The sequence below is a fragment of the Hyperoodon ampullatus genome (assembly GCF_949752795.1).
Source record: "Hyperoodon ampullatus genome assembly, chromosome: 9".
Classification (NCBI taxonomy): domain Eukaryota; kingdom Metazoa; phylum Chordata; class Mammalia; order Artiodactyla; family Ziphiidae; genus Hyperoodon; species Hyperoodon ampullatus.
The window spans coordinates 90,577,478-90,649,566 of NC_136922.1; the positions used below are offsets into that span (position 1 = coordinate 90,577,478).

At 41.3% G+C, this 72,089-nt stretch overlaps 2 protein-coding genes across 3 annotated transcripts; one reads left to right on the forward strand and one right to left on the reverse strand.

The window, feature by feature from the left end:
• Positions 1 to 18,580: 18,580 nt before the first annotated feature.
• Positions 18,581 to 19,203, reverse strand: LOC307057696 (ADP-ribosylation factor 1-like; the record flags this gene model as incomplete). Its single annotated transcript, XM_079710926.1, has 1 exon — positions 18,581 to 19,203. Exon 1 carries the CDS (start codon positions 19,124 to 19,126, stop codon positions 18,581 to 18,583), a length of 546 nt encoding a protein of 181 aa, XP_079567052.1. The 5' UTR covers positions 19,127 to 19,203.
• Positions 19,204 to 34,744: 15,541 nt separating this feature from the next.
• On the forward strand, positions 34,745 to 52,977 carry BPGM (bisphosphoglycerate mutase; the record flags this gene model as incomplete). Of its 2 annotated transcripts, none has more annotated exons than XM_079711679.1 (2): positions 34,745 to 35,345; positions 52,799 to 52,977. In XM_079711679.1, 2 exons carry the CDS (start codon positions 34,745 to 34,747, stop codon positions 52,975 to 52,977), a joined length of 780 nt encoding a protein of 259 aa, XP_079567805.1. The 2 variants fall into 2 exon arrangements, with proteins under 2 accessions (XP_079567805.1, XP_079567806.1); XM_079711680.1 differs by having other exon boundaries at positions 34,745 to 35,077; positions 52,799 to 52,942.
• Between the last annotated feature and the right edge of the window lie 19,112 nt (positions 52,978 to 72,089).

The window sequence follows — 72,089 nt, forward strand, 5'->3', positions numbered from 1 at the left end:
ACACACAGCTGTGGGGGAAGGCTATTGAACAGTGATTCTGGAAGCTGGGAGATGTTTGGACCAGAGATGTAAGTGTGGTGGTCACGGGCATACAAACAGTACTTGTCTTAGTTTGTCTACTTGTCTAGAAGCAGACCCTGACAAGAATTTGAGCGCAAGTAGTTTATCTGTAAGGTGAGTTCAAGAATTACCAGTAGAGAAGAGAAGTGAGACAGGAAAAGGAAGAGAATCAATAAATGTGCGTTACGCAAGAAGTTATCTCTGTCGGCAACTGAAATTTGTCCCATTGTGGAATTCTGGCAGAGAATGTAAAACGGGCTTCCAAGGAATGTAATAGGGGCGGGGCAGGCTCGCGGCTGTTAGCAAGTGACCGTTAGCAGTCCCGCTCAGCCATTGGTTGGCATCTCGGTGGGCCCCGCCCCCCTTCCTCTGTATAAAAGGAGCCCGAATTCGGACTGAGAGAGGGTGGTATTTCTGAGACGCTAATCTGCCATCTTCTTGGTCTGCGGGCTTTCTGACTCAAGTCGTTATTCCTTGCCCCAACAACTCGTCTCCCAATTTATTGGCCTGTTGTGCAGCGAGCAGAGCGAGCTTGGGCTCCGTAACAGGTATCCTAACTGAGGGATTGGAAAGCTAGGTTAATTATCCACCAAACTACCGTCCATCTTCGGTTGAGGGCTGCTCTGGGGGCATTAACTCTCCAGCACTTCCAGCTTCCTCACAGGAGAGCCCCTCGCCCTGGGGGCCATTAACCCTCCCCTAACCCAGGGAGACTCAGAAGAAAGGTTGCCAGCAAGCAGCCTTCTGTGTGTTCAGGCGAGTCTTGAAGGGATACAGGTGGGGCGGCCACAGCATGAAATGATCCAGCATCACCCCAAAAGCGAGTGAGGTTAGAGAGAAAAGGTGTCCAAAGCTCTATAGCATTCCAACATTTAGAGGTCAAGGAAATGAGAAGAAACCAGGAAAGAAGACTGAGGAGAGGCTGGTGAAAAAGAGAGTGGAGTCGTGGAAGGCAAGTTTAAAAAGTGCTCCTAGGGCTTCCCTGGTGGTGCAGTGGTTGAGAGTCCGCCTGCCGATGCGGGGGACGCGGGGTCGTGACCCGGTCTGGGAAGATCCCACATGCCCGTGGAGCGGCTGGGCCCGTGAACCATGGCCGCTGAGCCTGTGCGTCCGGAGCCTGTGCTCCGCAACGGGAGAGGCCACGACAGTGAGAGGCCCGCGTACCGCAAAAAAAAAAAAAAAAAAAAAAAAAAAAGTGCTCCTAGTAGGAGGAAGAGAGTAACTGTGTCACATGCTGCAGAAGGGCCAACTAAGGTGAGGACTGAGGACTGATGGTTGGATTTAGCAATGTGCAGACCATGGTGACCTAGGCAGGATCAATTTTGGAGGTGTGGTTCAGGATAGGGAGTGAGTTCCAAAGAGAAGAGAAATCGGCGACAGCCTGTATAGACAACTTTTTCGAACAGTTTTGCTGTGGAGAAACTGAACAGTGGCTGGAGGGAGATGTGGGGCTCAAAAGAGAGGGGTGTGTGAGACAGAGAGAGAGAGAGAGAGAGAGGGTGTTTGTGTGTGTGTGTGTGTGTGTGTGTGTGTAAAATGGGAAATGTTGCAGCACATTTGCATGTTGATGGGACTGATCCAGTCAAGAGGGAAAAACTGATGAGGCAGGAAAAAGAGGGAAAACTACAGAAGTGATATCCTTAGTAAATGAGAGGGAATGGGGTCAGTGCACAACGGGAGGGGGCTTCCTTAGGAGCACAGGTTCATCGAGGGTAAAAGAGAGAAGGCAGAAGCCACGGCCACGTAGAGAGTGGGGGAGCGTGTACAAATTCTCTTCTGAATTGCAATATTTTTCACAGAAGCAAGGAAGTCAGCTGCTATTTGAGAACTGAGGAGGAAGAGTTGTTGGAGGATTGAGGAGGGAAAAGAAGGTATGGAATAGTCATTCAGGATTGGGAATAGATGACAGAAATGGAGAGAGAGAGATGGCCAAGTAGCACCAAAGGCCCACTTGAGCTTAGTGATCATAGTTTAAAGTGAGAGCAGTCAGCAAGGTTGGGTCTTTCTCCAGCCACGTTCAGCTGTTGCATGCAGGCATGGAGTAGGGGAAATTAGATTTGACCAAGGTTGAGCAGGCTTTATTTATGACCCCCAACCTGTAATTTTACTCCAGGAAGACATTAGATAGTAATTAGCTAAGAAATAAAATTTTCTGGGCAAAGTCATCCTGAATTCCAAGATTCTTGGGAAGATGCTATAAGCAAAGGGAGAAAAGTGATTTGTGGGAAAGTAAGGCAGAAGTAGCTTTACTCAATCCATTTTGAAAGTTTGAAATTTTGTTGCTCTCCAAAAACTGATCTGGGATTTTGCAGGAAGCAATTGGCTAACCCTTCTACCCTCAATAAATGTTGTGAACTAGCCTTCCTCCCTGAGCCTCTTGGCTCCAGTGGACCCTGCAGCTACCTATTAGCTAAGGGATCAGAACCCAACATTCCATTTAACTGTTCCCATTCACAAGAGGATGAACATATGACAACCACAGATTGTAAAAAGCAAAAAAGGTGCGTTTTAAGTAGCCCCACCTTTCTCCAGAAAAAATTTTTACTCTGGACATTTGGCAGGTAGAGCTCACATCTTTGATGAGCCTCTGGTCGAAGATTCTAGTAAGAAAACTCTGGACAATCTGGACCTTTGTTTTACTTCTCGCCAATGGGAGCTACGGTATTGTGTCTTTCCATCCCAGTATCCAGTTTCTGGACAAGGTCTAACAGCCCAGCTACAAGTGCTCAGAAGCCACCGGATGTGGGCAATGAAAGGGGGGACATAGTGAGTTGAATACTGCTCCCCCAAAAGGTATGTCCAAGTTCTAATTCCTGGAACCTGTGAATATGACCTTGCTTGAAAATAGAATCTTTGCAGATGTAATTAAGAATCTTGGGATGAGATCATCCAGGATTTAGGATGGGCCCCAAATCTAATGACTAGTATCCATATAAAGAGAGGGGAGAGGGAGCTTTAAGACACACAGAGACACAGGGAAGGAGGCATTTTGAAGATGGAGGCAGAGGCTGGAGTGCTGCATCTATAAGGGCCAAGGATTGCTGGTAATTACCAGAAGCTAGGGGAGAGGCATGGAACAGATTCTCCCTCAGTGTCTTCAGAAGGAATCAATCCTGCTGACACCTTGATTTTCAGACTTCTGGCGTCCTGAACTGTGAGAGAATAAATTTCTGTTGTTTTAAGCCACGCCTGTGGTAACTTGTTATGGTAGCCCTAGGAAAACAATATAGGGAGTGAACTCATAGTCTAGTAAAGTGAAGAATACATGGTCAGGAAAACCACAAGGAAGCATTCCTGGGACCATGGAAGAGGCTGGGATCACCTAAAGTTCTTAAAACCTTGTGGCATTTCCCTTAGATTCCTTCTAGAAGAGTATGGCTCCTCCTCCAGAAATCATGTTTCCGGATAGTCTGGAAAACCTGAAGTTATTTTGAGTCCATTGTCCCATTTCCATGAAAGTGTTTGCAAATATTTTGCTCCCCAGGAAGTCCTACCCTTATGATTTAATCAGCCTGATTCTGCAGTCCTGAAATTTCTGCTTGCAGCAGGGCTGAGCTGAGAAGACCATCCTTGAGAAGGGCAGCCTCCCAGACACTTGTCTCTCCCTGGATTCCTGACTTGTGTCATCTGGAATGAAAAGAAATAACAGCCAGCACTGCACTTTGATGTACTGGTGCTTTTATTCATTCTCTTCTCTGCCTTAAGTGCTCTTACTCCACTTAGGGAGGCCCTGCTCACCCTTTGAGACTTTCCCAAATGCCTTCTGCTCTGTGAAGGCCACCCTGGAACCACGGAATTGTTTTCTTCAACATTCCCACAGAACTTGTGCACTTCTGTTGAAGGACTTATTAAATTTTATTATAGCTTATTATGTATTTGTCTTACCTGAAACACTCCAGAGGAAGTGTTATTCATGTCTGAATCACCAGCACTTAGTCTAGAAGCTAGCTCAATAGATGTTTTTGGTATAAACGAAGGAAAGCAATATCTTAGAAAACATACAGTAACCAAACTCAGGAGTTTCCTGAAAACATACAACTGCTTTTATTTAACTTCATCTATTTTGGATTTCAAGCCATTGGAATTTGGCAAAAGGAACAAAGTAACATAGAAATTAGTGTGTCCTCTATGAGTAAAGAGTTCAGTATTTGCTGTTATGGTCAGAGGAGAACTTCTCTCCAGGAGATGAAAAGGGCGATGTCACCCCCAGCACTGCAAGCTTCTTGAACACGAGGGAGGGAGAGTCTTCCTATTTTGGATTAAAATTTAGCAAAGGCTTTCCAGAATTAGCCACCGAAGAAGCACTCTGAGCCATCTTTCCTGTATCTGGTCACTGAAGAAAGCTAAAATGTTTACCACAGATGGTGTTGAAAGTGATGTTATCACTCCATGGTCTATCCAAATGCCTTCTCCCATCATATTTGGTTTGGAGTTTTACCTGGAGTTTTATATATTTGAAAATATTCAGAATGAATCCTCAGTTGCAAGAGAAAAATGGGCTGTGCTCTAAGCTTATATGTGAATATGCTCCATAGAAAAGATGAAAACATCCAAGTGAACAGAAGCTGAGGGCATAAATAAAAGAGAAGGTTTGGATAGGTAAGTATGTGTGTTCCCATGGGAACATACAGCTGCTGCCAACAAAAACCATGGGAAAAGGCTACAGACTCTTCCTATGATTCAGGCTAAAAACCAATTTGTAAAGAAGTTAAAATACATGTGAATCATTTCCTTTTTCATCCACCACAATCATTACTATCAAGTCAAAAGCTGTCCTAGCATCATAAGGAAAACCAGCCTGTTGTGACAACTGGAGATGTTTGCACTAAATAATCTCCCCACCAAGAAATCCAACAGCTTCTAATATCCACCACATAACATCGAAATGGCCTTCACCTATTAAGACCCTCATGATATGGCAGTACAATCTCTAACCCACTTAAGTCATGACTGCTTCCCCATTTTGATCAAGATGGTCTCCTCACTACCCCCTATAGACTACAGCATGTATGATGTTTATTCATAACTCCAAACTTTACTCATACTGTCTCCCAGTGCATTTTCCTTTTTCTTTATTCAAACCAACTTATTCAAGTCCAGTCCCAGTATCATCTGATCTACATGGTTTGTCATGACTGCAAACTATATTGGTATCTCTCTACTCTGAATTTCTATATTGTCCCTCGACAGCTAGAATCCCAAGCTAATGTTTCGATTGAAACTAACTTATTTATAAACACTCACTGGCTTCACACACTGTGCTGGGAGCATAATGGAGATTTCTTCCAGATCTTCTAGCTGTTTTCTTTGCTGGGCTCCCCATTTTAAACACTTCTTTCCTTCCCAAAGATGACCAAGATAACTAAGGACTTTTTGCTCCTTTTCAATCCTATGCAAGGGAAGCACTTTTTCCCCTCTCCTTGGGCTAAGAAAGATTAGCAGATACTAACCTGGTGAGAGCTGTTAGAATCTTCAACTTTAACCCCTTCCAAATTGAATAAACCTCAGTTAAAGTACAAATTAGTCACTAATTAAGGAAAGCCTGTGTAGATAAGAAAGTATTCATTTTGGATCCTTTGACCTCTTTTTGGCTCTCCAGATTGTGGAATCACAAACAGGGATATTCAGTGGGATGTGCTGATTCTCAGCCCAGGATTCAGAATGAGAGTTAATTCTTCTGGGATCTGAACCTTGCAAGAAAAAAAGATGGACAAGGCTAGATTCAGGTCTCAAGTTTGGCAATCCCAGTTTAGTCATGAACAGATAATGGAACCTCCATAACAATAACATTTGCTTAATATCTGAAACCTCCAAATGCCTCTACTTCCAGGGCAATATCATCTCTGTAATAAGAAACTTTCTAGATGCCAAGAAATTTAGCCTATTTTGAAAAGTCACTAGTTCACCTGTGATGAATGAGAGGAAAACTGAGACCAAAATTCTCCTCCCTTTAACTGAACAAATTGTAGCCTGCCTTTGAGTGACTTTCCTGTGGTTTACCTGCTGTGGTAGATTATTGTCAAAAGTATTTACACCTTCTCCCTTTCACCCCTTGACCTTGGGCTTGGCCGTATGACTTGCTTTGGCAGATGTGACATAAACAGGGGCTTGAAATGTGCTTGAGTGGTTGGGCTTGCCTTTTGTACCTCTGTCTTCACCATAAGAAGAGCATGTCTTAATTAGTCATCCATCTACGGAGGGTGAAGAGCCACTGCCCAGCTGACCTGCAGCTTTGTGAGATTGAATGATTATTATTCTAAGGTACTGAGCTTTGGGATGGTTTGTCACACAGAATTTGGGGGGCCATAGCTAACTGATATACATACCAATAGCTACACAAATGACCAGATTTTCCCCAATTCTGTTTCAGTTCCCAGAAAATAAAATTCTTGACCCTAAAAGATGCAAGTATATTTTTCTGTGAGCTTCTAGATCAAATGGCACAGTGTGCTTCAGACAAACATGTCTATTTTTCTTTTTTTTTTTTTCTAAATTTCTGACATCGTTTCCCTCTGAGCATTGGGAGTGCTCAGAGGGAGATGTGATGTCTCTGTTTGCACAGGTACTTATTTGATTCCAGGGTCAGAGAAATGATTGTGATCCCTAAATCTGTCACTGTGTGACAGTCCCTAAATCTGTCAGATTAGGGACAGATCCCTAAATCTGTCAGCCTGCTGAAAACGTGAAGGTCGGAGGCTACGTTAGCCAGGGGCTCAACAAGAAATAGAGAGCATACCCAACTTTATTGTGTAGAGGCTCTTCAATAAAGGAACTATTTATAGAGATATAGGCAGAGTTAGAGAAGCCAGCGAGGGATGTTGAGACTCCCCCAGAGACTAGGGACAGAGGGGGCTGTTGTAATCCCCAGCCTGAACAGCAGGGGAAGTCAACCCTATTTCCAGAGCCTGGTTGACAGCTGGAGTCAAGAGGGGACTGCCCAACCCAACCACAGCTGTAGCTCTGGTGATGAGGCCACTGATAGAACCACACTGAGGCAGTGAGTGAGTGGGAGGGAATAAACACCCTGGCATCTCTCTCCTCCCACAATCTGGTCTACTGCTGGTGCCTCGCACTGCTCAGAGGGTGACAGTTCACAGAGGCCAGCCGCCCAGTACAAAGAACAGAGGAGAACAGAGAATGGATCTGGGGAGGATCAAAGAATAACCAGAATAGATGTTTATTAACGCCTGCCCCAGTTTCCTCTGGAAAGAAAACATGGGTGGGGAAGGGAGGATGAGAAGGTGTTATGTTTACAAGGATACTGGTTACAGAAAGCTTACAAAGTCTTTCATTGTGAACTGATGAGCAAAGAGGTGGAGAATTAGAAAATCTGGGACTGGACCAGTAGGTATCTTTGCACTGCGCTATGTTGACTCAAGGATTTCTTTGAAAGTATCATGACACAAACCTGTGGCACTAGGAGTTTTTTTTCCTTCTTCTTCATATAAACCATAGAGTATATTTAATTCAATTAAACATGAAATTAGAATAAGGTTCAGTCCTTATCAGGTAGCAATTACACTGTTAAAAAAAAACAGTGAAATTAATATTAAATTACCTGGAAGACAATTACTGAAGCAGGCTACGGAACTAAGCTTCAGGCCTGAATCTCTGGATTTGGGATTGGGATTGAAGAAGAAATATTTTAATGGCTGGGAAGTAAAATTTATCTTGGTGCTAGAAGATTTCTAGCATCTTGGGCCATGGGACCCTGATGTTGTTTCAATTTTGTGATACTCTTACGATTCTTGACCTATAAAAATATTAAGTGGAGCTGTTTACCAAACTTAACTCATGGCACATCCATAAACCTAAACTTGCCAGAATATTTTAGTTGTCGTTGTGTTCATGTTTTTGAAGGAAGAGTGTGTGGAGGGCAAAGAATGCTGAGGACTCCTGGGTCCACACATACATACATGCGTCAGCCATATCTCTTCCTTCAGCAAAGTTATCCTCACTTTCCATTTTTGTTTCCAAAAATGGGCAAAGGTGAGTAAAACCAAAACACCAATACGTTAAGAATGTCTTTTATTATATACAGAAGTATCTTAATATGCTGAGAAATAATATACATTATACGAATTTGCTTTGAGAAAGCAAGTAGCTAACTATCCATCTGAACTCAAATATGTGGGACAGACTTCCTTGGTTTGGGGATTATTCCTTAAACTCGATCTTTACCTGAGAAGAATTCTCTAACAATAATACTTCAGGGATAACACCAGGTAAACTCGAAGCGAATTCTAGGTCTTTAGGATTGCTGGATGTGAAGTGAAGCATTTAAACTGTTAGAAGATTTATTAACAGTATGTTCATTCTTTATTTATTTGGCTGTGTTGGGTCTTCGTTGCTGTGCGCGGGCTTTCGCTAGTTGCGGCAAGCGGGGGCTACTCTTTCATTGCGGTGCGTGGGCTTCTCATTGCGGTGGCTTCTCTTGATGCAGAGCACGGGCTCTAGGGCATGCGGGCTTCAGTAGTTATGGCTCGCGGGCTCTAGAGTGCAGGCTCAGTAGTTGTGGCGCACGGGCTTAGTTGCTCCGTGGCATGTGGAATCTTCCCGGACCAGGGCTCGAACCCGTGTCTCCTGAATTGGCAGGCAGATTCTTAATCACTGCGTCACCAGGGAAGTCCCAATATGTTCATTCTAATATTATTTTATTAGTTTGCTTGATATTAAACTAGCCTAGAATAGGTTTCCCCAGAACAGACCCTGAGACTAGGATTGAGGCTAGTTTATTTGGAAGATGATCTCCAGAAGCATTGGTAGGGGAGGGGGCAGTGAGCCAGGGAAGGGAAGGTAGCCAGAGAAGGATGCATTCACAAGTATGTTACTACCATGGGGAACTGGGGCTCATTTCTATTGTGCAACCCTGGGAGGTGGTGGAGAGCACACCTGAGAATTGTCCCACCCCAAGGATGAGAAAGATGGAGAATTTAGCTACTAACTCCCATCTGTCAGGGGACTTCCCTAGTGGTCCAGTGGCTAAGACTCTGCACTCCCAATGCAGGGGGCCTGGGTTCTATCCCTGGTCGGGGAACTAGATCCCACATGCCTTAACTAAAAGATCCCACATTCTGCAACTAAGACCCGACACAGCCAAATAAATTAATTATTTTTTTTTTTTTTTGCAGTACGCGGGCCTCTCACTGTTGTGGCCTCTCCCATTGCGGAGCACAGGCTCCAGACGCGCAGGCTCAGTGGCCATGGCTCACGGGCCTAGCCACTCTGCGGCATGTGGGATCTTCCCGGACTGGGGCACGAACCCGTGTCCCCTGCATTGGCAGGCGGACTCTCAACCACTGCACCACCAGGGAAGCCCAATTTTTTTTTTTAAAAAAGAAAAAACATTCAGAGTGCAGGTAATATCTATGATATTCACTTTATTCCAAAGCATCAGAAAAGAAGGCATTTTCCCAATTCATCTTACAAGGTTAGAATAACCTCGGGACCAAAATCTTGCCAAGAATCATTCAAAACTGTAGAACAGCCTCTTAAAAAATATAAACTAAAAATTATAAATAAAATATATAACAACTGATTCTAATGGCATATTTGTAAACCACAGTGCATCCAAATATGCTTTACTTCAGAAATTAAAAGATAGTTAAATACTAGAATATCTATAAAGTAATCAACCAATGAATTTTATTAATAGAATAGAAGATTTAAAAAAGCAGAAGGTCAGGAGCCAGTCATTATAGCAGAAATCAGAGGCTGAAGAAGCAGCCAGGGGGGTCCAGTCAAGACAGGTGAAGAGGGTTATTCCAAGCAAACAATAGGGACAGTGAGAAAACTAAAGTATACGGGTTGAGTCGGTAAATTAGACATTTGGTGATCTTTCCTGTTGTTTTTTTCTTTTTCCCTTAGGGGTCCTTCAACTACAACAGGAAGATCCTTACTAGCACAAATAATTCAAGCTGTTTAGTATTCCCCATGAGGCTCCCATTGGTGTGCTACCCGTACAGCTGGGATTTTAAAAAAATTAGTAATATCTAATAAAATCACAGATTTCTTTGTGAAGTTGGCTGGTGATGAGAAGTCATATTAGCCCAGAGATTATACCCGTGAGATGTTAAGATCTCTAAGGAGAACTCAGTCGATCAACAGACATTTGGGTTAGATGTCGAGAGTGGGCTTTGGCTACAGGTGGCCCTGAGGAGGAAATCTGCCCTCGTCACTCACTCGGTGACCTTCAGTCATTTACTTCAACTCTCGGAGTCTATATCCCCACCTGTAAAATGGAGATAATGTGACATATCTCTCAGGGTTGTTATGAGAATTAAATGAGATAATGAAAATGAAGACGTTAGAACAAAGTCTGGCCCATAGTAAGGCATAGTAGCCCTTATCTTATATTGATTATTATTGTATTTGTTGAAACTGAGGCCAATCGCCAACCCCTTCATCACACGTGCTTTCTCCTCTGATCACTGGAGAGCACATCAACATTGCCCTTCCCAAGTGAGAAATGCCCTTAAGTTCTGCAGCCTGAGACCTCAGAAATGCTCTGGTTAAGCCACTCTTCGTGAATTTTGTCAGAAGAGCAAACCTTCTTGAAAGGCCTTAGCAAAATATCTGCTTTCCTCCTGATATGTTAGTTCAGCAAGGAGTGGGCAGGATATAAGTTAGTGATTGAATATAAAATTATATATAAATATCGATATACACTAGGTTTCTGGCATTAGGAAGCAAGGTAATTTGAGGTATTAACTTTCTTTTTCTTTTATATTTTAGAATATTACTTCTTTGAAGTACTATTCTATATATATTTTCATTTTTTCCTCAAAATAACACTCTGAAGTACACAGGACACAGGACAAAGTACATTTTATCTATTTAACTGGTGTGAAAATTGAGGCTCTGGGAAGTTTAGTGACTCATTCAAAGCCAAAGAGATATTTGGTGTCAGAATCTGAACTACCACCCAGATCTTAAGACATCATGTACAGGAATGCTATTTTGTTTCTTTCTTTCCCTCCCTCCATCCTTCCCTTTTTATTTCCTTCCCTCCCTTCTTTTCTTCCTTCCTTCTTTTCTCTTCTTTCCCTTCCTCCAGCTCCTCCCTCTTTTTCTTCATCATGCAATATTTCACATATACATATGTCTGATCTAAATAAAATGAATGCCCATTGACCCACCATTCAGCTTAAAAAATATGATACTACCAATACTTCTGAAGCCCCATGCATTCCACCCCCTACTGTAATCACTATCCTGGATTTTGTAGTTATCGTTACCTTTTCTTTCCAGTTTTATCATCTTATCACTTACGCATCCCTACAAATATCTATATTGCTTTATTCTGCATATTGAAGAACTTTCTGTAAATGGAATCATACTGTCTGTATTCTTTTTGGCTAATATGCATCTGAGATTCATTCCTGTTGATGTGTATAGCTGTAGCTCATTTTCACTGCTTTAGAATATTCCATTGTATGAATATACTGCACTTTATTCATCTATTCTCCTACTGATGGGCGTTTGGGTTGTTTTCAGTTATGTGTTATTCTAAACAAAACTGGAAACAACTCCAGTGGCACATGGGCAAGAGTTCTTCCAGTGAAATTACTGACTCATGGAATGTACCTACCTACGCTTTAGTGGCTAATGCCAAATTGTTTTCCAAACTGATTGTACCAATTCTCATAAGTATATGAATTCCAATTAGTCCCCATTTTCATCAACCTGGAATTGTGAGAAATCTTAGCCCATTTCACACTTTGTGCTCAGATCTTGGATTCTAAACACCACTCTCCAATAAAAGGAACCAGAGTTCCTTGGGGAAATAGTTGATTCCAGGGCCAAGGCAGGTAATATATAAGATAAGCCTAGAACATCTTTTGCCAGAAAGTAAGAACATGCTCCAAAAACAAAACAAAACACAGGGGCAAAAGTAACTCCTAAGTGCCAGAGCTGGAACAATTTGAGCAGCAAAACATATAATTATAGTATTAGATTATAATCCATAAATAAATGAATCCACACTGATAAAAATAATAAATGAAATAAATAAATGGTAGAGATGGGACAACTCTTCCTTATGGTAGAACTTGAATTAATACATGTAAAAGGAAAGAGAAAAATATAAAATCACCATGAAATACCATAATAATAACTGTTGTAGACAAATTGCATCAATAGATGATAAAATTAGTGGGTAAAAGTTTGAGGAGAAATAAAGTTTTATGACTTCAAAAGATCTCCCCCAACATACTTATTAATTACAAAGGGAAAGATGTAATTTTATGGTGGAGAAACTTGGCAGAAACCACGTTAACCAAGTGATCAGGGTTAATACCACCAATAATAAAACATATCAACATCATGAACCCTGTGATATGATGCAGTGAAGAGTACACAATATTTCATGGTATTCTCACCTAAACCGCAGAACCTGAGTTCAATCATGAAAAAACATTAGGCAAACTCAAATTGAGAGACATTTGGCAAAATCATCTGCACTCTTCAAGAATACCAAGGTCATGAAGCACAAGGAAAGACTGAGGAGCTATTGCAGACCTCAGGGCACCAAGGATAACTAACAACTAAATGCAATGTGAGATCCTAGATAAGATCCTGGAATAGAAAAGGGACATTAGTGGGAGATTAGTGACAAAATTTGTATAAGGTCTTCAGTCTAGCTAGTAGTACTGTACCAATGTTAATTTCCTGATTCTGATGATTGTAGTATGCTTATGCCAGATGTTAACATTAGGGGAAGCTGGGTGAAGGATACATGAAACTCTGTACTATTCCGGCAACTTTTCTATCAGTCTAAATTTAGTTCAACATAAATTTTTCACCAGTCCAAAGTTGTAAAATTGGTAACTAAGTATGGAAAGAAATAGGTGTCATAAAGGTAGGAAGTAGAATATCAGCAGTATGCCTGATAAAGTTGTTGGATAATGTGGCTCAAGTATGAGGCAAGAATAAGCTTCTTAATACCATCCCCAGACCTAGACAGACTGACTATCCACCCAGACAGGCAGCACTAGACCCTGAGGTCTATCAGGCAAAGGCGGTGGCTTTACAGATAAGATCATTCATGCACTTTCTCTCTGAAACAAGCCAACTGCAGGAATCTGTCCACATGTGTGTTTCTAAAGCCAGTGTTCTTAAGACAAAAAAACCAGTTTGAGATATAATTTATATATCATAAAATTTACCCATTTTTAGCATATAATCCAAATAAGTTTCAGCGAGTTTAATACAATTGTGTAACTATCACCACAATCCAGTTTTGGATTCTGGCTGGAAGTCTACTCATTTCTTAACATTGCTCAGACTTTACCTCTTCCATTATGTATCTATAATTCTCACATCCCTGCCAACTCTTCTCACCCCCAGCCCCTCCCCCCACACACTTAAGAACTCCCCCTCCCCCATCCAACCAAAACACCCTGTGAGTCCTCAATGATTGCACTTGCACATGTATTTGTTGGACCGTGATTCATAGTTCATGAGTTGGTTTCTCTCTTACTGGGCCATGCTCCTGGAGGACAAAGTTCATGTTTCATTTATCTTAATATCTCTTGCTCCTGGCACAGCTTATGGTAGGCATTAATAATATTGTTAATTCTCTTCCTTCATTCAATGAATAACTGGTTACTTTTTGGATTGATTTGCTGGTTGGGACCAAACCTGTGCATTTCTGAAGGTTTTACTTATTTTCTCCTTCTTCCTTTTCCTTTTTTTGTCCTCCTTTCTCACCCATTTTAGAGAAGGCAGAGAAGCAACAAAGCATAAAGAAATATATGTGTTTAGGCAAAGAGGAATATATATATATAAATATAAATATATATTGGATAAAAAATGAAATATTTACCATAATATTTTGTTAAAAGTTGGTCCGTTATTAATATTTTGCCTAATATAACGGACTTTGAATCTGAGAACATAGGTTCTTTCCTAATGGTCCTAAAAATAATTTTCAACAGTAGGGAAGTTTTAGCAAGCTATAGATGCTTGGCCTTTATATAATTGCTTCAAGTTTCGAAGGTGAAGAAATGTAGGTCATTTGGCATTGCAGTTCTCTGTTTCAGCTGTCACTGAATAATCATGGATCACAGCAACACGAGTTTCAGCCCATCATCTCCCCAAGAACCATCAAGTGTTAGAGCCTCTGCCATTACTCGTAAGTCTAATAATAGTCTACAGAACACCACGTATGAGAATAGCTTTTCTTGCTAATTTTTATATCCTGTGGCTACCGACAGGAGACTTACCTGTTCCTCTTATCTGACCTCACAGAGAGATGATGGCAGAGACTAGTTAGGAGACTCAACTGGCATAAAGAGACCAACACTCCAGTGGCCGGAAGTCACTGATGGTTACCAAACTGGTAACAAATTCTGTATTCTCATTATTCTTTACCTGAAAACTCACTAATAAGTGAAGGCAGTCAAACTATTTTCTAAATTTATTTAATAAGGATTCTGTAAGGATTTAAATGGGGAATATAAAGAACTTTGTCTCACTCAAGCTGGAGTAACAGTCTATAGGTAAAGTAGCTTCTCTCTTCTAGGTACAAAATAGTACCTAGAAGTAGCTAGAAATGACAGATCTCAAAGCTACCATAGAACAGTCTGGTAAAAAAATTCTGGGACCTCAGGTAGCCTCCAAAATGTTTATTATACATGGAAAAGATATTTTATATGACAGGGCTTAGTTCAGAAGCTGAAAATGATTTCATCTGTAAACAGATTATCTTTTGTCCGCTGTTGTGATTTTTTTATACTATTTTAGATTTCTTTAATTTATTTTTCCTTCTGTATTTTTTAAACCCCTTAGGCTTCATGTTATCTCAGCTCACTAGCACTTGTGGCCTGGCACCTGTTTTGACTACGTAATCATATGTCTTTCCCTACATAGTGCAGACCCTGAAGCCTTATCTGCTAGGACCAGCCTTGCGCTGCCCTAGGAGGGCCTCCCAGTTGCTTGCTGTATCTGTTTTTCCCCAGAAGAAAACAAGAGAAAATTAACAAGGTTGATTTTACTCTCTACATAAGAAATTATATTGGGCCCTTAATCTATTGTTGAGACTATTGTTAAAGTTAAAATTTACTGAGCTCTTTCCATGTGTTAACTTATTTAAACAATATAGCTCTACGAGGTAGATAACCTTACCATGGCCCATTACACAACAGAAGAAATAAGGCAAGGGTGTTAAAAAAAAAATTTGCCCAAGATCATATGGTTAGTACTGGACTGGAACCCAGGCGGACTGGCCCCAAAGCCTACACTATTATCCCCTGCACTACTGAATTTCCTTTGAACCTCCAAATCATGTTTTCCCCCTGCTGGACAACTAATCCCCAGGAACACACTTACATTAGAGATTCAGCCTGGGAATTAGGAAAATTGGGTTTTTATTCTGCGCTTTAACTACCTGGAAAGGAAGAGCATTCTAGGTAGGGAAAATGCTCGTGCCAAGGTCTAATGGCCATAGGGAAGAGGAAAGAAGGCCAGTCCCAGGGGCGGTGGGAAGCTACTGCAGTGTTTCAAGCTGGGGCAAGGAGGGGATTAGCTGTACCATGATCACAAAGATCACCCTGCCTGGCTAAAAGAGAGCAAAAGTGGATTCAGGAAGATTTGTTAGGAAGCTACTGAGAAAATCCATGCAAGAGGTGATGATAGTTTGGGCTAGGGTGCTGGTATAGTATGGGGGGTGGGGCAGGGAAAAAAGGTATCTTCTTGGGACTTCCCTGGTGGTCCAGTGGTTAAGAATCTGCCTTCCAGTGTAGGGGACACGGGTTCGATCCCTGGTTGGGGAACTAAGATCCCACATGCCCAGGACAACTAACTATTGAGACTTTATGCTCTGGAGCCCCTGTGCCACAACTAGAGAGAAGCCTGCGCGCCGCAACAAAGATCCCGTGTGCTGCAACTAAGACCCAGCACAGCCAAATAAATAAATAAATAAATACTAAAAAAAAAAAAAAGAGAGAAAAGGTATCTTCTTGACTGAAACTGATCCTGATTAGATTATATATAGAGCCTTTAACAAAACATTCCAGAAATTACACTTCCAAATATGTGTTACTGCCTTCAAAGTGTCACATTGGTAGGTTATATACCCATTTTAATGATGCTGCATGGCTCTCAACAATTTTGTAAAGCCTCTTTTAGAAATTCCTTTAGAACCAGGTTATAACCAAACCAGAAAAACAGACTTATTGCTCTCTATGTAGTCATACTTTATAAATCCCAAAAGCTAAGGAACTACGCGTAACATTGTTAACTTTATGCAGGCTTTATGAGAACTTCCTTTTATGAGTTTGACCTTCCAAGGCATATAGTGAGGACACTTTAGTAAGAAAACTAGCAAATGTGTGTGTGGGGGGGGGGAACAAAAGCTAAGTTGTCTGATTCTTTATCAAAGAATGAGGATACATTCTTTTGGCAAAGAGGGAGCCAACTTAGGAAATCCAGAGGCAGAAGAAATCCTTGGACCGTCAGGAGGGAATTTTTTTTTTAAGGGAGCAGATAACCAATAAATCTTAGGAGACTGACAACAAATTTCTCACAGAAAAAATAAAAAAGAAGAATGAAGTTATAGCCATCGGTTTTTAGAAGAAGTAGGAAGCATGGTGGGGAGAGTGCAAATTTCAGAACGAAGTCAAACTCGGGACTCTCTAATTAGCTGTGCAGGTTTGCACAGATTGTCTCTGTGCCTTACTTTCCTCATCTGTAAATTGGAGACACATATGCCAGGAGTTTTGTGAGGTTTTATTAATTGAGCCCTGATTTCCAAACCCTCCCTCAATTTCTTTCACCTCAATACCTTTTCTTCAGGTTGAAGAGCGGGAAACTCTGGGGGCAGCAGGGGTGAAGGGGCTACCCTACAGGAGCTTTCAGGCTTCCCTGGCTTCAGCTTTCTTAGCTCTGCAATTCCAGGGCACAGAGAAAAGAATGCCTGGCGACTTTATCAGCCTCTCTGCGGAGAAGGCCAGCAGCCAGTACCTTTGGTTCAACAGACATTCCCAGAGCACCCTGTCATTTAAGGAAAGCAGCAGCCCATTTACGTCCCTGAATCTTTGAAAGAAAGTGAAACAACCTCAATGCCCAAGAGTAGGAAACTGGTTGAATTGTGAGACATAATACCCAAAGGCACAGTCACCTGATGGAATTTTAATCGAAGAAGAATATTAAATGATATGAGGAGATGTTCATAATGAATTAAGTAAATATTGCCATGAACAAGTATATATACTACAGATTCCTGTCTTTTTAAAATAATTGATTTATAGGAAAAAAAATAGAAAGAAATAAAAATTAACAATAAATTCTAAGTGGTAGGAATGTGGGTGTTTAAAAGTTTTTCTTTTCTAAGCCTTATGCAATAAACATAATATTTTTTTTAATAGTTAAGAGATTTTATTCTAATAGCTGTAATTACAGTGCTTGTTTGTCGAAATGAAAACTGAAAACAAGTATACAAAACAGTTGATTACTAATTGTGTATTGAAAGCAGTAAGAGGTTCCACGACACCAAATAAGCCAGTTCTGAGGTTTTCCCCAAGATAAAGTTAACAGCTCGAGCTTCTTCAGTGTTTATCAAAATACAAAAGAAGAAAGTAGAGGTTATCATTTTTCAATGGCAAATCTGACCCTTGCAGGCTGAGGGAGTGAAAGCACACGTAGACAGGGGCTCCGAGGGGCTGGGGCTCAAGGATGACCACCCGCGCTCCTGCTGGTGAGACCCCAGAGAGCCCGGAGCAGGCAAGCAAGGGGACTGCAGGGCTCCTGCTCAGACCAGAGCGTTCCAACCAAAGTGCCCATGCTGACCCAAGAAAAGGCTGGGGTTCCTCCAAGGGGTCTGAGAGCAGTGGATGCAGCCTCCAGCCCATCTCCTGGGCAGCCATGTAAGCACAGATACAAGCACAAACGCTATGGGGTGTGGGATGACCCAAGACAGAGCAAATCACAGGGACCCTATTGTGACCATGCAAAATGGATCATAGCTGGTTCTGCCCCGTTTCACGTTCCCAACGGGAAACAGACCACTGGTGGACTGGACTCAGGCCATTACTGCAGAACCTACACTAGGCACATTTCTCCCTTCTGTGTGTTCAAGTGTTCTCCTTATCTTGTATTTGTAACTATTTTAAAAAATGCACTGAGTTTGGGTTAAAAACCAACCACCAAAATGGATCTCAACACAGATGTAAAGCCCAGAAGAGGAACATCAGGCTTTTCTGACACAGTGACTCCTGGATGACCCGTGTGCCTAAAATCCCTTCTCAGTACTAAACAGTGGGTCGATTTTCTTTTTACAATAAAAAAAGCTGAGTAATATTGCATAGGAGTACCAGAAACTGCCTCATTGGAAACAAAAACTATTTACATTAGATAAAAACCCAGTTGCAGGCTGTGTCTGTACATTTAGAGCATGGTGAAGCACACTGTGACCGACCATGGAGACAGCTTCTGGCACTCACACCCCAGGGGCACGTTTGCCACATGAGAGTAAAGAGAGGGTAGAAAGAGGGAGTGAGAGGGGAGGAGAGAGGAGTACAGCTCACTTCTGGTTCCGGAGCTGATTGGACAGCCAGTCCAGTCCCTCATAGAGCCCATCCCCGCTGGTGGCACAGGGGGCCTGAATGTACCAGTTCCTGTGGCGCAGAGAGTGCAGACCCAGCTTGTCCGTGATCTCAGCTGCATTCATGGCATTGGGGAGGTCCTGTTTGTTAGCAAACACGAGCAGAACGGCGTCCCTGAGCTCGTCTTCTGCCAGCAGCCTCCTAAGCTCCTCTCGAGCCTCATTCATACGCTCTCTGTCATTGCTGTCAACCACGAAGATGAGACCTTGTGTGTTCTGGAAGTAGTGGCACCACAGAGGCCGGATCTTGTCCTGGCCGCCCACGTCCCACACAGTGAAGCTGATGTTCTTGTATTCCACGGTTTCCACGTTGAAGCCTATAGTGGGAATGGTGGTCACGATTTCGCCCAGCTTCAGTTTGTACAGGATGGTGGTCTTTCCCGCAGCATCTAGGCCCACCATGAGAATGCGCATTTCTTTTTTGCCAAAAAGGCCCTTGAAGAGGTTTGCAAAGATATTCCCCATGCTGTAGACTGGTGGGAGCAACACTAGCCAGAGAAACCCTCGGCGGCCGCGGCGCAGCTGCTGCTCGGAGGCAGGCGTTGGTTTCGCTCCCCTAATATTTTTAATATAAAATATAATACATAAATCTGATATAGCATTTGAAAAACAACTCCACAGGGAGAAATTGACAACTTTGTTCACCCCATGATGCTCCACATTGTACAGTAGGGAAATTTCATATAGTTCAGACTTCCCAATACCAGAGGCTCCCAGCCCCGCAGTGCATCTGTACTCTCTTTGGCATTCACATCTTGACAGTCACCTCTCTGGGTGGCAGCAAGATAACTAAGGAAATTCCTGTCCTATAATCTCTGCAGGAGGCCAGGTCTCCATGTGAGTAGAGAGCAGGGAAAGGGGAGGAAAGCACAAGGCCCAGACTTTCCTGAGTTCTTAAAACAAGAGTACATGTAAGTAGTTAAAACACTTTACATTTATCATTACTGTAATTGTTAAGAATAACTACCATTTACTGAACACTTTCCTTGTGCCAGGTACATCCTGCATTATCTCATTTAATTTTCATAATGGCCACTTAGGTATTATCCCTATTTCACAGATAAAGACACAGGCTGAGGTCAGACAACATGCCTAAGTTCCCAGTGCAAGGAAGTAGCAGACGTAAGGTGCTTCACAGATTGCAAAACTATTTCAAAATGGCCTCAGTTACTCTTTGCACTACTCTGTGAGATGAGCATTCTGTTTTAACTTGTAAAACGAAGGGACAGGTGGCTTCAAAGTCTCTTCTAAGGTTCTACATGGCTGATCCCAAAGGGCGTTTCCAGTTTTGGGTTTCAGTAGAGGGGTCGTGTACTGAATAGGTCAATGGTGGGAGCCAAACACTTCGGGCCTGTTACACTGGATTACGGGGAGCAGATTTTAATCTGACCCTGAAAGAAGGTAGCGTGTGGTGGGAGACTAGATACTAGCAGCAAACAACCAGATCATGACGATAAGATTGTCAAGGAGACAATCTGTAAAGGGGATATAGGATCAACTACTTTCTGGAGTTTGCTGGAGGGAAGGAGAGAGCCAAGGCAGAATAGCCTAGGTCTCTGGATGATGTTTTGATGCATGGTGGACCAGCTCAACCCCACCTGCAAAGGCCCTGTGTAAATAGCTGTGAAATTTAGGCCCAGTACGTAGGCTTTCATAAAATTGTATTTTATTCAGGTCCTGAATAAGACAATCTGCTATTAATCCTTAAAGTACTCTATGTGTTAATATTGACTTTTTGAAACACTCACATAACAGAAAGAAAGACAACATGGCTATAATACTTTACTGCATTTTCATTTCTTATTTGGATGAAAGTGGGACTACACCAAAAGTTGGTTGAAGTAGTGAACTGGGACCCTGAGTTATTTTCATACTATCTATACTGTTTGCTACATCAGAAGTAAATTTTCATGACTGGTCTCAATGGAAATAAATTTTCAAATTAGTAATCTTGACTTAAAAACATATTGGTTTTGTGTGTGTGTGTTAGGGGGGAGCAAGAGGCAGCAAGAGAGGAAGCATTTTCCCCAGAATAATGAATTAGCAACCTTGGATCCTTGCCCAGGCTCTGTCCCCAACCAGCTAAGTAATTCTGAATAAACTTCTTAAATTTCAGATTCCTCACCTGTACAAGGAGATTCTAAAAGGCAAGTGATGTTTGATGTTGTTAATGTTCTATGTGACAAACCAGCATTCCACAGGTATACATAACAGTAAAACAAAATCCAGTGAGCCCCTAAGTCCAGATAAGTATCCCTAAATGCTATAAGACTGACACTTGTCTTTATCCTGTCTTTATCCTCCAGAGTATGGATGGTGGGCACTCTAAGTAGGAAGCTTTGATGTTACACTAGCAGAAAAGGTTTCCCCTCACTTTGTCCTCACCTGGTACAGAGAAAAGGAAGAGGAAGTGGGTAAGAGTATAGGATTTGGAATCTGCATTCTTGGGAGTCAAGACCGGAAGAGGCCTCCTCCAGTTGCTCTGACCTGACCTCTAGTTAATCCCGTACAAGTTTAATTTGACTGTCCCTAGATGGCACCTATCACCTGCTGGGATCTGTCAGGCCTTGCATTTGTGCTCTCCCAGAAGTAAGGGTCTGTTCTTTGACATCCTAGGAGGAATTGTTATGCTCTAAGAAGGATAAAGGAGATACAGAACTAACTACCAATGTTTACATCTTAACGAATTCAATACATAATGTATCACAGGGTTAAAAATGTGGAAATTAGCTTTTCAAATTTATGTTTAATTATTCTGAGGACCTGCTTGGCCATCACGTATCTACTGGACTTGTTATGAGGATGAAATAGGAAAAACTCAAAAGAGGATACTAAACACTAGGTAGGACAGCTTTTAGAAATCAAGAAGCAGAATTTCTCATGTGGTCAGGCAAACAAACCAATCCTTATTATTTTCACGCCCACCCAAAGGTTCTGACATTTTATGCTTCAAAGGCTTGTGTGGTAGTTCAATCCTACTTGAAGAAGCTTACAAGGCCCTGTGCCGAGCTTCGAGTATTTTCATAGATTTCTCTTGTTCAGTAACTGTGGCCCCCCAATTTATCATTCTCATTTCACTCCATCCTCTCTTCGTCTGTCCTATAAGCTTTTAATGCCTTCCATGTTCACTGTTCTTCCCCCAACCAAAATAATCTCAGGGGATTGCCTACGGGGAAATCCCTATAAAAGTATCAACACTAGGAGAGAGTGAGGACGAATTACTGCCCATAAATCGGGCACTTTAAAGGCTTTTGCTTTAATCATCGTTTAGGACTTAAAACCATGAGGAAAGCAGGAGCTTTCCTCCGCGAGGAGTGCCCACCTTCATCCGCAGGCTGCAGTTTCCCAAGAGTAAAGGAAGGCATCACCTCATCACTTCCAAGATCCCGTCGACCCTTCTCTACGTTGGCAGGTATTTCCTTCACGACGCCAAACACTTTCTAACACCTCGACCGCTTAAGAGCTCCTGAAGTTTTCCAATTGCCTTGGGGACGCTCCCGGCTTTGTTTTTCTACTTCCCTAGGCAGAAGCCCGCCCACTAGCGTCAAAGCTCGCTCTTCACTGGCCCGAAAGTGTGCTCGTCTCCTCAGCGAGCCATTCAGAGCCTTACTTTCTACGCCGGGGATTTGAAAAACGGAAAAGACCTCGACCTGTTCCTGGGAGTAGGGTGGGGCTGTGAATGAGTGACAGCTTGACCCTCCAATAGTAAGAGCCATAGGACCCGCCCCTTCTGGCTCCGGGGCTAGAAAAGAGAGTCGATGCCGGCAGCAGTGATGAGTCTTGGGAGGTACTGGCTGCTCGGCGGTTCTGAGGAGCGGCTGCTGCTGGTGGCCTTTTTGCAGGTGAGTGGTTTTGTTTTGGAATATTGCTGTTGCGAACGTTTCCATTTCTCAGTGATGTGGTGGTTTATTTTGGCGTGCGGGAGGGCCAGTTCCTTTCCTCCCCGGGTTCAGTCTTTGATGGGAGTCTGGCACTCGCGCGTCCACCCCTCAAGCTCCGACCCTCACTTATCCCCCAGGTCCCGCTCAGCTGTCCCTTTGTCAGAATAAGCCTCTCTGGTCTGACAGCCGAAAGGAGGATTCCGCTTGGTAGAGGTACCTTGACGGCAAGAATAAACAGGAGTTGAAGGGAGTGATGAACTCAACTCCCCTGGACGTCTGAGGCACGGGGTGACAGAGCTCCGTCAACAGTAGGGCTCCGACTGGAAGGGAGCTCGGTGTGTTTTCAGGGCTGTGCCACTATATTGAGGGCCATGACAGACCTGGCCCTAAAAGTCTCAGTAGACAGAAAAAACTTGAACGTCATGAAAGGAGAAAGGTGAATATCTGCAATGGTTTCATGGAGGGTTCTAGTCTGGAGCTAAATCACAGGTTCTTCGAACCACTACAAATGAAAAAATAAGTGTATTTCTTCTCCTTTTGAAGGGATGGGGGCCGTATTACTGGAGAAGGACAATAGAAATGTGTAATGGAAGTGAAGTTCACAGTTACGTTTTAAGGATAATTGGTTGTTAGTTAACTTGTAACTCTCATTCCCCTACCACCTCCCTTCCAAATTATGGAGGCTTTATAGCTTGTGGGTGGTACCAGAATGTTAACTGACTGAATGCACACTTTTGGGGAAAAAAATCAAATGCTATCTTTCACCAGTAGCTACTAGAGTTTTCTATAATGAAAGCAGAACACATGTCATTTTGTCTTTTATTTTAAAACTGTCTTCCCTGAGGCCAGGGGACTAGGTTTGATCCATCCTTGTGTTCCTGTAGCACCTCACACACCACAGATGCTACTCAATTGTGGTGGGGTTGAGAGAAGCATAATTCAAACAAATGGTGTCGTGGAAGGAGCTCTGAGTTGGCAGTCAAGACACCTGGGTTTTAGTCTTGAAGCTATTTGTGTGATCTTAAATCATTTCAGTTTTCTGGCTCTTCATTTTCGCATCTTTAAAAAGTGGATGTCGCATTGGATTATTTCCAAGGTCCATGCCTGTGTTCAAAGTCTGTTTTAAACTAAAGATCCTTAGACGTTTTCCACCACAAGTACATCCGCAAAATCTCATTGCAGTAAATTCCTAACCAGTCTGTTAGCAAATAAAAGTTCCCAGCTACAAGAGTAGTACCTGTTCTTTTGTGTCCATATTTAAACCAAACCAAGTGGATCATTGTAGAAAATGTGGCCGCTGTCCAGAATGAACATTGTACAGAAGTATAATGTGGCGGAAAACGTCATCCTCTATTCCACCACTCAGAGGCAACCCCTGTTGGTGTCCGGGTAGATCTTTCAGTCTCTCTTCCTCTTTTGCCTCCTATGGTTGGTTGAAATTAAGTGGCACGTTTCATTTTAAGTAATGACATCTAAATTCAGCCATGCCTTCATCTTTGTGTGTCTGGTGCCTAGAGCACAGAGGACACGCCAGTGTCTGAACTGTTAGGTCACTTGAACACCCTTGGAATAAAATCTGGTGTGAAGGGATATTTATATGGGAAATAGGACTAAAAGTATCACTTAATAACAAAACTCTTTAACTGAAACTTGGCCACAAATATGGATAAAATATAGTTTATAAAATGTAAAATAAATGTTAGTCACTTCACTAAAGCATTTGGATTGTAGAATATTGCTTAGTATTTGGTATGCTTCTAGGACTGTATCTTACTGGCAACGCCTCTTTCCTGAAACACACACACAACATTTGATTGCATTCCTACTTCCACTGTCTAATTTAACCTTTACTCCTTACTGCCACTCTCATTTTGCTTTATTCCCAGCTTTCGCTTCTGCTCATACCATCAGCAAGGCAGGATCACTCTCAAGGGCCTGAGGTCTGTGTCAGTCTTCATGTGTTAGTCAAAGTCGGCTCCATTCAACCCAGAATACCTCACACTCTTTGGTAGACCGCTTCACCATAATCTCATTTGGTCTTCTTCATAGCCCCTTGAGAATAGTAATTAGATAGGAAGGAGGTGTCATGAGTGGGTGTTGTGCACATCGGTGATGCCACGCAGGCTGGAACAGGCCACATGCCCCAGGCACACACATATGTCATTACACATGTGTGTCCCTTTCCTGTGAAGAGGGGTCTACCTGCTATGGTTTGTTACCTTTGTAACAAGTGGTTAATAGGTATAAAGTTGGAGAATGACAGGGTAATAGTGTCTGGAAAACACCTGTAAGTAATAGCGTTTGCTCCTGGTAAAGAGTTGTTCTTATAATGCAAACACAAATGGAACAGTTACCATAAAGCTTTAGGAAAAGTAATAGATTATGGAACAATAGGTACTTTTGGATATAGTCATGTTTGAACTTTTCGTATTGAGCTGGGCTTGGGGAAAGGCATATTTTAAGACCCTAAGGAACTGAGCTCCAGATTTCATTTCCCTTAAGAACTGTTCCTTTTTAATCTATCAGAAACACAGTTAACCTCTCTTTTTCCTATCCTCACATCTAGCCAGCCTATCTTTATAGAGTTAGATCCCTAATGCAGTGGAGGTTAAGAGTTGTTCAAAGGTATGTAGTGAGGATTTGGACCAGGGAAAACATCCAAGTGGTCTAGGGTAGGATTTGAATATTTAATATTTAAGGGTAAGCTTTGGCTCAAAGCCACTCTGGCTCTGCATGCCTTATTTTCTATTACTTCAACATTATATCATTGATCACATTTCTTACTCAATTTTGGAAACAGAAAACAAACTAAGTGTTTAGACTGGACTTTATCCTATAATTTTCCCCACCTGTTCATGAGTTGCCATACTAGAGTCTTAGACATTATTATTTTTCAAACACCTAGGAAAGAAGGAAGCACTGTCCCAGGAGCATTGGTTTGGGAGAGAGGACGAGACTCAGTTACCGTGGGTGAGGGAGAGGTACATGAAATTATATGGTTTAATGAGGAGCAGGTGTAGGAGGCAGCAGCAAGATTTTTAGCTACATTTGTTGATACTACCTAGAGATTCTGGAAGTATTGTGGAAGTAACCTCAGTAAATGCAATGGCCTGATATGTACCAGTCTCCTACCTACCTACCCACCCTCTCCATCCCTACCTTGCCAAAAGGATGCTAATCTTGAAACATAACTCGATTTTACGGTGACATTTATGGAAAGGATATTTTTTACCCTGTCGCCAGTTTAGGTGGGAAAAAATGCATATATGTATATATATTTCAAAAGGTCTTTGAAAATATGAGTCACCTGCAAATTGTGTTTTCTTCAAGTCGCCTATTTGTTTCTTTTTTGCCAAGGCAATTCCATAGCACCCATTCCTGAGCAGGTATACATTCACCTGAAGTGTGAAGCATTTATAAAGATGTCTAATAAAAGTAATGCATGTCAAAATGACAGATTATATTTTTGAAGTTGGTTAACAAGATGAATAATTTTTTCCCTCTTCTATCTTGAACCCATTATTAAATAATTCGATGAAGCAAAATAAACTACTCAGACTGATTTAAATGTGCTCAGTACTGTCTTCTGTGAGGGATAAAAACTGTTATGAATGGGATTCCATTATTCAAGGCACTTGCAGTTCTGGCCAAGAATGGAAGCAGGTGATTTAATAATGTTGGGATTATCCCATGACAGGATGCTTAAAGGTTCAAAATGCTGATGTGATTAGTAGATCTGGTAATCCCAGCTAGGCCAGGGTTTGGCAAACTAAGGCCTTCTGACCCAATACCTGATTTTGTACAGCCTACAAACTATGAATGGTTTTTAATGGTTGAAATAAATCAAAGTATAACAATATTTCATGTGCATGAAAATTATATGAGATTCTAATTTCTTTGTCCATATGTAAAAGACAAAAAAAGTTCCAATATGTTTATTGGAACACAGCCTTATTTGTTCATACATGCATTGTTTATGGCTGCTTTCAGCAGAATTGAGTAATTGTAACAGAGACCACATAGCCCACAAAGCCTAAAAATTTTACTCTTTGGCCTTTTACAGAAAAAATTGCCCCCACCTGAGCTAAGCTGGAGTGTCTTTCACATCATCGCCTTTACCCCTTTTCAAGAGCCATTATGCTTGTCCAGGTCTTCATTAAATGTTACCAGAATGGTTGCAAGAGCCTCACAAGTATTCAGATCCCTGGTTTTCCCATCTCTCTTACTTGTAGGTGCTGCCTGATCCTCCAAAAATACACATAATTAACCCTTTAATGATGTCCCAATACTTACAGAAGAACCTGCGTTCTTTGGCACAAGGCCCTTTTTGGGGCCACTATTCAGTCTTATCTTTCTAGACTAGTCTCCTCCTACTTCCTTGTTATACCCTATACTTAGTTTAAGGTGATCATATAATTTTCCAGATGGGACCTTCAAGTGTGAAAGGGGCCCTATAATAAGTATGTTGGGAAAACAGGCCTAAAGCAAGACTGTTCTAGGCAAACCAGTTTGAATGGCTCGCCATTTCTCCATAAACACTTATTCCCCTCACTGTTCCCTTAGGCTGGAATTCCTTTTCTTTTTTCTATAAATCTGAATCTTAAACATCCTGGAATTCCTTTTCTTTTTTCTATAAATCTGAATCTTAAACATCTTTTCAAATCCAGCTTAAATAGTGCCATGTCCATGAAGCATTATTCAAGAAAAAAATCTCTCCTTTTCCATCTCCCATATACATGAACTGCTCTCTCATGATGTGGGTTAATTTCTGCTTTAGTGATACATACATGTATCCTTTCCTCCATTAGTCGCTTAGAGACATCATTCATGTTGGATTCTATATTCCTCACAGGCCTAGCATTATGCCATGTTCAAAAGGAGTTTGTAACACGTTTGAAGAATGAGTTAGTTGACCAGACTTGGTAGACTGATGAGTATTTGGGAACGTCAATGTATTAATCATCCATTTTAACGTAATTTAAGTAGTGAGAAAAGTTGGGTTTCCAAGGACTGAGGACAGAGCCTTGGGTGCCAGTATGGCGGTGGAGCGGAGCGGTTCAAGGCATATGTATAGGCTTTGGGGTCCAGCCTGCCTGAGATTGAAATCCAGCTCTGCCAGTTACAATCTTTGTCATCTTAGGCAAGTTAACCTCACCTCTCAGGTTTCTGCATCTGTAAAACAGGAGTAATAGTAACTTCTCTGCAGAATGGTGGTTGAGGATTTAAATAGTCCCAAGCACACGGTGAGCACTCTGAGAAAGGTAGCGGCTGTGGTGTCATATGCTGTCTTCATTGTCATAGTACTGTTGCTGGCGGGCAGAAAATACAGATTCAGTAAGAAAGAGAAAAAAACACATCGTATATTAACGCATATATATGAAATCTAGAAAAACGGTACAGATGAACTGTTTTGCAAGGCAGAAATAGAGACACAGATGTAGAGAACAAACGTATGGACACCAAGTGGGGAAAGTGGTGGGGCGGGGGGATAGTTGTTGTTGGTGGGATGAACTGGGAGATTGGGATTGACATATATACACTAATATGTATAAAATAGACAACTAATAAGAGCCTGCTGGGGCTTCCCTGATGGTGCAGTGGTTGGGAATTCACCTGCCAATGCAGGAGACATGGGTTTGAGCCCTGGTCTGGGAAGATCCCACATGCCGCGGAGCAACCTAGGCCTGTGCACCACCACTACTGAGCCTGCGCCCTGGAGCCCGTGAGCCACAACTACTGAGGCCCGTGCGCCTAGAGCCCGTGTTCCACAACGGGAGAAGCCACCGCAATGAGAAGCCTGCGCACCACAACAAAGAGTAGCCCCAGCACGCCCCAACTAGAGAAAAGCCCATGTGCAGCAACGAAGACCCAATGCAGCCAAAAATAAATAAATAAATAAATAAATAAATTTAAAAACAGAAAAGAACCTGCTGTATAAAAAATTAAATTAAATTAAATTTAAAAAAAAGAAAATATAGATTCAACACTGGGACATAACAATAGAAGAGCTGGGAGAAATGCAGCACCAAAATCTTAGAAGATGTTTTCTTCCCTTGATAGAAGTAGTCAGCTTCAGAGGGGTCAAAGCAGTGTAAGTCCTGAGTGAAGATGGTCTTCACTTAGTAAGAAGTAACTAATCAGCAGTCTTTTGAGAGAGCATTTCAGTAGAGTGGGCAAGGTATAAGTTCGGTGTCAGAGGACTAAAAATGTAATGGCCAGAAGGAAGGGAAAAACAGCCAAGAGGAAGCGGCAGGAAGATGAGATGCAGAGTCATGTAAAAGATATGTTTGTTTACTAAATTTTTTTCTTTGAGCCACACCATACTTTAAAAAGGAAGGAACCCTGGGGTATGGTAATTTAGTGACCCGTGTGGCCCTTTGGGGGTATGAAGTAAATCATTGACTAAAATTAGTGCTTAATTCAAGTGCCAGTAACCCTTGCCAACGGATAAATGAGGACCCTTAAGAACCAACTCCAGCGTGGTGAGCTTTACCAAAAGCAACACAAAAAAACAAAGCTTGATTTTTAAAAAGGATAATTTTTCATTCTTAGCATGGCACCTTATTATAAGTTGGGGGTGACTATTGCCTGACTTGACCTTGTGATTTGAGGTTCTTCTCAAGAGCAGTCATACGCTGAGCCCTCCTTTGTACTCACCTTGTTTGTGTGCATTTCATGAAATGTCTGCCTGGGTTGGGGAGACAAGCTGTGACTGGAGCTTCTCCTGTGAAGGGAAGCTTAGTGAGCCTAGATGCTCACACCCAGACTCACAAATCTTCCGTGGTGAGGTAGAAAGAGTGCGGGTGTCAGAGGCACAGACCTGGATCGCAGCTCCAATTCCATTTAGTGGCTCTGCGTTTTTGGACAAGTCAATCAGTGTCTCTCTTTTCTCTGTGGAGATTATTATGGCCTTTCATGTTTAGTTGTTTAGTTGTTATACTAAACTGTAGCAAAAGAAAAATATAATGGATGATTATTCTTGGCTCTGCCTTTGCCATCAAATACACTGGAATTCTTGAGTTAAAGCTTCCTAACGTCTTGGGCCTGACTATTTTTGCTTTGGTAGTTACCACTAAAAATGTCAGGCCTTAGCCTTATTGGCACAAGCTAATCCTTTTTGCCTAACTTTGATTCAGTCAACACACCTACTAAGCACCTAGTATGTGTCAGGTGTCATGCTGGGTTCTAGAGATGGGGCAGTGAGTCAGACCAACCTTGATGCAGCTTACAGTCTAACAGGGCACACAGACGTGGAACAAGTGATCTGTCACAAGTGACCCATCACAACGGCACCCCGTGTCCTAAAGCAGGGGTCTGTGGAGGCACCTCACCACTTCTCAGTGGGTGGGAAGGAAGGGCAGAGAAGTCTGCAGAGGCTCTAAAAGCATTTTGTCCTCAGACCAGCAGCCTCAGCACCACCTGGAAGCTTGTTAGAAACACAGACTCTCAGGCCTGCCCCAGACCTACTCCTTCAGGCGCTGGAAGTGGAGCCCAGCAGCCTGTTTGAACCAGTTCTCTTGGTGATTCTGATGCACATTAAAGTTTGAGGAGGACTAGCCTAGAGGAAATAACCTTTAAGCTAAGCGCTAAAGCTACACCCGTCAATACAGCAGCCACTGGTCCTGTGTGGCTATGGAGCCCTGGAAATGTGGTTAGTCCAAATTGAGATGTGCTTTAAGTATAAAATGCACATCAGGTTTCAAAGACTTACTAAGAAAAAAAGAAAGTAAAATACCTCATCGAGAATTTTATATAGATCATATGTTAGAATGATAATCTTTTGAACCTAAAGGGTTAGATAAAATGTATTATTAAAATTTCACCTATTTTTGCTGCTTAGTACGGCTTTTAGAAATTTTTAAATTACCAATTTAAAAAAGCCAATTATATGTGGCTTGCATTACATTTTGATTGGACACAGCTGATCGAAAGGGTAAGTAGCAGGCCCCCAAAGCAGGGAGGGACTGAAGTGGCAGTGGAGGGGAGGGGGTGTTGGGTGAGGGTTCTGTGTAGGAGACAGTGTGTGCGGAGGTCCTGAGGCCAGAAAGAACATGGCATGTTCAAGGAAATAAAAGAAAACCAAAGCCTTGCAGGTCACATTAAGGACTTTGAGCTTTGTCCTAAGATCAACAGGAAGTAATCTGAGGGTTTTAAATAGGGTACTCAGTTTTCAGGAAGTTTGTAGCTAATACATGAGGGCAAGAGAGCTACAGCTGAATATTGCAAGGCTCAGAATCAAAGCTCCCCCCACCTGCCCAAAAGATGGTGGGGATGGAGGCATTTGGACAGGAAGTACTATTGAGAGGGAGGGAGCGGGACCCTGCTCGTCAGCAGCTCCTGCCCCAGGATAGGAGGCACGAACACCCCTGCTGAAGAGAGAAGCAGACACCTGGGAATAGTTTGGTGTTCAGTTCATTTTCAGCTTGGTTAAAGTTGAGAGCTAGAGGAAACATTCCAGAAGAGTCCAAAGTTGAGTAGGAGTTTGATTACAGAGCTGGGACTCTGCAGGGCACTGGCGAAGTTTTGGTGAAGAGAGGGTTAGGGACAAGGAAGCCTGGCACATGTGGGGATTAGAGGGGCAGTCCTTTGAAAGAGTGCGCTGGACAACCACAGAGGAAGGCTGGGGTTAGAGCCTGGAGGCTTGGGGCCTGACCAGCTCCAGGGGGCAGGAAGGCAGGGCTGGGGTTGGGGGGTGGTCCTCATTCACCTGTGGCCTGGAGGAGGTTTCTCTTTAAGTCACAGTCATACACTAGCAGACTCAATCTACCCTCAGAAATGTCTTGTTTAGCTCACATTTTTTTAATGTATTCAAATTAGTTGCTAGTATTTGTATTGGATCTCACATAAAATTCACATTTCCAGTTCTTTTGAGAATTGGAAGATTGAGGACCCCAGTTCCTCAGTCTCACAGAGAAATGGGCTGGAGCTAAGTAGCAGCTACTCCCTTCATTTTTCATTTGAGCTTCTAAGAGCTGAAATGATCACATTAAAAAAAAAAGACATTTATTTACCCTAAAAACAAAACAGAACCCACAGGTTCTCTCTGGTCTGAGTCTTGCATTCTCTCCAGTCTTTGTTTTCAGCAGCCCCAGCTTCTCCTTGTTCTCCAGAAAAGTTCTAGAATGGTACTCTTAGCTCAGCGAGACCAGATTATACAAATGCTTTGTCCATGCACGAGTTGCGTCCATCAGAGAAGCGCGTGTGTTCCCTGCAGTTCAGCACTTTTCCTACCACCTTGCAGCCCCTCAGCACCGCTCCTCACAGATCTGCCTGAAACTTTAAATGAAACTGACTACAGTGTTGTGTTTGTTGACACTTGACATACCAGCTCCCACAATGATTAAATTGTAAAGAATGCAAACTGTAAACCTCAACAGCTCCTTTGTGAATATTCAGTAGTTAATTAAATGGCAAAGATCAGTTGATAGCAAGGAGGAGAGAGGGAAGGGACTTTCTGTTGACCTGAGGTAGATGCTCCAGTTTGGTACCTTATCCTGTATTCGCCCTCTGTACACCGGAGTAAGATGCATGTGTGTATTTGTAGAGTCCTTGTGGCTGTAGCACTATTTCTCTGCTCCAATATATATATTTTGAGGGGAAGAAACAGAAATTGTTTTATTTCTTTAAGTAAGCAAATAGAGCAGATTAAAATACTGCAGAGCTTAGTGATAGTTGCCTCAGTGTTCATGATATTATTGCTACATTTTTTTTGTTCCCTCCATATAGTTTATAATCAAAAGATGATGGAGAAGTGCCTGTGCCTATAATATTTGTCCATCACACCTTCCTCATTTGAAGGGAAAGTAGCTTCATCAGCCTAAGGAGCTTCTTGTTTTTTTTTGTTTTGTTTTGTTTTTGTTTTTGTTTTTGTTTTTTGCGGTACGCGGGCCTCCCACTGCCGTGGCCTCTCCCGCCGCGGAGCACAGGCTCCGGACGCGCAGGCCCAGCGGCCACGGCCCACGGGCCCAGCCGCTCCGCGGCATGCGGGATCCTCCCAGACCGCGGCACGAACCCGCGTTCCCTGCATCGGCAGGCGGACTCGCAACCACTGCGCCACCAGGGAAGCCCAGGAGCTTCTTGTTTGACAAGACACAGTAAGGGCTGAGGTAGAGAACAATTGATAACTTCTCTTTTCTCTATCCCCCTCCTCACCGCCACTGAAAACAAAACAGTAAATGTTGCGTGGGCATGGATCCAGTTTTTGATGGGCCTGAAACTTCTAGTACTTAGTGGATTAGGGTGGGCCCTTTAAAAAAAAAAAAGCAATAAGAAGTGTCTTTCTTTTGCTGATTACACACACACACACTCTCTCTCTCTCTCTCTCTCTCTCTCTCTCTCTCTCTCTCTCTCTCTCTCTCTCTCTCTCTCTCTCTCTCTCATCCATGTGAATTCATTATTTGGTCCCAGTGCCTTAGAAGGAGTTTGTTCAAGTGAGGGGCCCTAAAGCTTGAGCTTCATTAGTTTCATGATTATTCCTCTTCCGGGCACCGGTAATCACCTAGCCAAACACTGCCCAGTTGTCTTTCATCCCATTCTCTGTTCTTCTGCCACCCAATGCCCATCTGGGCTGAGAATAGAGACATTGCTTTCCCTCTGGAAAGTCTTAGCTCTGCAAGGTACCATCACCTGAGTCCTTAGCCCAGGTTCTTCCAGTGACCTGATGCTTCCCCACTCCACATGCACTAAATAAAGCGTCAAATTTTATTGATACCTGATGAGAAAGGGAAGTCATAAACCTAACCATTGTAGCCTTTCAACCACTTGCAAATCACCTCAATCTGCTTCCTCCCTTGGGTCCTCTGTTGGCCCTCCACTGAAATTGGAAGCTTTGTTTTAAAGACATTTTTCCCCCTTGAGAATCTCTAGGAATTACTAAAGAAAGGAAGAAATTAGATCTAGATTCCAATTAACTTTGTCATTGATTGTTATATAACTGTGGGTGAATCACAGTTTTAAGTGGGACAGGAAATCTCCAGTTAATGGAAGTTGCCAAGAATGGCAGAAGACCAGGCCCTGATGTTCATATAATCTCTACTCTCCAGTGTGGAAAGTGCTGAGCTAGAGGTGGAAAGCGCTGGGCAAGTCAACTGAGCAGCGTTTGTCAGTGTAGATCTGTCCACTGCAAGGAGAGCGAGGCAGGCTGATGCAGCCAGCCCGAAGATTCTCCAGGGGACAGAGTGGGCCCAGCAGATCTTTGGGCCGGCAGCTCCACTTAGGAAGTTCAGAAACACTTTAGGGTTGCCTGTCCCTCTTTACTAGAGTCTTCGCCTGCTGAGATGTGGCTGGCATGTGGAGGACAGCTGAAGGGTTGGGAGAAGGAGAAGGGGGCCTCCTTATCAGTGTGCTTCCTCTACAGACCTGCTTCTGCTAATCTGTTTCTACAGGCAGCATCTCTCAGCTGCTTAATTTGATAGCTTGTTTTGCATCCGATTTCTTCCTGCCAAAAACTCTATCTTGAGGCAGGTGAAAGATTATTTAGGTGAGTACCATATTGGGTGTTAACGTTGATTTAAATCATTTTAATGTTTAAATGTTGAACCTTAGATTTTCTTGTATGTGGTGTAGCCTGTGGCATTGAAGAGCTAGTTGCCACCAATCAATGATTTACATACCAGATGAACGTGGTGGTTTATTGAATTAACATGTTTAATAACTTCGATAATAGGACGAGGCTGGTAAATTATTTCTCCACCAGAGGGGAAACAAAATGAGAAGGGTGCCTTTAATCTCGAGTCAGCTTCTCAGACCTGGGAGTTCCCAAATACGAGTCATCCTTTTAGACACCTACAACTCATTCTATTAAATCCTGTCTTCTGTAAGCAGAAACTGCCTTTTTTATCTGGTGGAAATGTAGCATGCCAATAGAATGAAGCGTTCTGTTGTTTTATGTCATACAATTAACTTACTACCCAGCCATCAGAAAACTTGTCAACTAACTAGGTTCCCTGTAATTAATTATCTGTAGACTCTGCCTGTATGTGCCATGGTATGTACGAGTTGCCAGATGTCTGACGTCAAAACTGTTCAAGGAATCATTCCAGTGTGTTTTAGAAACTGGCTGTTGAGGAGTTGTGCTTCCACCCCCAGGTAGTTAGTTGAATGAAGAATATAACTTATACTTTTTGTTTCTTCTCTTTCTAGATGTATTGCTGTCACTGAACACTGGCCCATTGGAAAGCACTAGAGAAGCTCAGCCATCAGTATGTCCAAGTACAAACTGATTATGTTAAGACATGGAGAGGGTGCTTGGAATAAAGAGAACCGTTTTTGTAGCTGGGTGGATCAGAAACTTAACAGTGATGGACTAGAAGAAGCTCGGAACTGTGGGAAGCAACTCAAAGCGCTGAACTTCGAGTTTGATCTTGTGTTCACATCCATCCTGAACCGGTCCATCCACACAGCCTGGCTGATCCTGGAAGAGCTGGGGCAGGAGTGGGTTCCTGTGGAAAGCTCCTGGCGTCTCAATGAGCGTCACTATGGAGCCTTGATCGGTCTCAACAGGGAGCAAATGGCTTTGAATCACGGCGAGGAGCAAGTGAGGCTGTGGAGAAGGAGCTACAGTGTGACCCCACCGCCCATAGAGGAGTCCCATCCTTACTACCACGAAATCTACAACGACCGGAGATACAAAGTGTGCGACACTCCTTTGGATCAGCTGCCACGATCCGAGAGCTTAAAGGATGTTCTGGAGAGACTCCTTCCTTATTGGAATGAAAGGATTGCTCCTGAAGTATTAAGTGGTAAAACCATTCTGATATCTGCTCATGGAAATAGCAGCCGGGCACTCCTGAAACATCTGGAAGGTACCATCTTTATGCTACTACTGGGCCTTAATCTAGAAAGGAACTGGTTTCTAAGCTAATAATGCACAGTTTACGTAATAGACTTTCCTTCCCTATTACCTTTTGTCCTTTCAGTCTTTTCAGGATCCTTTCGTTCTATCAGTCAAAAATCCTGGGCCTTTCACATTCGTGTTATCTGAAGCAGTGATTCTCTAAAGTCAGCAAGCATCAGAATCACCTGGAGGGCGGGGGAGGGAGCGCTGGGACCACCACTGGTTTCTGGCCGCACCCTTGGAGTTTCTCAGTCTGTAGGCCTGGGGTGTGGCCCAGTAATTTGCATTTCTAAGGAATTTTCAGGTGGTGCTGATACTGATGCTTGGGCTTCTCCAAGTGCTTGAGAACCACTGATCTAAAAGATCCTGTGGCTTTTGTTGTAACAAGGTAAGAGGAGGCTAGGGAGGGAAGACATTTTTGTAGAAATGGTATGCAAGGTAAATTTTTTTTTCTTTTGAGTCTTTCAAGATAAGTAAAATCATATAGACTTCAGTTTTGCTCCGGTTCTTCCAACTTTAAACAATCATTGCTGTGTTTTCAGACCTAGGTTTCCTGAATAATTGTTTTGTTCCAGTCTTCTCTTTCCAGACCAGGCTTAGTCATCGACTGGGAGAAAGTTCAGGAGAAGGAAAATAAAAAGATGGCTTATTGGAGATAATTAGCAGCCTTAATTTTATTTTAACTCCTTGATGTTATGTTCTAGAAAGTACTGTGTTGTTACCTTCCTCTTAAGTAACATGAACTAAATGAACTCCTCTGAGGACTTGAGCTCACCAGTTTTGGGCACCAGTGATTGCACAGGGACACCTTCAGGGGGTTTCTCCCTGCCCTCTCTCCCTTCACTAAATAATCCCGGACGGTTGTGCATTTTGAATGATCTGCTCTGTCTGGTGTTTTCCTGTCTATGGTCACTGTCAGCAGTCAGCTCACTGGCATTAGAATGCATTTCTCCAACATTCCCTTTTCATTCTGCTTTACTTTTCTATACGAGGCTGTGAAAAATGAAAAAGTTGACCTTGCACATGAAATAAGTGAAAGTAGGTTATTGTTAACAAAATGAACTGATCTTTATAAGATTTTAATGTAAACCTTTTAGCATGTGTTTTTTTTCCCCCTAATTTTTATAACATGGCCAAGAGCCAAGTCATTACTCATATACCTGACCTCCATTCATTGTGCAGAGATCTAAAATCTACAGGCTTTATTGGCTATTTAAAACATCATTGGCCAGACATGGCACTTGCTCTGTTTGTGTATGTGTATATAGCTTATTTACTCAACTATATAAACGGTATTATTCTTCCTTGTTCAGAATAGTCATGTATTTGATTAAATATCTATATATAACGTCATCATTACTGGATTTATTATAGCACTTTATTGTTTGAAGAAGAGTTGAAGCTCCTCTTAGGACAACAACAAACTGAAATTCAGAATTTCAAAGTTTCTCCCAGAAGATGTATTCTCTGTCTCCATGCCGTTTCCTTTTTTCCAGAGATGGGACTTAGATCTCTTTGTGGCCAGATTCCCTTCCCTTAAGAAAAGGCCATCATCTCTTTCAGGATCCTCTTTTCTTCCCCATCTCAGCTAGGAAATCCTCCTTTTAAAGACAGTTTCCTGCTGGTTAGTACCATTTACCCATCTTCAGGTTTAGAGCACTAAGATTATTCTGCAGCCCTGACCATAGCATATTCTAGATACCCCCTTCCATTAGTGTGTTGATAACTTAACCATTTGTTACTGTTATTTTTGAAAGAAATAGGAAGGTTTAACAAATGGTGGTGAAGAAGACTGCCACCATTGTAGGGATGCAGGGAAAATTACCTGTCGAGGGCAAGGTAACACATAGAAAAGCTGACTGTCTATATTTGAGGGAGATTTTGAAACCATTAATAGTTTATTGAAAAACAATCAAATGGTATAGTTGCTTGGGAAAACAATCTGGCAGTTCCTTGATGGTGACACATAGAGGTACCATATGATCCAGCAGGTCCACTCCTAGGTACATACCTGTATTCATTTCCTAGTGCTACTGTAACAAAGTACCCAAAACTGGGTGGCTTAGAAAAACAGATAATTGTCTAACAGTTCTGGGAGCTGGAAGTCCTAAATCAAAGTATTGGCAGGGTCCTGCTCTCTCTAATGACTCTAGGAGAGAATCCTTTCTTGCCTCTTGTAGTTTCTGGTGTTTGCTAGAAATCTTTTTTTTTTTTTTTGGCCGCGCTGTGCAGCACGTGGGATATTAATTCCCTGACTGGTGATTGAACCTGTGCCCCCTGCAGTAGAACCACTGGACCGTGCTTAACCACTGGACTGCGAGGGAAGTCCAGAAATCTGTAACGTTCCTTGGTTTGTAGATGCATCAGTGCAACCCTCCATCTTCACTTGGTGTTCTCCCTGTGTGTCTCTTCTTCTCGTCCAAATTTTCCCATTTATAAGGACACCAATAATATTGGACTAGGGCCTACCCCAATGACCTCATTTTAACTTGATTACCTCTCTAAAGACCTGTTTCCAAGAAAGGTTACGCTCTGAGGTACTGGAGGTTAACTTCAGTATATTTTTTTGGGGGGGGGAATGCAGTTCAACTCATAACAATACCTAAGAGAAGTGAAAACATATGTCCACACAAAAACTTGTACACAAACCTTCAAAGCAGTATTACTCATAATAGCCACAGTGTGGAAGCAACCCAAATGCCCATCAACAAGTGATTAGATAAGTTAAATGCGGTATGTCCATACAATTAAATATTCTGCATTAAAAAAAAATGAAGTACTGACACATGCTGTAACATGGATGAATCTTGAAATCATGATTTCATGAAAGAAGCCAGGACTTCCCTGGTGGCGCAGTGGTTAAGAATCTGCCTGCCAATGCAGAGGACACAGGTTCGATCCCTGGTCCGGGAAGATCCCACATGCTGTGGAGCACCTAAGCCCGTGCGCCACAACTGCTGAGCCTGCGCTCTAGAGCCCGCGAGCCATGACTACGGAGCCCATGAGCCACAACTATTGAAGCCCGCACGCCCAGAGCCCGTGCTCCACAACAAGAGAAGCCACCACAATGAGAAGCCTGCACACCGTAACGAAGAGTAGCCCCCGCTCACTGCAACTAGAGAAAGCCCCGCGCACAGCAACAAGGACGCAGCGCAGCCAAAAATAAATAAATAAGTAAATAAATTTATTAAAAACAGCAAAAAAAGTCTGCCCTGTTTAAAAAAAGAAAGAAAGAAAGAAAGAAGCCAGTCACAAAGGATCATGTAGGATTATATTTGTGTAAAATCTCCAGAATAGGCAAATCTATATAGACAGAAAACAGATGATTTGTTTCCTAGGACTGGTGTGGAGGGGAAGAGGGTGGATTGAAGAGTGACTGCTAATATGTGCAGGGTTTCTTACTGGGGTGGCGAAAATGTTCTAAAGTTGATTGTGGCGATGGTTGTACAACTCTGAACATGCTAAAAGCCATTGTATACATTAAGTGGGTGAATTGTATGGTATGTGAATTATTAAAGCTGCAAAATAATTTAACCAATAAGATTTAAAGATGAAAGGATTTGACATTGGCCTAGAAAGCAATAGTTTAGGGCAAATACGTGGGAGTGACAGATAACAAAGGAGATATGCATGGATGTGGAGTATAGAATAAAGAAAAGAATTAAAACACAGCTTTGACCACGGGGCAGAAATGTATTTACAGGGATTACTGAGAAATAAGCAGGCATTTGTCCTCAGGCTTCATTTAACTTTTCTTCTGAAGGTCTTTTTTTTTTTTAAATTTGGATGTACAGAACTAAATTAACTTTCAGAGATTAATGGAATAGAAGCAACCTTAAATTATAACTCCTATCCCTATCACTATAAATAGGCTATATAGAAAATGTTTTTATTTGGGGGATAATTGATTTAAAACAGTGGTGTTCATACTGGAAGAGGTAAATTGTACAAAGAGTAGGAAGTATGTGTAGAGAAAGGTGTGAGACTGGCAGATGCCTGCAGGAGAGGAGAAGGGAGGTGAATGGGAGGGAGACAGGGAATAGAAATGGTAGGGCTGGTGGCCAGGGAGGATGGCAGACATTCAGGGAAAAAAACTGGCAGAAAAGCCAGAATATACCACTAGGCACAAGCCAGTAACTGGGGAAGCAAATGAAGTGGAGTGAGGATTGCGGTTTGTCCATAGGAATACATAAGAGTGGTTTGTAGTCTCAGCTCAGCCATCCTGGGGAGAACAACTTTGTTCCCTTTTGGCCTATAGTACCCCCTGGTGGAACTGTTGTTAAGATTCATCAAATTCTTTGATGTTGCTAAGATTCCCTGTAGTAACTTCCATGCCTCACATGGAAGAATTACTTCATGTGCCTGAAATAGACTGGACTAGATTTTAGGATCACATCATACATTAGTTGTCATCTTTTGTTATAGGGGTCCTCTAAAGGCCAATCTCCACTAATAGAATTCTCTTGCAGTGTGTACTGAAAAATAAGATCCAACTATTCTATGTCACAGCTCTAAGAATTAAGCATAAGTCACTTTCCCAAAGATCAGAAGAAATAGTGTACGTTATTTCTCCCATCATTTCTGTTAATTTAGTGAGATTTCAGCTTTAAAATTTATTGTAGACGTATATGCTCACTGGAATAAGAATACTAGCATCTGTCCCCTTTTCTTGCATGTCTAACTTTTTCTTTTTTTAATGTTTATTTTTTGTTTATTTAGTTTCCTTATTAGTCATCAATTTTATACACATCAGTGTATACATGTCAATCCCAATCTCCCAATTCAGCACACTACCACCACCCCCCGCCGCTTTCCCCCCTTGGTGTCCATACGTAGGTTCTCTACATCTGTGTCTCTATTTCTGCCCTGCAAACTGGTTCATCTGTACCATTTTTCTAGGTTCCACCTATATGCGTTAATATACGGTATTTGTTTTTCTCTTTCTGACTTACTTCACTCTGTATGACAGTCTCTAGATCCATCCACATCTCTACAAATGACCCAATTTCGTTCCTTTTTATGGCTGAGTAATATTCCATTGTATATATGTACCACATCTTCTTTATCCATTCGTCTGTTGATGGGCATTTAGGTTGCTTCCATGACCTGGCTATTGCAAATAGTGCTGCAATGAACATTGGGGTGCATGTATCTTTTTGAATTATGGTTTTCTCTGGGTATATGCCCAGTAGTGGGATTGCTGGGTCATATGGTAATTCTATTTTTAGTTCTTTAAGGAACCTCCATACTGTTCTCCATAGTGGCTGTATCAATTTACATTCCCACCAACAGTGTAAGAGGGTTCCCTTTTCTCCACACCCTCTCCAGCATTTGTTGTTTGTAGATTTTCTGATGATGGCCATTCTAACCAGTGTGAGGTGGTACCTCATTGTAGTTTTGATTTGCATTTCTCTAATAATTAGTGATGTTGAGCAGCTTTTCATGTGCTTCTTGGCCATCTGTGTGTCTTCTTTGGAGAAATGTCTATTTAGGTCTTCTGCCCATTTTTGGATTGGGTTGTTTTTTTTAATATTGAGCTGCATGAGCTGTTTATATATTTTGGAGATTAATCCTTTGTCTGATGATTCATTTGAAAATATTTTCTCCCATTCTGAGTGTTGTCTTTTGGTCTTGTTTATGGTTTCCTTTGCTGTGCAAAAGCTTTGAAGTTTCATTAGGTCCCATTTGTTTATTTTTGTTTTTATTTCCATTACTCTAGGAGGTGGATCAAAAACGATCTTGCTGTGATTTATGTCAAAGAGTGTTCTTCCTATATTTTCCTCTAAGAGTTTTATAGTGTCTGGTCTTACATTTATTTGAGATATTTCTTGTTTCTTGAGGTAGGCTTGTACAGCTGTAAACTTCCCTCTTAGAACTGCTTTTGCTGCATCCCATAGGTTTTGGATCGTCGTGTTTTCATTGTCATTTGTCTCTAGGTATTTTTTGATTTCCTCTTTGATTTCTTCAGTGATCTCTTGGTTATTTAGTAATGTATTGTTTAGCCTCCATGTATTTGTGTATTTTCTGTTTTTTTCCCTGTAATTGATTTCTAATCTCATAGCATTGTGGTCAGAAAAGATGCTTGATATGATTTCAATTTTCTTAAATTTACTGAGGCTTGATTTGTGACCCAAGATGTGATCTATCCTGGAAAATGTTCCGTGCACACTTGAGAAGAAAGTGTAATCTGCTGTTTTTGGATGGAATGTCCTATAAATATCAATTAAATCTATCTGGCCTATTGTGTCATTTAAAGGTTCTGTTTCCTTATTTATTTTCATTTTGGATGATCTGTCCATTGGTGTAAGTGAGGTGTTAAAGTCCCCCACTATTATTGTGTTACTGTCAATTTCCTCTTTTACAGCTGTTAGCAGTTGCCTTATGTATTGAGGTGCTCCTATGTTGGGTGCATATATATTTATAATTGTTTTATATTCTTCTTGGATTGATCCCTTGATCATTATGTAGTGTCCTTCCTTGTCTCTTGTAGCATTCTTTATTTTAAAATCTATTTTATCTGATATGAGTATTGCTACTCCAGCTTTCTTTTGATTTCCTTTTGCATGGAATATCTTTTTCCATCCCCTCACTTTCAGTCTGTATGTGTCCCTAGGTCTGAAGTGGGTCTCTTGTAGACAGCATATATATGGGTCTTGTTTTTGCATCCATTCAGCAAGCCTGTGTCTTTTGGTTGGAGCATTTAATCCATTCACGTTTAAGGTAATTATTGATATGTATGTTCCTATGACCATTTTCTTAATTGTTTTGGGTTTGTTTCTGTAGGTCCTTTTCTTCTCTTGTGTTTCCCACTTAGAGGAGTTCCTTTAGCATTTGTTGTAGAGCTGGTTTGGTGGTGCCAAATTCTCTTAGCTTTGCTTGTCTGTAAAGCTTTTGATTTCTCCATCGAATCTGAATGAGATCCTTGCCAGGTAGAGTAATCTTGGTTGTAGGTTCTTCCGTTTCATCACTTTAAGTATATCATGCCACTCCCTTCTGGCTTGTAGAGTTTCTGCTGAGAAATCAGCTGTTAACCTTATGGGGGTTCCCTTGTATGTTATTTGTTGTTTTTCCCTTGATGCTTTCAATAATTTTTCTTTGTCTTTAATTTTTGCCAGTTTGATTACTATGTGTCTGGGCATGTTTCTCCTTGGGTTTATCCTGTATGGGACTCTCTGCACTTCCTTGACTTAGGTTGCTATTTCCTTTCCCATGTTAGGGAAGTTTTCAACTATAATTTCTTCAAATATTTTCTTGGGTCCTTTCTCTCTGTCTTCTCCTTCTGGGACCCCTATAATGCGAATGTTGTTGCATTTAATGTTGTCCCAGAGGTCTCTTAGGCTGTCTTCATTTCTTTTCATTCTTTTTTCTTTAGTCTGTTCCGCAGCAGTGAATTCCACCGTTCTGTCTTCCAGGTCATTTATCTGTTCTTCTGCCTCAGTTATTGTGCTATTGATTCCTTCTATTGTATTTTTCATTTCAGTTATTGTATTGTTCATCTCTGTTTGTTTGTTCTTTAATTCTTCTAGGTCTTTGTTCAACATTTCTTGCACCTTCTCGATCTTTGCCTCCATTCTTTTTCCAAGGTCCTGGATCATCTTCATTATCGCTATTCTGAATTCTTTTTCTGGAAGATTGCCTATCTCCATTTCATTTAGTTGTTTCTCTGGGGTTTTATATTGTTCCTTCATCTGGAACATAGCCCTCTGCCTTTTCATCTTGTCTATCTCTCTGTGAATGTGGTTTTTGTTCCACAGGCTGCAGGATTTTAGTTCTTCTTGCTTCTGCTCACATGTCTAACTTTCAGGAGTTCATGTATGAAGGCTTCCTGTGGTACTTGACAAATTCTCAACCTAAAAGAAAACATCCTATTGAATTTGGATACTGACTTTCCAAGACTCCAAATATTAAGTGAATCTCCCTTACTTTAAGGGGAAAATATAGATTTTTGTCTTATAGGAAAGATTACTGGCTAATTTATTTGTGTGTATTTGTTTATTGTGTTTAAAAATGTCATAAAATGTAACATCTTAATTGCCAATTTATTTTTATAGTGAATTTATATGACTATACACCCCCCTATTTTCTGGTTAATACCTGTTATCCCATTGCAATTATTAACAGCATCTCCTTTCACTTTCAAAAGTGCCCAGCTTGGAGGATTATATGGTCACGTTATAAGAAAGTTAGTTTTCATCTGTATTAAGAATGAATCTTTGAAATGGGTGTGACCAGATTGCATATTCCCTATAAATATGAAAGTTGCTATATTCTTTGCATTGATCACAAAAGTAAAAATGCATGTGGTTGTGGACTGATCTGATTCCTAGTCATGTTTTCTAGATATGTTTATGTAAGATTCTCCCATATAAACAGGATCTTTCAAGGAAGTGGGCAATTTTCCCCCATATTGTCCTTAAAATGCTTGATAGACTTCAAACATCTTACTTTCTGCTAGGGAGGAGTGTGGTAACTGATAGAATCAATGACAGCATACTGTCCTATCATAAAAATACTTTATTGTAACTTTGAAGTAGGAAGAATGATGACCCAGTCACATAGCTAATTAAGAAATTGGTCTACCCTGAAGTCTCCAAGTGCCTTAAGATCTTTGACTAAGAGTATACTAGTGTTACTCATTTACTCTAGATTGTATGTACCTCAACAGTGGAGAGTGTTGTTAGTTCCTTAGATGTTATTTTGTTTCTCAAATATTTGGTGCTATGATTTTACCCTATAGTCAGTCAAGTCCTGCCTGACACTTCTCCCATTTGTGGGAAAGAAGACAGATGCTGTTGAAGGAAAATGAAACCCAGACAGACCTCAGATGGCTTAGCCATGATCACGATAAATAGTTGGAGTCATGAACTCCACCTAAACCCAGTTCACTGAGTCTCCACACACAATTACCGCCTGGACTATTTTGTTTTAAATTTTTTCTAAAAAGTAGCCCTTCTGTTGATCTATTCTGTTTGGAATAGTATGTTGTGAGAAGCTGAGTCAAGAGTATCTTTGGCAAGTAAACCATAAAAAGGTAATTTCATGCAACTAATTGAGTCTTACATTATTATTGCTGTTACCTTAACATTGTGGTCTGTGAATGACACTCCCTAGTATAGCTATACCAGGTGGCCCTTTTTTGAGTGCACACTGTGTGCTAAATGCACTTCTAGGCATTTTACATATGTATCTTGTTTCTTGTAGGAACTAGAACAAGTCTCTGAACTCACTGGAAAGCTATGGTTCAATATTTTTACTTTGTTCAATACTTTGTTTTACTCTGCTATTTAATGTAGCTAAGTCATGTTTTTAAATTTTCATTTGAGCAATTATTGACTGTTTGCATTTTATTTTGTTTTGTTTTTTAGATTCCACATATGAGATCGTACAGTATTTGCCTTTCTCTGATTTCACTTAGCATAATACCCTCTAGATCCATCCATGTTGTCACAAATGGCAAGCTTTCTTTTTTTTTTTTTTTTTGCTGTATGCAGGCCTCTCACTGTTGTGGCCTCTCCTGTTGCGGGGCACAGGCTCCGGACACGCAGGCTCAGCGGCCATGGCTCACGGGCCCAGCCGCTCCGCGGCATGTGGGATCTTCCCAGACCAGGGCACGAACCCGTGTGCCCTGCATCAGCAGGCAGACTCTCAACCACTGCGCCACCAGGGAAGCCCAAGCTTTCTTTATTTTTAATGGCTGAGTAATATTGTATATATGCACCACATCTTCTTTATCCATTCATCAATGAACACTTAGGTTGCTTCCATATCTTGGCTATTATAAATAATGCTGCAATGAACATTGGTGTGTGTGTATCTTTTTGAAAAAAAAAAAATTTTTTTTCTTGGCCGTGCCATATGGCTTGTGGGACCTTAGTTCCCTGACCAGGGACCGAACCTGCGCCCTCGGCAGTGAAAGTGCAGAGTCCTAACCAGTGGACCACCAGGGAATTCCATGTATCTTTTTGAATTAGTGTTTTTGTTTTCTTTGGATAAATATCCAGAAGTGAAATTGCTAGATAATATGGTAGTTCTATTTTTAATTTTTTGAAGAACCTCCATACTGCTTTCTATAACGGCTGCACCAATTTACAATCCTACCAGCATTGCACAGGGTTCCCTTTTCTGCACATTCTTGCCAGCAGTTGTTATTTGTTGTCTTTTTGATGATAGCCATTCTGACAGGTGTGAGGTGATATATCATTGTGGTTTTAATTTGCATTTCCCTGATGATTAGTACTGTTGAGCATCTTTTTTATGTGTCTGTTGGCCATCTGTATTTCCTCTTTGGAAAATGTCTATTCAGGTCCTCTGCACATTTTTTAATCAGGTTGTTTGGTTTTTTGATGTTGAGGTATATTAGTTCCTTGTATATTTTGGATATGAACCCCTTATCAGATATATCGTTTGCAAATATGTTCTCCTATCCAGAATGCTGCCTTTTGGTTTGTTTATAGCTTCCTTGTCTGTGTCAAAGCTTTTTAGTTTGGTGTAGTCCCATGGAATGCTTTACTTTTAACTTGATAGTAGTTCTTAATCCCTTCAAAAGAAAGAAGACTTAAAACAGACATATGAAATATTATATAGTGAGAAAATTCCAGCTTAAGGGACTGCTTTACTGATTTGTGGCAGCATAAACAATTGCCTAACAAGTCCAGATTACAGCAGGGCCCACCTCTCACCAAGCACCACCACGAACACTCCTAACCCAGGCTTAGTGTCTAACCAACACCCTGTTCCTTAGCACTCCAGACAGGAGTGTGTTTCTTTCTCTGCGGTTGGCGTAGTCACTTCCTGTTTGTTTCCTGCTGGCCCACATTGAAGGAGAAGCCAGGTACTGAACTGAAGCACTGGATGTAGTCTGCATCTTGCCAGCAGAAGTGGATTGTTTAGTCTGGGTTCAAGAAAGGACTAGGCAGGGCTTCCCTGGTGGCGCAGTGGTTGAGAGTCTGCCTGCCGATGCAGGGTACACGGGTTCGTGCCCCGGTCCGGGAAGATCCCACATGCCACAGAGCGGCTAGGCCCGTGAGCCATGGCCGCTGAGCCTGTGTGTCCGGAGCCTGTGCTCCGCAACGGGAGAGGCCACAACAGTGAGAGGCCCACGTACCGGAAAAAAAAGAAAGGACTAGGCAGTTTCAAGTTTGGAGTAAGAGTGGCATGCAAGACAGACTTGACCCCTGAAGAATTGTGTACAGCTGCACATATAACAAGGCAAGAAGTGACAAGGTGAAATTAGAGACTCGAGGGAAGGTCAGCTGGGACTTGCTGTGGGGCTGGGGACTGACCAGTCAGTCACCTTTGGCATTTTGTAGTGGGATATTTTCAGAAGTAGCAGTCAGGCCTCTCTTCTGTGAAGCAAATGCTTATCTAGTGGTGTGGCTAAGCATTCTCTTATTATAAGTATAATTGATTTATAGAAACCTTCATTTTTAAAAGTTGTAGGCCACTTAACTATAAAATTAGATGTAGAATGGATTCTTCTCTCTGCCTTATTCTAAATTAGAGGCCGTTATACTGTCATCATGTTACATGATTCAAATAACCCATTTCCAGTTGTTCCCCAGCCAATCTTTAAGTTGTACATGGATAGCATTCAAACCTAAAAGAATTATAATTAAAAATAGGTAAGCCATATATGAAATTCAGAATCTCTTCTGTCAGCTCTTATTTTGTCAATAGAAGAATACGGTACTCTTATCACAGATCACCCATCAGTGGGGTTTGGACTGTGACTAACTCAATTGGGAAAGGGAAGCGGGGCCTGGATCGAACCTCACAGCTGAATGACTTGATCGGAGCTGTTTTCCTCTCTCTCTGTCATCCTCAACAATAAGCATTATGGAATTGGGGTTTCCTCTTGTCCTGTAACAGACGTCTCCCTGAACATCTTTCCTCCTGTTTCCTGATATTCAAAGATTTTGAGCACACAGTGTGGAGAAAACCAAATAAAATATATAGAAGACAAATTTAATTTGACTTTTTTTCTTAATAAGGTAATAAAGGAAACACAATCTTTAACCAAGGCGTTAACAGTAAAGGACTAGATTTAATTTGAAAGCTCAGAGAGTTCAGATTCATTCATTTCAGCTATGTGCCAAGGGTCCATTAAGTCAGGTACTATACTATTCTTGGTACAGGGATACAGTACCTAGAATTGGACATACAAAGTCCTTACTTTTGAGGAGCATACATCTCCCTTTTGATTTCCTTCTGAAACTTAGCTGGTACTGTACCTCCGAGAAAGTCCTCAGAGTGCTTTCACATATAGGCTTTAAGCATTAGAGTTTCTAGTTAACATTTTATTCCTAATAGCCTTTATTTGTAAGAAGTAGATTCATATAATACATATAGTTGTAATATTGGATCATAAAGCTAAATCATTTCGGGATCCTAGCAGCAACACATGATAGAATTCCTTACAGTGCAACAAACATTTACTAAAGTCTTGCAGCATGTAAGGCACTGTTTTGAGAGCATGGGTGACACCAGGATGTATAAAACATGGTCCCTTATAATCCCGGTGGGAGAAGTGAGCATTTGCTCAGTGACTTCTAACAGAAGGCGAGTGGGAGTGCTGTATATATGTGCAGTGATCTTAATTACTGTCTGTGGTTCCTGTTCCTGCTACAGTGACTCAGGGGAGTCATCGAAGGTACAGATTTGACTTTCTGAAGTTAGTCCTGTATGCAGAAAATGAAGTTGTTTGAATTTCCTCCTATTTTGGCTTTGAGCTACTCCTTTGACTTACCACCAAACTTTCATTATTTCTTACTTAAAATATCCCAGTCATTTAAATGAATAGCAGTTAATTCCCAGATGCTCCTACATGAAGATTCAAGAATTAAAGACAATGGTTGGGGGTTGGTGAAGGGGCAGTGATAGAGATGCGTTGATGCAGGATTAGATGTTTCCCTTCAGATCGTTCTTGGATGCTGTATAAAACAATCTAAGCCATTATTAGAGGATGTGATATCTGGCCATGCGTTTTAACTTTCATATGATGTTCCAGTTAATGAATTTGTAATACGATATTACATAATATAGTATTGATTCAGTTTGGTTTAATCCAATGCAGATGCATTTTTCTAGCCTTAGGAATCCTGCTTGCTTAACTCTCTTAGGACAAAGAATGTGGCTTATGCCAAAACTGAGTAATGAGTAATGGCTTCATTGTGGTTTTTCCTCATTTGCTATTTTAAAAAGCCAGTCACTTAAGTCTCATTGACTGATTATTAACCAGTCTAAGTATTTTAAATATTTGGAAGTAATTAGTCTGCTGTGTGAATGGCTTGAGTAGTCATTAAAGTGGAATGTCAACTTTATTTATTGGAAACATTTCTATTTTTGTTGAGCCCTCCTTTCTTTATAAGTGAAACATTATAGTTCTCGTGGCCTTTGTTAGTTGGCTCTTCCATTTGGTCCCACACAAAAGTGGGTTTTTATCTAAGCCATAGGCATGAGCTTGAGAGTGATGCTCTTAAAGAAAGGGCTTGTTAGACCTGGTTAGATCTGAGGCCATGGTCAGATGAGTTCCATGTGTGCTCCTCGCCCCCTGCCAAAGACCCAGAACTTTTTTCTGAGGTCACAGACTGCAAACCCTCAACCTGGCCCATCGTGATCCCAGTGTGTTAGCTATTTCAAGGGGGTCAGACCAATCTGTTGATCCCTTTACTAGTCTTGAGAACATGAGAACACTTGGTGCTGGTGTCCAGTTAGCACCCAGCCCTTCACAAGGGCAGAGCATGAACACACACATTCTCCTCTCTCCTTATGCTGTGGTGGAAATAGCCATAGACAAGTCAGACGACCAGAGTTGAAGTCCTGGAATTTGGGAATTTTAAAAAAAGGTCCAATTTTACTACCTTAACAGTCTGGTGACTCGAAGAGTTTTATTTGACTTCTCTGGATCTGTTCAGTAGTTTTTTTTTTTTTTTTTTTTTTTTTTTTTTTTTTTTGGCATTACGTGGGCTTCTCACTGCTGTGGCCTCTCCCGTTGTGGAGCACAGGCTCTGGACGCGCAGGCCCAGCAGCCATGGCTCACGGGCCTAGCCGCTCCGCGGCATGTGGGATCCTCCCGGACCGGGGCACGAACCCGCGTCCCCTGCATCGGCAGGCGGACTCTCAACCACTGCGCCACCAGGGAAGCCCTGTTCAGTAGTTTTTTAAACAGCTTTCTTGAGGTATAATTCACATGACATACAGTTCACCCATTTAAAGTGTACAGTTCAGTGGCTTTTCACAGAGCTGTATTTTCACAGAGTTGTATATTCACAGAGTTACCCATCTATCACCACAGTCAATTTCAGAACATTTTCATTACCCTCAAAAGAAACTCCATACCTAGCTATTACTGCCCAGTCCTCCCATTCCCTCTGGCCCTAAGCAACCCCAGATCTATTTATGTCACTATAGATTTGCCTATTCTGGATATTTCATATAAATGGACTCATAAAATATGTACTCTGTGACTGGCTGCTTTCACTTAGCATAATGTTTTCAGGGGTTGTCAATGTTTAGGTTGCATCAGCACTTTCTCCTTTTTATTGCCAAATATTCCATTGCATGGATCTACCACATTTAATTTACCCATTCATCAGTTGATGGACATTTAGACTGTTTCCATCTTCTGTCTGTTATGAATAATGCTGCTGTGAGGGTTCGTGTACAGGTTTTTGTGTGAACGTGTATTTTCATTTCTCTTGGGTATATATACCTAGGAGTGAAATTGCAGGGTCCCATGGTAATTCTGTGCTTACCTGTTTGAGGAATTGCCAGACAGTTATCCAAAGATTCCACAGGATTTTATACTCTTAATTTTACAGTGTATTAGGATTTCAGTTTCTCTATATCCTTAGTGGTCACCTGGCTCTAAACCACGTACTGTTGCATTCCGCTCTGGCTATCTCCAGTGGATGCGGGTGGCAGCTACTATGCGTCCAGCTGACAGATCTGACCTGAGAGAGCCTGAGGGCTTTTAGAATCCAAGGCAGTCATCTCCCAGCTAAACAGCTGGCTGTCTGGTCTGAATTTATCTGTTCTTGCCAGCTTTAGTTTGGGATGGTAATCTTGTGTAGGGTTGCAGTGTGGGGATGGGGGCTTGGCAGGGCAAAGTAGTGTTTTACTAGCCAACCCTTTAAATCTTCTACCTAGAAGAGAATTCGTAGTATAGAAAGAAGAAACACTTGTTGGGCTATACTTTCTCATGTATGTTCTCTTTTAAGTCCATTCCTCCTGCCCCACAGGGTTTGTAATAGTGGTAGAGAAGAGTGTGTGTTTCATAGTTTAATTAGACAGAGGCAGTGGAGGCCCAGAGAGGTTACTCGCCTGAAGTTATATATTATACTAGTTAGTATTTGGAAGGGGACTAGCAAAGGAGGAGATGGGATGTGTACTTAGATTAGACCCTGACTTCCAAGTTACGATCCTTTCCATTGTTTCATAGCTGTTTGAGTGTACAGCTTGTGCATAAGAGTTCTTAGGCAGCTCTTCTGGACCTAGAAATGAAATTCTAATAAAGAACCACCCCAGCGGTTGAGATCCAGTGCTATGATTCTGTGACTGGTGCTCATAGTTAATGACCAAAGTTAAACTGACACAGTGCATTGATAACTAACTGCTACTAACTTATTCTGCCATTCTCACCTTCCAAGATGGACCCTTGCACTCCCCTCAGAACTTGCTCTACCCTGGGTCCTTTCTATTAATAAAGAACAGAAGCATATGGTTAGAATTTAGAAGTCTATATAATAAAGGTGTGTTTTTAAAGTAGATAATTTGAATACTTTCAGTCACCTTTTAATTAGCTTAACTCCATCTTTTTAGGTCTCCTCTCCTCTTTGCCCATTTTGAACTCAGAGAGACTTGAAAGACATTGTGCACTAGTTACAGACACCTGGGTTTAAATCCAGGCTTTGCTGTTTACTGCCTGTGTGACCTTGAGTTGTTTGCTTAACCTCTGTGTGTCAGAAATTGTTACATGGAAAAATAATGGTGCATATTTTCCTAGGATTGCAACGGTGATTAAATAAGTTAATACACATAAAGTGCTTAGAAGAGTACCTGGCATGTGGAATGTACTCAGTACATGTTAGCTGTTTATTGTTTTTTAAAAACAGTCATAATAATAGAAACCTTATCATGACCACTGCTGCTACCACCCTTGCTACAACTCCAGCTCTTCTGGTCAAAATTGAACAACCTATGATTCAGGTTATCTATTTATTAAAAAAAATTTTGTGGGAGCACACTATATAGCATGTGGGATCTTAGCTCCCCGACCAGGGATCGAACCTGGGCCCTTGGCAGTGAGAGCGTGGAGTCCTAACCACCGGACCACCAGAGAATTCCCTGATTCAGGCTATTTAAAAAAGAACTGAGGGAATTGCCTGGTGGTCCAGTGGTTAGGACTCCACACTTTCACTGCCTCGGGCGTGGGTTCAATCCCTGGTCAGGGAACTAAGATCCCGCAGGACACGCAGCATGCTGAAAATAAGTAAGTAAGTAAGTAAGTAAATAAATAAATAAATAAAATTTTTTTTAAAATAAGAAAAGAATTGAAGGTGATTTGTCAATTACACATATCTTGCTCTCCTAGCAGTTGGGCTGTTAAGGGACAGCAGGAGAATGAGACCTGTTTACAAGGCATGTCGATCAACCTTCTTTTGATTCCTCTTGATTGTGTTTCCTGAGCACCTAGGGGAGGGTTCCTCCTTGACTGGGTCTAGCCCAGGACATCCCATGCTCACTCAGTGTTGGAAAACCAGCCACTTTCTAATCAATTGAACTAGATTTTGAGGTTAATTTTAGCCAGCCTGGGGACAACATATAAAAGGGAAAAAAGTGGAAAACCCCCCGAGTTCACTTTCAGATTTTTCAACATTGATTTCTGTGGAAAACCAGTAACACACATGTGAGCATGGAGAGAATAATTTTCATTTCTTTAAGATTTAGATAGGAAACAACCAGGAACAATTTGCCCCAAAAGGTATTTACTGTCCCAAGATTTAATGTAATTTGAATTTCTGTCTTAGGTTTTTTTTTAAAAAAAAAAACAAAACTTCTGAGGGACTTCCTTGGTGGTGCAGTGTATAAGACTCTGTGCTCCCAATGTAGGGGGCCCAGGGTTTGATCCCTGGTCAGGGAACTAGATCCCACATGCTGCAACTAAGAGTTCGCATGCCGCAACTAAGGAGCCCGCCTGCCGCAACCGAGACCTGGCACAACCAAATAAATAAGTAAGTAAATAAATAAAACTTGTGGGACGCCCTTGGCTTCCAGCAACTATAGCTGGAATCCTCACAGTACCTGGTGTGGTTCCAAACATGCACTTAATATGGGACTAAGTGAATGTGTAGTTAAGTAAGTAAACACAGCTCCCTCCTGGGTTGTCTTTAACGCCTTGCTCCTCCCTCTCTTAATCTCCAGGTATCTCAGATGAAGACATTATCAACATTACTCTTCCTACTGGAGTCCCCATTCTCCTGGAACTGGACGAGAACCTGCATGCCGTTGGACCTCACCAGTTCCTGGGCGACCAAGAGGCTATCCAAGCAGCCATTAAGAAAGTAGAGGATCAAGGAAAAGTGAAACGCGCTGACAAATAAAATCTTTCCCACGTGCTAGCTAGGGATAACTGCAGAAGGAGTGGTATGCGGTGTGTCATGGGTGCTGATCTCGCTTTTTTTTTTTTTCTCCCCTGCTGATTTTTCCTGATTTTCCCAGATCTAGGCTGTGGGGTAGAGTTTGTATAAGTAACTAGGTAACTTATGTTGGCCCAGATAAAGGCTTTAGGATGCCTGAGTGCTAATGTCATAAGCCTTATGCGTTAGCCCCTGCCAGCCCCATTTGAATTAGTCACTAAGTTAGTCACCAGTGGGGCTTAATCAATGTCATAAGTTTCCGAGATGGGGGAGCAACAAGTGGAGGTCAAGTTCAAGGTATTCCTCATTCAATAAATCAGTATAGAGTGACCACTGACAGGCACTACTTACTCCAATAAGTAGTTCACATTTATATTTACTGAGACTTTCTAGGATAATAAAGGGTGTTAGATAACACACTATACTTAAGTATTTATTATTAGTCTTTTCCTCTAGGGAGAGGGATGCTTTGATAGGTTAAGACCAGAGGCCCATTAAATGGGAGAGTCACAGATGGATTCCTCCAAGACAGCCAACAACAAACACCAAGGCCCTCTGCCTCATGACATTTGGTGGAATTCCTCTCTGGCTGCTAGAATTAGCAGCATATAGACAGCTATAGCTGTTTGTGTTCTCTTTTTGTTTTATTTTTGTTTTTTAAACTTTAATTTTGGGGTCTTTAAAATTAATTTAAAAATAAGTTCTGTGACTGAAAATGGTACCATCCCAAGAATTTCCATATGATTCATAAATATTAAGTATAGGCTGCTGAATTATTCTCTGCTCTTCCTATAACACAAAGAGTTGTACTTATTTCAACACATAGACATGGCTAATTCTCTAAAAATTGAAGGTCGGGTCGGGGGAAGGTAGAATATAGTGGGTGTAATTTTATTCACTTGAACAGGGGAAATGGTATATTTGCACTTGTCACATACATTTGTTCTTTATCTGCTGAGGGCAAAACATTATGGTACGTAGTCTATAGTATTCAGGGTAGGCCACAGACAGAATTGACTGCTTATCGATCTTAATGATGTAGGATGTTTTTAGATGCTGGAGATAGGTAAGTGATCATTTCTTTAAGCTACGGCCTTATTTCAGAGCAAGTGACATGTATTTCAGTGATAAAGTCATGTAAACAATTTACAACTATAAAAGCTGTTACAGATATCACCAGTTTTTCATGGTTTTCCATTGGTGGATTGGTTTATTTGTATCCATTTTATAGTAAAACTGTCATTAGAAGGAAACTAATTCTAAAACCCTTGCTACTGCTTGGTCTCTACTGATCCTTAAATCAAGACTTAGAGCATCAGCTGATGAAGATGGCTGAAAAGAAGAAATGAACCTGGTTTGCTCACAGCTGGCTGCATCTGTGATGCATAAGGACATGGAATGTGGATGCTTGACGTTCCTGACCAACTACTGGCTTTTCTGCCATAGTCCTTCTTTTCACAGTTCTGTTGCCTAACTAAATAACACTGTTTATAATTCAGAGATCAGGGCCAAGAATACAACTACCAGATCTTCCTAGAATTCCAAACCTATGGCTAAGCTTCAACTCAGACCATTTTTGAACAGCTTCATCTCTGGAATTGGCGTCTGAATTTTCCAGCCCAAGAAGTGACCATGTCTTAACACACCTCAAGAACCTAGAGTTGGATTCTTCCCTTGTCCTACATCTAGATATCCACCTCCAGTGGACACCTGGCAGCATGATGTGCTCCTGCACACAGAGCTGTGCTCATACCCAGTCACTTTGGAATCTTAAAGACTTCCTAAGAGAGGGATAATTTTTGCTGACACTTTCTGGTACGATTTGGTTTTTGAGATCTTGGCTGAAATAAGAGATATTTATGAAAACTTGATGTAAAATTATTTTTAACGACTCCAGCACTTCAACCTTGAGACCACCTAGTGACCTAGTGAATCTGTTTTCTTTGCATGGCTTACAAGGGATCCAGAATTTTTGATGTAGGTATCTTGAAATCTGCCTAACCTGCATCCTCATCTTGGCATCCTTCTGTACCACGTTGAGGTGGGATAAAAAATGGGGATTTTTTTAAATTTAAAAAATGATAGACAGCTTATCCAGAAATTTGGTCCTTGGAGAGGGCAGCCCATCCTGCTACCATGTTGGGCTTGCCCTGGAGCCAGTTAGACACGTCTCTTTTGCCCAGGCTGTAATGATTGTTTCATGCAGGTCCAGTGTGGTAAGATAAGAGCCATAGCAAGATGCTACTCCTAGAGTTTTAATTTTTAAATATCTCAGGTGAGTAGTGTATCCCAGTACACTCAGACTTTGTTTTTCTGAAAGAACAGAAATTCTGCCTCAGGAAATGGAAGTTCTTGCATCATCCAGTGCTAATTTGAGCACTGAATTAACAAAGCATCCTCGGTTAGAGTACATAATGTCATGTATGTTTCCTTGATAAGGTGTACGAGGCAAATTTCTTAACGTGATCTGGCTAATTCCAAGCTCAGCCAGATTCTTTTGCTCCAGATTTGCAGACTATTTCTCATCTTGGGTCATGACCACTTTTATTAAAATGCAGTTCCTCCATGTGCACATTAATGGCAGTGGTTATTTGTCTTCTGGCCTGGGAAGCCTCCCCAGGCTCTATAGGTTTGTTGTGAAAATGCTTTTTTTTGGTCAGTGTGTGAGCTGGTTAAAGCCAATCCCCAGCAGACAGCAGTTGGCCAACTTGGTGGCCAGAAGCAGAAATCCTCCTGATCATGATGACAGTCTCAGGAAAGAGAAGTCAGAGGTCATGTACATTTCCCCCCATTCCTACTATGTAGTTACAGTTTTTTATTTTTCTAGCTCCTTTGTGTTTATGACAAAATGAGGTAGGGGAACCAGCTTTACTAGACAGAAGATTCATCATCCCCAGCATCATTTTTTTAATTTATTTTTATGCTTTTACATAAAGTGGCAAGCCTCTTTTCAAAGTTCAACTTTCCTCTTACCTGGAAAGTCTTTCATATGTTCAGATTGCCTCAACATTGCAGACCCTGATTGTTTCTCTTGTTTTTGTCTTCTGCATGGTTGGATTTTGCAAGTTTGGGGCTCACTTATGTAACACTATTCGTTGTATTAAATCATGCCTGGCCTCTCAAAAGATCTGGCTGTGGCAGATGCCATGTTATACTGTAGCCTGATGGTTTCCACATCGGTCTGTGAGGGGACTTTGATCCCAAGGGGAATATGAAACATCCATACTATAAAAATATTTTAATCATACAATCTCCCTCTAGTGACAAAGCTATTTGGCAAAATGATAGGCAGAATTTAAGTCAATCTTTTTCCACAATTGGTGAAGTTTTATTTATTGGAGGATAATCTAGCTATGTAGACTAGCCTTTAAAGACATGATTCTTAAGTCCAAAAAAAAATGAAAGTTCCTTAGAGAATTTTTTTAAAGATAAGCTAGATTGCCATCAATACTTCTATTTTCACATAATAGAGCCACATCTTATTTGCCGTTTATTTGAGTTGGGGCTAGCCATTTAAGCTTACGCTTACTCTGATTTGACAGGAATATATTTTTTAAAATCTTTTTATTTATAAAAAATTTTAAACATCCACAAAAGCTGAGAGTATAAATAACACAAAGAGCACTCACCCATCAGCCACTATCACCTCATTAACCATTATGTGTATCTTCTCACACTGTCCACTGGATTGCTTTGAAACAAATGCCAAACATCAAACAGGATAAATTTTGAAAAGGAAAACACCTCAAATAGTCTTCAGCCAATTAAAGCAGAAGCCACAGTAATCTGTTCTAAATTTGTCCTCGTTGGTCCTCTCAAGAAACAGCCATTGCTAAGTTGTCCAATTCGAGTCCTATAGGTGCATTATCTCTTGTTGCTGTTTAAAGAGCTGTTAGTCTGTTCTGTGTGACTTCTGCGGGATAATTTGGGATGATATGGTACCGCTGATGTTAAATTCAAGTGTTTAAAGATGAAAATGTTCCTGAGACTGTTTGTAGGATGTAATTCTGAATCTCATAGATTTAAAAAATTGAACAAATTTGTTGATGTCATTGTAAATTAGGTTACAATGGGAGAAGGGAGATAGAAAGTGGAGGAAGATAAAGATAGAAAGTGGAGGAAGATAAAGAAGACCCCCGTGTTACTAGTTTTGAGCTGGAGATACCTGTAAGAATGTGTGTGCATTTTCCTCTCTCTTCCCAACGCCACCCCACCTTTCCCCCACCCCCCCAACCCCAGCTCTGGCTTTGTGCTCTGAAAGGGCCTAGAAGCCATAACCTAGTAATAGTGAGCACACGTAGTTCCCTTGATCTTGTTTTCTAAATACTGTTCCACAGACCCAGGCATGTTTGGGAAAATCGTTGATTCCAGGTCGGAGGCAGATAAAGTATAAGGTGAGCTTAGAACATCTTGAGTCAGAAAAGAAAAAAATGCCCAAAGACTGGTGGGACACAAAAATTGGCTTCAAATGCCAAATCTGGGATTGAGATGAAAGAAAAGAATAACAATAATGGATTATAGAACATTTGTCTCATTCTGGTCAGGCGGTTGTGACAAAACACCCCAGACTGGGTGGCTTAAATAACAAACATTTCTCACAGTTCTGGAGGCTGGGAAGTCCAAGATCCAGGCACTGGCAGATTTAGTGTCTGATAAGAACCCTCTTTCTGGTGCTCAGAAAGATGCCTTCTCGCTGTGTCCTCACGTGGTAGAGCGGGAGGGGGCTCTGGTCTCTTCCTCTTACAAGGACCCTGTTCTCATCATGAAGGATCCACCCTCACGACCTCATCTAAATCTGCTCACCTCCCAAAGGCCCCACCTCCAAATACCATCACACCCGGGATTAGGCTTTTAACATTTGAACCTTAATTCGATATTTTAATTAAAAGTTACAAAGGATATTTTGGGGGCCTGAAAAATTTAAGGGTGAGGTGTCATTATGTCTGCAGCTCACATTAAAATGTTTGAGCCAACACAATTGCTCCTATATATTTAAAGAGACGCAGAAAGCAAGTATAGTAAATGTTATAATTGATGAGGAAAGAGTTAATAATGTACTATTCTTCCAGCTTTTCTGTAGGTTTGACATTTTCCAGAATAAAACCCCCCCAAATAAAGTGACAGGAGAAAAAAAATTGACAAAGAAGCAACTAAAACAACCTTGTATTAAGTACAGTCACTAAAACATGTTTTGCTATATGCAGTGACTGGATAAAGGTGCCTGGTTTCTATACTTTTTATTCTTGAAATCTCAGTTTTTGTTAGTAAAGGAAAAACTTCTTTAGTCTGTATTGTCAAGAAACAAGTTGTACACTCATTTTTTTCTACTAGGTCTAGTGCTACAGTTATATATCAGACAATTAGCTTCTCTGCTAATACAAGTCAAAAATAGGATTATGATTGCCATCACCTTGTAGCTGAACAAATAGAATTTCTCCTGATACAAAACCTTCTACTTTAATCTTTTAGTACTTTAGGATGGCATCCCTTTTTAATGCCACCGTTTGGCTCCTAAACTCTACTTAATCTCTGGGCCTCCGTTTCCTTTGATTTTAGCTCCCTGCAGCGGCTACCTCCCGTGTCCCTTGTGTCACTCAGCTCAGTGTCATCGCCCAGCTTGAATCCATGTGACCTCAAAGCAGCCATGATTTCTACTGCTGCTCCATGCTTCCTTCTACTAAGACTGCTGAGGGTCAATAGCCTGTAATGAATGCTTCTCCTTGCCCAGAGCAGAAGTCACATAGGTTCTGTTGGCACTAAAGATTGGCCTTTTATTTATGTTGTGGTTGACCACTTAAGCCTGAAGTCTATTCTTACTTTAAAAACAATGTTCACGAAAACGATCCTGTTTTCATGAAGGAAACTCTACCTTTTCAAGACAGCTTCATTTAATTCTCTGCAAAGCCAAGTTCTCAAAAACTTCAGCATAGACCAGAATGTGACATAAGCTTGTCTCCAAACAGCCAGTGCCTCATTTCCAGTCTGCAAAAAACAGATGCCATTTGACAGCAACTGCAGCCGAAGGAGCTATTTTTTTTTCTTTTTATAAACTTATTTATTTATTTTGGCTGTGTTGGGTCTTCGTTGCTGTGCGTGGGCTTTCTCTAGCTGCGGTGAGCGGGGGCTACACTTCGTTGCGGTGCGCGGGCTTCTCATTGCGATGGCTTCTTTGTTGCAGAGCACAGTCTCTAGGCGTGCGGGCTTCAGTAGTTGTGGGCCATGGGCTCTGGAGTGCAGGCTCAGTAGTTGTGGTGCATGGGCTTAGTTGCTCCGTGGCATGTGGGATCTTCCAGGACCAGGGCTCAAACCCGTGTCCCCTGCATTGGCAGGCGGATTCTTAACCACTGCGCCACCAGGGAAGTCCAGAAGGAGCTATTTTGCTGCAGAGAGTTTACTCAAGAATTTCTCTTGAATTCACTCTAGCCACACAGATACTGAAAAGGGCACATCCACCAACCACACTGTCCTTCATCCACTTGAGGGGAATCTTCATTTGATGTAATGCTGACCTAGGTGGGGATTAAGACACAACTGGAGTTTGTATCGGTCAAATTAATTGCATAAAAATCTACTCTTTTAGTGAGAAGACTCTTTGGAGTAGTTAAACCTGGACCTTGGAGCAGAGAGGGCCAAGACCATCACATAGTTACACACCCATGACTGAGACCAAATCCATTCTGACACTTATTCTATAGAACATTCACTAGAGTTCTCCTGGCAGCCACTAGCCATCGGTGTAGTAAAATACTAGTCGGTATTTCTGTTTCTGAAGCACCCCAGGATTCTGAATTGGATTGCAGGGAACATTATTTGTAGCTGGAATTCCAGGTACTCTCCTAAGAGTCTTGGTGTTTTATCTTTATTTTTAATCTTTATTTCCGCACCTAGACACTGGAGGTCAGTATTTATTCATAAATGCCTCTGGGTTTGACTGCAAACCTAGCTCTGGCTATTTACAAAAGGTCATGTCTAAAGAGTCCTGGAATTGATTGTGGGATTTCCTTCTCTGATTATGTAACTACAGAGCTCAGCCTAGGTAAACATAAAGTGTAAATATAAACATCGTGGATCCCCATGGGGTTGTAACCTGGGAAAGATGCAGACAGTTTTCCATCTAAAATACAAACTAATACCAAGTCCTTGTTGGTTTCTGGAGATTTGTCTGGCCACGTTGTTCCCATGGATGCACTCAGATGTTTGGCAGGACTTGGCCATCACCCTTGACCTTCCTTCTTCTGATTACTTATTGAGTCCTGCTGGTTCTCCTCATACCTTTCAAATTCACCTCCTCTCTGTCCCCATTGCTCAGGCCTTGAGTCACATCCTCATCTTTTCTCTCTTTAACATTTCAACAGTCTTCTAAACGATCTTCCTGCCTCTGCTTTTACTCTTCTCCAATCCTCTCCAAGATTTGTCAGGGTGACTTTTCACAAGGTCTACCACACAGAACTTCATGCAGACTTTCAGAGACACAAGCATTTTTTTTAAGGCTCTGCTTTTGCATTCATCTCCCCTCCATCGCCTGCCCCACTTTGCCTTCTTTTTATTTCCCGCCTAACATCTGCATATCCCTCAGAGCTCTTAGCCTCCCATGGATGCCTGTGATTTACCTGTGCTGGATCTCACCTGTTCCTTTGTCTTTTCACTGGCAGAAGAATTGAATGAATTCAAGTTCTGTGCCTCATGAAGCTGGGTGCTAGACAAGGTCATGCAAACGTACTCTTCAGAATCATTCCCCAGGGACTTCCCTGGTGGTCCAGTGGTTAAGAATCTGCCTTCCAATGCAGGGAATGTAGGTTTGATCCCTGGTAGAGGAACTAATATCCCACATGCTGCGGGGCAACTAAGGCTGCGTGCCGCAACTACTGAGCCTGTGCGCTCTGGAGCTCATGCACTACAACTAGAGAGAAGCCTGCCAGCGCACTCTGGAGCCCACATGCCACAATGAAGATCCCGCGTGCCGCAACTAAGACCCAACACAGCTAAATAAATAAATTCTTTAAAAAATTTTTTAAAAAGAATCCCCCAAACTTATCCCGCTTGAGCATTAAACTGTCCATTTTTTTGTAGATTTATTTTAAAATATTTCTTGTCTAGAGATATTTGATCTTAATCTGTACTGTGCTTTGTGGCTGTCTTCCCACTGTGTGAATCCATGGAAGCAAAGATGGAAACCCTGCTGCTGGTGGATAGGAAGGCAAGTGAGGCTGAGTAGTCCTTCATATCAGAGCATTTCTCCATAGGCAGCTGCTGTAATGGTGTGGAAACAGGTTATTTAATGAGTTGTGTTCTTCCTTTTATTCAAATTATAGAGTTAAATGTAGTAATATAAATAATTTGAAAATAACTAGAGAAAACTCTTTAATCCTACAATCCTGAGAACAATTTCATTTTTTTCTTTCTTATATGCATTTTCACATAGATATATTCTTAATTTATATTTGATTTTGTATGCTTTTCTTCATCATAAGCATTTCTCCATGATTCGTGGGCTTCAAACAATCTTATTATATGGATAAATACCATTCCATTATTTGGATAGAATTTAAATGTCCCAAAGGGAAACAATGAGATGCTTTCAATGTTCTGCTATAATAACTAATTCTGTTCATATAACTTCTCTCCAGGCCCTTCCTGACTGTTTATGAGGCCCAATACTATTTGTCCAAATATTTTAAAATATCAATCAAGCTAACATTTTATGTACCTTTACAAATATATCTTCATAACAAAAATAAACCTTGAATGAGGTGTGTATGTGTGTGTGTGTACACATGCATGTGTGTGTACACATGCATGCATGAGTGGGTGCTGAGGCAGAAAAAGGTGTTCAATAAACAGATAACAGATAATATCAGGATAGCTGAGAATAGTTATGAGCAATGAAGCATCATGATATGGGATTGGAGAAGTAGACAGAAGCCATACTGGGCCATGGTGGGATGTATGCAAGATATAGAAGGTCTTCTAAACAGAAGAGTGGTCCAATGGCCCAAGCCCTCACTACCACTGAAGAGCTTCAGCTACGTGAACACACTTTCTCCCCAAGGCAACATTTACATTCCACTATTGAGAAATATGATCCCTATAAGAATCATAAATCCTATATTATTTAAAGAGAGATTAAGGCTCCCAAATGTATGAATCATTGACAGAACTGAAGGGAGAAATGGACAGCAACATAATAATAGTAGGAGACTTTAATCCCTCCTTTCAGCTATGGATAGAACAGCCAGACAGAAGATCAATACGGAAACAGAGGGCTTGAACAACACAGTTAGACCAATTAGACTTAACAGATACATACAGAACACTCCACCCCAAACAGCAGAATACGTTCTTAACTGCACATGGAACATTCTCCATGATAGACCACATGTTAATCCAAAAAACAAGTCTTAACAAATTTAAGAAGTTGAAATCATGTAAAATATCTTCTTTGACCATATGGAATTGAACTAGAAATCAATAGCAGGAAGAAAACAGAAAAATCCATTAAAACGTGGAAATAAATAATTGACTCAAACAACCAGCAAGTCAAAGAAGAAATCACAAGGAAATTTAGAAGCTATCTGGAGATAAAATGAAAACACAACATACCAAAATGTATGGAATACAGTGAAAGCAGTAATAAGAAGAAAGTTTTAGTGGCAAACGCTTACTTTAAAAAGAAGAAATCTCAAATCAACAACCTAATTTTACATCTCAAGGAACTAGAAAAGAACAAACTAAACCAAAAGTTAGTAGAAAGAAGGGAATAAAAAAGATTAGAGCAGAGATAAATTGGGAATAGAAAACAATAGAAAAATCAAGAGCTTTTTGAAAAATTTTTATTGGAGTATACTTGATTTTAAATGTTGTGTTGGTTTCTGCCATACAGCAAAGTGAATCAGTTATACATACACATATATCCACTCTTTTTACGATTCTTTTCCCATATAGGTCACTAAAGAGTATTGAGAAGAGTTCCCTGTGCTATACAGTAAGTCCTTATTAGTTATCTACTTTATATATATGGTAGAGTGTATATGTCAATCCCAGTCTCCCAATTTATCCCTCCCCCACTTCCCCCATAGTAACCATAAGTTTGTTTTCTACATCTGTGACTCTTTCTGTTTTGTAAATAAATTCATTTGTACCATTTTTAGATTCCACATATAAGCGATATCATATGATATTTGTCACTCAGTATGACAATCTCTAGGTCCATCCATGTTGATGCAAATGACATTATTTCGTTCGTTTTTTATGGCTGAGTAATGTTCCATTATATATATGTGCCACTTCTTCTTTATCCATTCCTCTGTTGATGGACATTTAGGTTGCTTCCATGTCCTGGCTGTTGTAAATAGTGCTGCAATGAATATTAGGGTACATGTATCTTTTCAAATTATGTTTTTCTCTGGGTATATAAGAGCTGTTTTGGTTTTTTTTTGAAAAGACCAACAAAATTGAAAAACCCTTAGGTAGAATAACTAAGAAAAAAATGAGACTCAAATAACTAAAATTGGAAATGAAACGGGGGACATTGCAACTCAGAATGTCTCAGAAATAAAAAGGATTATAACAGAATACTGTGAACAATTATTTGCCAACAAATTGAATAACCTGGAAGAAAAGGATACATTCCTAGAAACATACAACTTACCAACACAGAATCATAAGAAATTAAAAAATCTGAAGAGACATATAACTAGTAAGGAGATTAAATCAATAATCAAAAGCCTCCCAACAAAGAAAAGTCCAGGACCAGATGCCTTCACTGGAGAACTCTACCAGACATTTAAAGAAGAATTAATACCGGGATTCCCTGGTGGCGCAGTGGTTGAGAGTCTGCCTGCCGATGCAGGGGACATGGGTTCGTGCCCCGGTCTGGGAAGATCCCACATGCCATGGAGCGGCTGGGCCCGTGAGCCATGGCCACTGAGCCTGCGCGTCCGGAGCCTGTGCTCCACAACGGGAGAGTCCACAACAGTGAGAGGCCTGCGTACCACAAAGAAAAAAAAAAAAGAATTAACACCAATTCTTCTTAAACTCTTACAAAGAATTTCAAATGAGGGAACACTCCAAATTCATTCTTTGAGGGCAGCATTACTCTGATATCAAAAAAGAAAAGCCACCCAAATTGGAAAGGAAGAAGTAAAATTATCTCTGTTCACAGATGACATGATCTTATATGTGGAAAACCCTAAAGATTCCACACAAAAAAAGGTTAAAATTAAGAAATTATTTCAACAAAGTTGCAGGATACAAAATCAACACAAAAATCACTTGTGTTTCTATACACTAATAATGACCAATCTGAAAAGGAAATTAAGAAAACAATCTCTGTTTACTGTAACATCAAAAACAATAAAATGCTTGGGAATAAATGTAACTAAGGAGAAGAAAGACTTGTGTACTGAATACTACAAAATATTGATAAAAGAAATCAAAGAAGATACAAATAAATGGAAAGTTATCAGTGCTCATGGATGGGAAGACAATGTTGTTAAAATGTTCATACTACCAAAAGAGATCTATAGGTTCAGTGCAATCTCTATCAAAATCCCAATGGCATTCTTTGCAGAAGTAGGAAAAAAAAATCTTAAAGCTGAATCTCATAGGACCCTCAATAGCTAAAACAATCTTGAAAAAGAAGAGCATATTTGGAGGCCTTGCACTTCCTGATTTCAAAACATACTACAAAGCAACAGTAATCAAGACCGTTGGGACTGGCAAAGAGACAGATGTTGAGACCAATGGAACAGAATAGAGAGTCCAGAAATAAGCCTTTACACACATGGCCAAATGATTTTTGATAATGGTGCCAAGACTACACAGTGGGGAAAAGGCAGTCTCTTCTCAAATGGCACTGGGAAAACTGGGTATCCACATGCAAAAGAATGAAGTCGGACACTTACACCATTTATAAAAATTAACTCAGAAATGGATTAAATAACCATAAGACATAAAACTATAAAGCTGGCCAAAGAATAAGGTTGTCCAACGAAGCTATTTTCATCCTTTTACAAACAAATATGGTGCCACATAAATTCATTGGGACACTGAGTGGAGCTAGTGAGCTTAGATTTTTTAAACAAAATTGAAGTGTTTGCTTTTCTAAATGGGAAAAAATGGAGTTTGCTTTCCTTCTTTTCTCAAACCATCTTCAATATTTGGGGAGTCCAGAGCTGGTGTATGAACGCCTAATTGGATTATATGAATGCATATCTAGGAGTAGGCAAACTAAACATTTTATTTGCAAAAAAATAAAACATTGTGTCTTCTTCAGCATAGGGTATTTAAAGCCATAGAGCCCCAGCCTTAGAAAACTATCAGTGTCAGGATCCTTAGTTAGTTAGAAACAGTAGAAACCACTCTAGCTAGTCTAAACAAAAAAGGAATTTATTAAAGGAGATCAGATGCCTCACAGACTCTTTGGGAAGGCCAGAGAGTTAAGCTTGGAAGGCCACTCAGCTGAGAATAATACACAAAGCACAATGTGGGACGGCTCCAGCAAGGACTCCAATGCCCCTGCCACTTGGATTCAAATACTGCAGCTCCCACCGATGATATTGGAACAGTATAGAGATTCCTTAAAAAATTGAAAATAAAATTACCATCAATTCTGCTGTTGTAGTGTGAGAGAAGCCATATACTATATGAAAATGAATGGGTGTGGCAGTGTTCCAGTAAAACTTCATTTACAATAAAAGGCAGTGGGCCTGATTTGATTCACAAACCAGAGTTTGCCAATCTCCACTCTAGAGCAACGTCACTGGTGGTCTTATTAGGGTGTGAATGTTCATAGATATTAACACCATTTTTAAAAGGTGAGAAACTTGCATGTCTTCACTGGGTGCTAGAAATTCTGCTGCTGTTATCCCAATTGGCAATGGTCTGGTAGATGGCAAAAATGGCCATACATTCTTCTCCTCCCTTATCCATCCATCCACGCTTTCTTACCATGGAACTTTGAATGCCCTCCCACCTAATTCTGAGCTCAGCCAATGGGATGTCAGGAAATGTGACATAAGCAGAGACTTGAAAAACATGTGCACAATGGAGCTTGTCTTCTCTTAAAACCCTGAGGCTGCCCATGAAGAAGTCCAAACTGACCTCCTGGATGATGAGATACACATGGCCCAGCCACTCCTGTTACCCAGACCTACAGCTTGACAAACAGCAGCCATGTGATTGAGCCCATCCTAGATTGCCCATCCACTAGCCAATTTGCCAGCTCAGTGTGAACACATGAGTGAGCCCAGCAATGATCAACTAAGCTGACCCAGACTACACAGTCCAGCCAAGCCACAAAGTCATAAGCTAAATAAATGGTTATTATTATAAGCCACTGTGTTTTAGGGTATCAGCAGCAAAAGCTATGTGCTATACATTTTTTTCACTTACCTTATCTCACTTTACTCTGCTCACAATAACCCAGTAATGCAGGAGGGGCAGGTATGTAATCCCCATACTGCAAGGGGGAGGAAATTGAGCTCCACAGAAGCTTAATGACCTGCCAAACATCAAATTGCTAATAAATAAAAATCTGGGTCTAGAATGGAAGTTACCTTGACCCCCTAGTCAAAATGTACGTATTGACTATATTATTTTGTTTGGGGCAAAGCAAAAGAGAAATTATGGCTTCAGCTCAGCCAGTAGTCCTGCTAATATAGTCTTATCTCTTCCAATTACCATCTAAATTCTTAAAATTCAAAGGATGGTCCCTCTGTCAAAATCTGTTCTATCATTTACAAGCAATTATCAAAGTATCCAGACTTGGGTAGAGATACTTTCAGGTGATTGTAGGGAATAAGCAGACAAACATCTCCTATGAAAAGCATAATTTGGAGGAAATCAGTATCTCAATCTCTACAAGTCTCTGCTATGGTTTCTTGCTTGCTGTTAACTCTTACAGATGTCAGTGTAGGTAAACGTGCTCAGCACATTATAAGCAAAGATCCTAGGATGGAATCTTGGCTCAGTGGTAATACCAAGGCAAGTTCTTGGTCCTCAAGAAGCCTACTCTCTGTTAAGGAGCTTAACTCAAGTTTGTCATTAGCTATGGTTCTAGGAGGAATATGCATAATGTCATGAAGCAGCAACAATAAAATGCTGTTGGTGCTCATTTGCAGGTTCACAAAATGTTCATGAGGGTGATATCATTGACACTGAGCTTTAAGGATCACAACAGAAGGATGGGAAGCCGGAGGGGTGAATAAATTTCACAGGACTTGGAGACTGATTAGAAGGGATCTGAGTAAATGGGAAGACCCAGACAGACTAAGGCAGGTTTTAAACAGGAATGACCAGAATAACCTTAATTAATAAGGAACTGATTCATAAGTGTACCAATCTAGGATTTGCTAATGATAAGAAATCAATGAAATAGGTGTTAGTTTACAGTCTAAAGAAGAAGCGAAGGACTGGTTTAGGGAAACAGACAATCAGTTATTTTGAATATGTTGGGCTTAAGGTGTCAACAGATTATCTACATAGGCATGTCCTGTGACCAGTTAAAAACATAGCCCTGGACCACAAGAGAGAAGCCAAGGGGCTCAGCTTGGCTCAGCTGTGGTTCCTACGTTGTGGAGTTTTGTGAGAGTTAGATAGGATAACATATCTAAATGTCTAGCTTAGTGCTTAGCTGCAGAAGAAAGTTTAAATTATCATTCAGTCCCTAGAATAAACAGCTTCTTTACCTGACTTCCTTCTTCTCCCTTGATGATGGGGGAGCCTAACTTTGGGTGTCTCCTTGGATCTGCCAAGACCACCTGAAAGGCCTTTACTAAGCACCCACCACCAAGAATGGTTTGTGAACTTCACAACTAAGAGTGCTTGTGAAGGTCTTGGCAAACGTTCCCTGTGAAGGCCTAGCTGGTAAATGCGGCCATCCTTGTGGGCCGTACGAACTCCCTCAAAACTACTCAATTCTGCTGTCGTAGTGTAAGAGCAGCCATGGACTATTTGAAAACGAAAGGGTGTGGCCGTGTTCCAATAACTTCTTTTTACAAAAACAGGCAGTGGGCCTGATTTGGTTCACTGGTCAGAGCTGGACAATCCCCACTTTGGAGCAATGTCTTTGGTGGCCTTATTAGGATGCGAATGTCCATAGATATTAATACCGTTTTTTAAAGATGAGAGACTTGCATATTTAGTGCACTCTAGTTTGAGGAGACTATCCCATACTCAGGCCCTGTTATTTAATGATTGCACCAGGAGGGAACACCTTATTAGACCGCTTTTGAGTGCGTGGACTGTCTTGTTGAAGAGCAAGCATCATCTCCTCCCACTAGCACCATGCCTAGCACATGACACGAGTGGCAGAAGCCACTAGATACCCACCTAAGACACAATCTCTCCTTGTATAATAAAACACTGCAGGTAGGGTCATAGCCAGCCAGCCAGAAACTACTTTTCCCAGCCTCCCTTGCAGCTTGAGTGGCCATGTTTCTAAGTTCTCACCAATGGAGTGTGAGCTAAAATGAAGAGTTCAGCTTCCCACCCTCACATCCTTAAAAGGAAATTGCTGCCCTGGACTTACTTTCTCTCCTCCCTTCCTTCAAGCTGGCACAAAAACATCCAGAGTCCTGGCTCTCACCATGTAAATGAGGACAGTGCTAGAGACCAGGGCTTCTCAAACCAAAGTGCATAAGCATCATCTGGATAGCTACCCACCAGCAAAAGAATGAAGTTAGACCTTTACCTAATACTATGTATAAAAATTAATTCAAAATGAATCAAAGACCTAAACATAAGACCTAAAACTATGAAACTCTTAGAAGAAAGCTTCATGACATTGAATTTGGCAATGATTTCTTCACATGACACCAAAGGCACAGTCAACAAAAGAAAAAAAATAGACAAATTAGACTTCTTGAAAATTAAAAATTTTTGTGTATCAAAACACAGTATCAGCAGAGTAAAAAGACAACCCACAGAGTGTGAAATAGTATTTACAAATCACCTATCTGATAAGGGATTAATATCCAGAATATATAGAGAACTCCTAAAACTCAACATAAAAAAACAACTCAATTCAAAAATAGACAAAGGACTTGAACAGACATTTCTCCAAAGACATACAAATGGCCAATAAGCACATGAAAAGATTCTCAACATCACTAATTATTAGGGAAATGCAAATCAAAGCTACAATGATATGCCACCTCACCCCCTTTAGGATGGCTACCATCAAAAACAAAAACAAAACAGAAAACTACATGCGTTAGTGAGGATGTAGGGAAACTGGAACTCTTGTACACTGTTGATGGGAATTTTACGTTCAGCAGCTGTCGAAAATGTTTAGGGATACAGCAGCTGTGGAAAACAGTATGGTGGTTTCTAAAAATTAAAAATAGGATTACAATTTGATTTAGCAATTCTACTTCTAAGTATATATCCCAAATAACTGAAAGTAAGCTCTTGAGATATTTGTACACTCATGTTCACAGAAGAATTATTTAAAATAGCTAAAACATGGAAGCAACCCACGTGTTCAGAAGAATGGATAAGCAAAATATGATATATACATACAATGCAGTATTCAGCCTTAAAGAGGAAAGAAATTCTAACATATGCTACATGGATAAACTTTGAAGATATTATGCTAAGTGACATAAGCTAATCACAAAAAGACAAGTGCTGTATGATTCCACTTATGTAAGATATTTAGAGTAGTCAATATCATAGAGACAGAAAGTAGAATGGTGCTTGCCAGGGGCTGGGGAAATGGGAAGTTATTGTTTAATGAGTACAGTTTCAATTTTACAAGATAAAAAGAATTCTGGAGGTGGCTGATGGTAATGGTAGTACGACATTATGAATGTATTTAATACCACTGAGCTATACACTTAAAAATGGCTAGAATCGTAAATCTATGTGTAATTTACCACAATAAAAAAATTTTTTTTTAAAGAAGTATTACCTAGAGAGTTTGGTAAAACACAGATTCCTGGGCGCAGCCACCAGACATACTGGTTCAAGAGCTCTGAATTGGGGCCGAAGAACTGAACTTTCTAACAGACTCTCAGGTGATGCTGATGCTGACCATCCCGGGACCATACTTTTTTAAAAAAAATAAATTTATTTATTTTTTATTTACTTTTATTTTTGGCTGCGTTGGATCTTTGTTGCTGAGCGAGGGTTTTCTCTAGTTGCAGCGAGCGTGGGCTACTCTTTGTGGCAGTGTGTAGGCTTCTCATTGCAGTGGCTTGTCTTGTTGTGGAGCACGGGCTCTAGGCACACGGGCTCTGGTAGTTGTGTCACGCAGGCTTCAGTAGTTGTGGTGCACGGACTTAGTGGCGCCGCGGCATGTGGGATCTTCCCGGACCAGGGCTCGAACCCATGTGGCCTGCATTGGCAGGCGGATTCTTAACCACTGCGCCACCAGGGGAGCTCTGGACCATACTTTGAATAGCACTGCGCTAGGGAAAAAGAGGTTAACCATAGTTAAGGAATTTGGATCACTAAATGATCTTATGTAACAGGGAGGAGAAAGAGAGAGAGAGAGAGAGAGAGAGAGAGAGAGAGGGAGGGAGGGGGGAGGGAGGGAGGGAGGGAGGGAGAGAGAAACTTTCTTAAGCCAGTGTCAGTGTAGTGCGTGCCTCTCTGTCATAATAGCTTAGCTTCTTTTCTCATTCAGTTGGTACTCAATTGTTTGTTGGATGATTGAATAAGTGAACCATTGTGCTTATGGGGGCAAAACACACAGATTGGTATGGAGTGCTTGGTTCTTCTGGGTCTACTCTCCTCTATTGCTATGTGTTAGTCCGAGGCGGATCCTAGTTACTGAAAGGACTAAAGTCAATAGCTGGCTGTGGGCAAGGGCAGCGGTGCTGCTCTGCACGGAGAAACTCCCGCTGCTCCCCAGCGCCAGCGCTCAGCTCCCAGAGCCGCTGATAGCGCTGCACACACAGGTCCTCCGTGCAGGGCCAGACAGCGGCAGCTCCCGTACGCCTCCAGCCGCAGTTCACTCTTTACCAACCATTCCCATATAGAGTTAAAGGACGAATTATCTCGCAGGGAATGCTGGGCGCACAGGCTTGCTGAGAGAGCTGGATTCCAAGTTCAGGAGACAAGAGACTGATGAGCAACATTAGACCAGGGAGGTGCTGCCTTGGTGGGAAAGAATGCTGGTTGTGACCACTTCCTTCTCTTTATTCTGCATTGAAGTTAAATGCTGGCCTTGCCTAAATCTCACGCTGAGACCTGGACCTCAGTAACTCCAAAACACACACCCTTTTCAGAAATTTGTAATTTCATCATTTCTTGACCAAATGACTCCAACCACAGAAAGGCACACATTTTCCATTGGGATTTATTCTGCTGCTCCCTTTTGGTGGGTATATTCTTTCCTGCTTGCTTTTAAAACCCCATTCATTATATGAAGTATAGGTTTTTTGAAACTGATTTTAAAGTAAACTGGTTATTAAATATCTATATCTTGTCTTTCTGTCTTTCTCACTCCACTTTATGGATTTGAGAACCAAGACACAGAACAGTCTATGGCTTAGAAAAGCTAAGTTCACTTTTTATTTGGCCCATGGACCACGATCTGAGCTTTGAAGTCTAAAGATCTAGGATTACCCACCCTCAGTATAGCCAGACCCTGATGCAAAAAGCCAGGAACCTCATTCCACAAGTACGGGCAATCCAAGACTTCCAGTTTCTGGTTGCAATTGAAGGCCAGTAAATTCAGAGAACAGGATGGAACTGTTTCTTGTACAGGCAAAACAATTTGTAATCATTAAGAAGCATGAAGCTAATGAAAAGCAATTAATCCAATGGCAAACATTGCCATAAATTTTATTCCCAAAGCGAACACATGATACAGGCACGATTCTTGATTTCAGATAAAGAAAAAAAAGGTGGCGCTATTATTAAATACAAAGTAAAACAACATGAAAAAAATGCCAGAAGATAGAAAGCATGCAAGCAGGAGCCCTGGGGTTGAGGGAGGGGAAAGCTCAGTAAAGGCGGGATGTGTGGGGAAGACAAGGGGAAAGAGGGCACTGCTGTGGGGCTGTACCAAGGGGAGTCAGTCTCCAGGCTGGTGATGCTGAGCTGCAAGGGACAGAGCCTGTCCTCCC